This window comes from Mytilus californianus, unplaced genomic scaffold, assembly GCF_021869535.1.
Source record: "Mytilus californianus isolate M0D057914Y unplaced genomic scaffold, xbMytCali1.0.p SCAF_6, whole genome shotgun sequence".
Lineage (NCBI taxonomy): Eukaryota > Metazoa > Mollusca > Bivalvia > Mytilida > Mytilidae > Mytilus > Mytilus californianus.
Window position 1 is genome coordinate 41,213,581 of NW_026262712.1, and position 72,089 is coordinate 41,285,669.

General features: G+C 32.4%; 1 protein-coding gene across 1 annotated transcript; it reads right to left on the reverse strand.

Annotated features, from left to right (window-relative positions):
- Positions 1–16,746: 16,746 nt before the first annotated feature.
- Positions 16,747–51,234, reverse strand: LOC127705647 (uncharacterized). The gene is made up of 6 exons (XM_052209974.1): positions 51,225–51,234; positions 36,236–37,416; positions 31,149–31,275; positions 23,352–23,488; positions 20,916–21,093; positions 16,747–18,712 (listed from the first exon to the last, which is right to left on the reverse strand). The coding sequence occupies exons 1-6, from the start codon at positions 51,232–51,234 to the stop codon at positions 18,450–18,452; spliced, it is 1,896 nt and encodes a 631-aa protein (XP_052065934.1). The 3' UTR covers positions 16,747–18,449.
- Positions 51,235–72,089: the final 20,855 nt, after the last annotated feature.

Here is a 72,089-nt window from a genome sequence, read left to right on the forward strand (position 1 = left end):
ACAGACCAAAGTTATCTCTCAATGGTGTGTCTATAACTCCCGAAGGCATACACAATGACACATATTTGTATCTCAATTTTCGTGAGTTACTTGTTGGAGTCAAGAAAACGTCGCCTTTATAGGTGTGCATTCATTATATTAAGTTTTGAAGAAACAAAATCGAAGGAAGACTATTGCAGAACCTAGGGTACACACCATATTTTTCTGACAAACGGATTACATGACGAACACTAAGAAAGGAGCAATTACCTATATATGCCCTCGTATTTGGCAACTCAGTAACAATGAAACTATATCATAAAGCGTTTGCTGTCTATCAATCCGATGAACTTGAGTTTTTGTTAGATTTGTTTGGTTCGATCTTATGTTTTTTTTTGTGCTGATTACGCCACTCTGATTTTTTTATTTTGATTGCTGCTTTGTGTATTTTTGTTTTTGTTTTGTTTTTTTGTTTGTTTATACATATTTAGACCAACTAAAGAATGAAAACAGAATATTTTCAGTTGAACACATAGATTTATTTAAAAATGAATGAATAACAATTATCCTCCGTCCAACAGCATAACTATTTTCACAGTTAACAGTTAACAAACAAGTGGCTATTACCACTACGAAATGAATGTGAACTAGTTCAAATATAATCTGGACAAATACTGATCCATAAATATTCGTTTAACGTCATGTGACGGAATGTAATGAATGTTCAAGACAAAAATAACTGAACTATTAATAAGATAGGTTGGTTCTGCAAAGTAGTAAAGATCGACCCTGATACATGCAAAAAACGACACCCGCATATTTCAATAAAGTAGAATAGAAAACGAAATGAATTTTTTTTACCAAATACACAATGAATATTTTTGATAAGATGTCGTCAATCATTATGTTATCATTTGGTAAATACTTGACACTGTTATGTAAATACAATTATATCTTAAGGTTACAAAATGCAGTTACGAAAGATAAATGTTACTTAAAACAGGCAAAGTTGACCTTAGATGAATTTTGCTATTATTTTAGATATTTTTGTCATATAGCTCTTCAACTGTTTCGGTACTTATACATCCTCAAATTTCAAATGTTTGGCTTTGAGCGTTCCTGATGAAGGTAAATCCAGAAAAGCGCTTCGGACGCATGAAAATATCAAACGTGTTGTTTTCAATTTTGTAATAGAGATAATTTCAATAATTTATCATAATTGTAAAAATTATATTAATTTATCCAATTGTTCGAACTTTCAATTTCATGCATGTTAAATTGTCTATGAAACGAAGAGGCGAAATTCATAATCCCTTCAATAGTTATGTTATAAAGAGGCCAGGGCATTCCCTGTAATAAATCTGCGATAATTTAGAAAAATCGATTTCAGTGCAGATTTCAGAGATTTTCTGCCCAATTACGTTACAACTTATCTGGACACGGGGCAATACACGCCAAAAAGGTTGTCTTTGTCAATTACCAATGAGATTCTGTTATTTACTATTCTTTACACAAATTGTTTCCTATTGTTAATTAAAAACTAGTTCTTATAGTTTATGCCCGCGCAAAATATATGTTATAATGGTGGTCTTATACTTAAGACCACAATATTTTTAGGTAACACATGCTAAGTTCTGCTGTGCAAAATCCCTTTGCCAAAGGTTGTCTAGCAGAAAATAACTAACTTAATCATTATCAGGAAATACAAATTATATCATCATTTATTCAATACAATAATTAGATACACAAGAAAAATGTTTTAAAATTTTTCTGTATATGTGTTTGTATGTCAAAGCATTTACCTATATTCTCTGATGCTCAGTTCGAATTTGTTTTGACATTTCGAAATCCCCCTTGTATACGCCCAAGCACACTTATCATTGCGTGTTAGTAATATGTCACTATCGATCAAGGTTATTCATGTGTATTGCTGTCAGCGATAATTATAGGATCATATGCATTTAGAAAATAAGCACGATTTCATCCGTCTTAACAGCGATTTAGCAGCAAAAAGCAGGTAAGTTGCAGTAACTACTGAAAAGGAGGATTAAAAACAAGTATTTAAACGAAAAATGTTACGCGTATGTAACACGTTGGCGAAATTTCGTAACGCAGAATTGCCGGTAACAATATTTTCGGCTAAACAACGCTATCAAAGCATAATTAAACGTGCATAACAACATGATTAATTGAAAGTGATATATACATATATATATATATAAAGGCTTCATAACCAGTTTTTGTTGAAAAAAAAGCTACTGAAAACTAGCACAAGTTAAAATGTAATCAAAATATTTCGTATCGTAAAGGTGTCACACATTAGACACAGATACATTTGCTATTTCCGCTAACTCTTTATTGTCAATCAAAAAGTGTATGTCCTTCCTAAGGAAGACAACTAATCAATGAATCTGTAACTGCAGGGTGAATGACGGAAATTCGCAAATCGACATTTGATAGAGGGTGCGTTAATCACTTTGTTTTATGTTTGTTACTTGTTTGCTGCCTCATTGATGTATACAATTGATCTCTTTTAATTCATACAATCGTAGATGTTAGTGTTTTGACAACATGAGCGTCACATTTAAAGGGCGTATTTTCAAAAACATTCGACATTCCCATATGATAACCAAACGTTCTCCTCATGTTGACCTTGTCCTTTATACGTATGAGCCAGAGATTGGGCAATGGCTTATCCTTACGAATGCAAAGAAACTAGCATCATCCGTCTATATCACATTCCGCCATTTAGATGATAGATCTGCACTAAATATTTTAATATTTGATGACAGAGTTGAACTTATCTATTCATTCGAACTTGAAATAAAAGATACTTCAAATGCAGTTCAATCTGCCGCATATCTTAACTTATCTCTAGAAATTAACAACGAAGGTTGGTTGTTATGAAAACTTTACATCAAAAAATTCTGATTCAACTTCAGAATTTTCAATTTGTATGTAGCACCATTCAAGCAGTGCCTGCATATACGGTTTTATTCAAAGTCGATACGATATTTCTGGATTTATATATTTAGAAATTGACATATCATATATTCACCTGCCTATTAATGAAAACTGTACGTTTTCTCTAGATGTCTTATAGTTAGTGTTAATGTTTTATAGTCGATATATCATAATAAATGATACAAGTGTTGATTATTATTTCATGAACAGTCAGTTATTTTACTGTAATTTTCAGGCAAAACCAGATAACCAATCATGTATACTTTTTAATGGAATAGTTCCTTTGTCTCTGTTAATTTAGTTTGTGGTTTTATACATGTATGCTATCTATACATCTGGTATTCTAATTAATATCAAAACTATCTACCAAAATTAGTTCAACGGGATAATTTTAACTTACGAAATAAATTATCTAATGTTTGATAATATCAGCAGAGTAAAAGTCTCATTATCATCATATGACTATACATTGAAAGTCCCATTATCATCATATGACTATACATTGAAGACCCATTGGTGGCCTTCGGCTGTTGTCTGCTCTTTGGTTGGGTTGTTGTCTCTTTGACATATTCGCCATTTCCATTCTCAATTTTATGTAGCTATACGTTATTGATATTTTTAAAAATTACAAAGAATAATAAAAAAAAAAAAAACAATGCGGGGAAATTACAGCACTTAAATGTGAGTTTGAACTTTGCTCATCGAACGTAGCTATGTTATATAGCGTAAATTACACCGGTCCAGTTTTAAAATGCTGAATACAATAAAATTGGCAGGTTGATAGTAGAAATTGGATTATAATTTCACAGCGTTTAATGTAGCCTTTTCATCTAAATTTGGGTTTTTGGTGTAGAATTAGAATAACAGGTAAAAAAGCTTTTTTGAGACCTCGAAATTGAAAGTATTATCCTTTTTCTTTTATTTAACTATTGTTAATCAATAAAAAATCACAAAAAAAATAATTGTGCTTTGGTACTGGCTGTTATCAAAGAGAGACAATTAAATCTCAATATCAATGTGTTTTAATCACAGGAGAGATAAATCTTGTTACATGAGGAGTTATCTCATCAACTATAGTCTATTTTTTAAAACATCTTCTAGGTATTTAGTTTGCTTACCTATGTTTTATAATTAGTTCCTCACTTTGGAACCGCAAAGTAAACTTTAATAAAAACCCTTAATATTTATTTGCTATGTAACCTTTGTGGATTTAAAAAAAAAAAAGATTCATTATAGGGTAATAAGGGCGCCATCAAATAAATAGGTAAGAATAACAATTTAGGACATTGAAACATTCAAAATTCAATTGAGTGTATGAAAGTCTGATTCTTTTTCAATTTATTCTATAGAAAATTTTAAAAGTGACTATGAATTTATTGAAAGAATATTTATTGAAAGAGTACATTTTTATTATTTTGACAACACATTTGTGAAAAGATATTTTGTATTGTTCTTGTATGCGTTGAGGCCATTTATATAGTTGGCAGTAACAAATACGCATGGGAGTTAAAAACGAGATGTGTTAAAAAAATGGCCATTGTTAAAGCAAAAGTCCTGACTCGTAATTTTTGCATATATGAAACAAATCAGGTAGTATAATAAATTGTGTGGCCAAATGATGGGTTGTTAATGGGTGCGAGTCATTGTGACACTGATAAGGGGGTGGACAGAATTATGGGAACTAAGGAATGAGAGGGCTGGAAATGGGAATTGGATAGATGAAAGCTGGAGTCAGGGTGGTGTTAACCGTGAGGAAATGGTTGTTAAAACAGGGATAATTCATGTTGACGATAAGATAGGAGTGCAGAGGAACAGAATACGGAGTGGAGTAGGAGTTTGGGGAGAGTTTTGTCCACAGACATTTCATCGATGTTTATAGTCTTCGCCTAGTCAGCCTTGCATAGCGCCTTCTAATATATTTTTAAAGAATTTAATTCGATATTATAATTCCAAACAACTTATATAAAATGATTAAGTCTTTCAACGAAGGTTATAAATGATTAGCAAGGATGCAAATACTAAACTCTAGAACCTAGATAAATATCTTTAACAAATGAATTCAAAATAGCAATATGTATACAATTTAACAAATATGTACTGAATAAGTGTCATGTAAATCGTTAAATATAGAAACACACAATTTCTATTTCTAAACAAAGGAAATAACAATTACATGATAATCCTATCTGCCAAATGTATTTAGAAATAATTTGTTTTTATCAACAATTACTAATTAAAACAAAAACACACACACTGAAGATAACATGTGTTTTAGTAGCAACAACTTTATTGTTAATAATCAACTGCCAACCTGTACCAGAAACAAACACTGGTTTGGAACAAACTATACACTACGAACGACAACTCGACCTAGTATGTTACTCTTATTTGTTGATAATATAAACAAAAATTAATTTTAAAAAAGCGGTAATATATAGCAATTAATAAAAATCAGAATGCCGTAGTAAAAATCATCAGGAAATTGATCTGCTTTGCTGCCCGGAGATGCCGATAAGTGAACTTGTACAAAATCATGTTTTCAGGGGAAGTGATGAATTGTCCTTGCCAAAATAACAATTAATTCAGGTATCTAACATTGTTAACATATATTGATACCACGATAATACATTGATTATACTGTCTTGTTAAATATACCTTATTGTCAAAGAATGCAGTAATAGTGTCGTCATCGACGGCCAAAGAAAAAACCGATATGATAAAGCATGCAATTCCGATTATTAAATTCTAAAATTGAGTTATCGTCCTTTTCGCGCCAGACGACTATTGAAAAGGCTATTTAATGATTATTGGCGTAGTTTTTGGGAATCTTATTCATTTCATTGTATTGACCATATTAAAGTTGAATACATTTAGCATTGTAAACTACATTATGGAAATAGCAAATGCTATCACACATTAACCTTGAACAAACTTGCTATTTTTGAATATAACAGGAAGTGTTGTTTACCTCACAGCGTTGTTTAGAATAACGTTAGTTCGCATCAATCTTTATTTAATAAGAATTGCTTTCGGCATCAAGATTTGGCGATAGGTTGCAAGTATTTCAATTTTCTTTCAGTTGGCAGAAATTGCAACCTATAATGACAGACTTGTTGTTTTATTATTATGAATCAACGTTTGCTGATAAGCATAGCAAATACTATTATGAATTCCTTTACATTGATAAATTCAACAACACTTAACGTTATCTTGATGGTATGTTTTTGTTAAATAATCAAGAATTTTCCAAATGAACTGCCAACGTTACACAAAGGAACTTACTTTTAAATCAATTGAAAAAAGCAAAACACTGTTCTTTCGTCGATTTATATAATCCAGATTCACATGAGAAACGCTAAAAAGAATAATTTCAACATCAGGATGGATTTTTTATTCACTATTGTACATTGTCTGTTTTTGAAACTATAATGTTCCATTTGCCCTATTTATATATTCCAACGTGTTCGCTATTCTCGTGTCTGAAAAGAAGTTTTAGATACCAATTAATGCATTCTACAAATGTTTTATGTATCACTGGTAAATAATGAAGTCAGGAATTTCGTTACCACACATTATTTAAACCGTTACTAATGTTTTTCATAGGTACAAAACAATTGTTTTGGGAGTATGGCTTTACTTGTAGAAAATTAATTACGAAAGGGAGAGCACCTCTATTTGTTACGATGAAGTTGTTTATAGGGGTAAATTCAGTAAATAAATATACGTCATCAGGGACCGCCCATTTGGGGGAGAGCTTTCTGTATAAAACTGAAGTCATGTGCTCTTCTGATTGGTAGATAATGTTTGTAATAAATATTTTTTGATAGATGGATAAAAACTAGAGTTGAAAAAAAATAAAAAATAAATGCTGAATGTACTAAATTTTTTTACTACAGAGTTGAAAAGTAATGGGGGTCAGTGAAGGAATTAAGTGCGAATCTACAGTGTTTGTAAACAAGGCCATGTGAATGCCCAAAAATGCCGCATGACCCTATGTTTTTATTGTTGCAAATGATAGGGCTACATTTGTACTTTCATGAATGATATATGAAATTTTCTAATTTCTAAAGGTAAATCAGGTATAAATTTAATTCAAGACATAGATTAGCATTACAGTCAATGGGAGATTTTTTACTGAATTTACCCCTATAGGAAAATATGCATTCTGTCACTGTACTTGTCCAAGGCCACACAATAATCACAAAACTTATTTCCTGTGTATATTAATGTAATGGAAGCATTTTGGAACCATTTGAAGTTGTTTTTTACACAAATTTCTATGTTTAACTCGGCTATCTAAGATGTACTGAGTGTACTGTGAGAGGAAGCATGGGGTATATGGTAAAAATCAGATTTTGTGTCCAGATTGAAAGAAACAATAGAAATTATGCTTGAGAGTTATGATATCAATGAAAGGCATAAATATTCCCCCCATTTTACAACACATTTTGCACATATTTCTCCTCATTATGTGTAAAATCATATGGAAAATCAGAATTACCTCCCTTTGACAGTGTATTTTTTTTAGCTGTGTTTCACCATGTTAAGTTGTAGAACAAGTTGTAAATAAGCACTTTTCAAGTATTTTAACACTTGAATAATCTGACCGCATGAAGATATTCATTTGTTTTAACATAACGCATTGCGTTTCTTTATTTAAAAAAAATTGTAGATAACTTTTTATGTTTACATGCCCTTCATCTATGAAACTAGTGTTGAAATGTTTGTAATTGGATTACTATGTTAAATAATTGCTTTTAAATATTCTAAATTGTTACTTTAATCTTCCAAATGCAAAGTTTGGTCATACCCAGTCTTATTTTTTCATATTTGGCACTTTTTTCTACTTCAGTTTTGTCTGTCTAGTTTTGGCGAAGAAACCATCCTGATGTTGGGGTAACAGGAATTTCTGCAGAGTGATTGTTAATGACATTTTGTGAACTTTACAAGTAATTAAAACACAAATTTAGTTAAATGAAACATAATTGTTGGTTTTTTTTGTATGAAACTGCTTAAAGAAGCCTTTGAAAAGTGTTTTTGTGGTCTTTTCAGGGTATTTAATTAAAAACTTCCATATAAGGCAAAATTTAACTAAGAGTACATCAAGACTTTAGTTTCTAGATGTACTTGCAATACTGGTCAAAGCAAACACAGAAAACAATTCATATTTATTAAGCATAGTATTTTACACCATTCTTTTACAAACAGTCAATATGCAACTTTATATACCAAATATACATTGGCCGCAGTATGGGCTGTAGTATAAATTTTCCTCTATCTTTACAAGTTCAGCATTTATGAATGTTGTATTGAAACTGGAACTTGAAAATTGGATACATTACATGATTATTACAAAAAAAGAGGGAAAAGCTACTAAAAAGTCCCTTATAGGGGTAAATTCAGTAAATAAATATACGTCATCAGGGACCGCCCATTTGGGGGAGAGCTTTCTGTATAAAACTGAAGTCATGTGCTCTTCTGATTGGTAGATAATGTTTGTAATAAATATTTTTTGATAGATGGATAAAAACTAGAGTTGAAAAAAAATAAAAAATAAATGCTGAATGTACTAAATTTTTTTACTACAGAGTTGAAAAGTAATGGGGGTCAGTGAAGGAATTAAGTGCGAATCTACAGTGTTTGTAAACAAGGCCATGTGAATGCCCAAAAATGCCGCATGACCCTATGTTTTTATTGTTGCAAATGATAGGGCTACATTTGTACTTTCATGAATGATATATGAAATTTTCTAATTTCTAAAGGTAAATCAGGTATAAATTTAATTCAAGACATAGATTAGCATTACAGTCAATGGGAGATTTTTTACTGAATTTACCCCTATAGACGTGGAACAATTACAAGTAACTATGGAACGCCACAGCTGTCTTATGTGGTGCTCTGACATTACGTGAAGTGGTTTGATCATTACTTGATGATATTTTGTTATTACGTAATATGATTTTGACATAACTTGATGATGTTTTGATACTGCTCAATATGGTAACGTCATTACTTGATGATATTTTGATATTACATGATATGGTAAAGCAATAACTTGTTATGGTTTTGTCATTACTTGATATGTTTTCAACATTATTTAATGTGGTTATGTCGTTAGGCAATGTGGTTGTGTCATTAGGCAATGTGGTTTTAACATTACTTGATGTCTATATGGATTTACGTAATGCAATTGTGTCATTACATGATGTGATTCTGTTATTTCGTAATGATGTTGGTTTTATTATTTTTATAAGGCTTTTACATTACACTGCATGATATGTTTATTCCCGTTTTTGATGTGGTTTTGCCACTCTTTGATGTGGTTATGTCATTACTTGATGAGGTAAAACCGCGTGACAGAGCCGGAAATACCAGTAACCGCCATATTTTCAAAATGGAAGAAGTTTTAAGACAGTGCAGATTTGAACGCCTTATACCAGTTTTCCAAAGGGAAAACATTTCTCCTAACTTAGTTTGTAAACTGTCTTCCTTTGAATTGCAATGTTTGGGTGTGTCTAATAGCCAAGAAATGATGAAATTGAGAACATATTGTATAAAGTATAGTAATGTGCAACCAGACAGATTGCGACGTGGAGAAGCTGGGCCACCAGTTTACGAGATTCCAAAAGAAATCATTGCATCACTCATTGAAACTGGGTTTAAAATAAGTGAAATCGCTAAATTGCTGTCAGTATCGGAAAGTACCGTGTACAGGCGAATGCGAATGTATAACATCAGCAAAGTAAATTTTACTGACATAAATGACAATGAATTGCAACGTGAAATAAATGATCTACTAACTAATTTCCCAAGATGTGGTGAGAATATGTTGCAGCAAATGCTAAAACAGAAAGATATATGGGTAAGTTACGTATAGAATGCATTATGACATGTAATAAAAAAGTAGAAAAAATCAATCCGAACACAAACAAATATGATTTTTTCAATCCGGGTCCGTTCGCGCCCAATCACGTTCGCCCCCCTTTCACTTTCGCACCCTACACGTTCGCACCCTACACGTTCGCGCCCAATTTTTATTGGTTTTGTGTTTAATAATTTGTAAACGAGTTTTGGTAAGTGTATTACTATTAATATATATTTTTTCATTGTTTCTAAATAAAGTGAGATTCTGACAAGGTTTTTTTTGTGTCATGTTAAATGTATTGCTATACACATTTTGTTTTTATTGTTTTTAAATAAAGTGAGATTCTGACGACCAGTATTTTATTTTAGTGTTGAATAATTTTTAATCATGTTTTGGTTAGTGTATTGTTATAAATATTTTTCATTGTTTCTAGTAAATAAAGTGCGAATCTGACAACGTTATTTTGGTGTTGAATAAATGGTAAGCATGGTAAGTGTATTGCTATAAATATAGGGTACGAACGTGTAGGGTGCGAACGGACCTAGGGAGCGAACGTGTGGGGTGCGAACGTGTAGGGTGCGAACGTGTATTGGGCGCGAACGGACCCGATACCGGGAACGCTCAAACCCTTATTTTCACCGACTATGTATGGGATCAGCATTTAAATTGTTTCCTTGAAATTTTAATATATTTTCAAAGGGATTGTTGTATGCATTATAACTTTCATTTTCCGGGTTTTTGTCTTGCCTGCGACGAAAGTCGCGGAAGACGAGACATATAGGTGTTGCTTTTCCGGCGTTGTCGTTGGCGGCAACAATTGTTCAGTTTTCTGTTCCAGTCAGTTTGATAGGAAGTACTTGTTAAAGATCAATGATTATTTTCTCTAAAATTGTATTACTAACAGTACATGTCAGTTTGCCGACTATTTCTTAGCCCTTCAACCTAGGTCATGGTCCATTAAGCAATTGAACATTTTGCTTACGTTAGTTTGATAGGTACTGCTTGTGATATTTTCTTTAAAGTTGCATTACTATCAGTACATATCAGTTTGACAACTATTTCGAAGCCCTGTCCCCGAAGGTCATAGACTTTCAATTAATTACCAATTTTCAATGTTTAGTGTTCCGCTTAAGTTAGTTTGATATGAACTACAGATGAATGACAATGGTATTTTCTATAAAGTTGCATTACTATCAGTACATCTCAATTTATCGACTTTTTCGAGGCCCTGTCCCTAGGTCATGGTCCAGCTACTTTGAATTAATGCGCAATTTTCGTGTTAAGTTTTCTGCTAAAATCAGTTTGATAGGAACTACTTGCGATAGATCAATGATAATTATTCTCTATAAAATTGTCTTCTTCTGAATGTTCAGAGTGCAGACGAGACATATCTCTGTGTCAACAGTTTATTTTTACATATATTTTAGTTATTGTACGATGACTTCAGATCGAATATGCGTCTGGTAACTCGTGACTGTCTGGTAAAAGTACTAGTATTTCAAAACGGTTCAACGGGACGTCTGCGTCAAAATATAATAAAAACGTCGCTGGAAGTGTTGAAACACCATTACAAATAATCGCATACTTAATTTATATCTATATGAAGTTAATTTCGTTAGAAGTTATAAAATGTTATTATTCAAACTGTAGCAAGGGATTAAAAAAAAGGCAGGTGCATGTGAGCTATGTCATCATTCGGCTTTAATCGTCGTCAGTAAATAGCTTTATTTGGTCATGTTTACTCTACTTCACTGAAAACGTTTGGACAATCTTTAATGGAATGGTCCGTAGATTTACCATTTAAAAGATTTGTTCCAAAGTTCCATGCTCAAACTAACTACCGTTTTTAGGACTTTAGGTTGGCTTCACCTGTCGAAAACTTATTCCAAACGTAATAGGACACCCTAATTTTACTGTGACGTTGTAACCGAGCCCGTAAATTTATATACTTTCCGGGTAATGTTATCAATCCTTTAAATAAACTTATTCTAAAAGTTACCAATTCAACACTGTAGTTAGATCTTTATATATATAATTGTTTTAATCGGTATAAACATTGATTTTGTTATAAATAAATTCAAACCCACTTGAATACTATTGTTGTACACATATGTGTGTACACTCACGATCCTACAATCTGGCAATACCTATAATTTAGCATTACACAAGGCCATGTTTTTCTCTGAGTGTTTATGACGTTTTTAGACTAAATCCATTAGATCTGTACCGATTGATATTTTAGTCTTAGATTCATGAATTTTTTTACTAGCTTTGAACCAGCTTTCATGTTCTCTCAGATCTGTACTTTGTGTTTTGTGTACTTTTGGTATGAATTTTTTGTGTTTTGTATCGCCGGATCTGGTGAGTTAAGCCCTTCAACATATTTTTATAATTCAGGTTCTTATGTTGTGCTGTTACACCACTGTCCCATGTTAGGGGGAGGGTTTGGCGCCAGCAAACATGTTAACCCCACCACATTCTATATGCTTGTCCCAGGTCAGAAGCCTGTTATTCAGTGGTTGTCGTTTGATGCTGTATATCATACTAGTTATAAGGCCGTTAGTGTTCTCGTTTGAATTGTTTTACGTTTGTCATATGGAGCGTTTTATAGTTTACTCTGCGGTATGGGTTTTGCTCATAGTTGGAGGCCGTACGGTGACCTATAGTTGTTAATATCTCATCATTAGGTTTCTGGTAAAGAGTTGTCTCATTGGCAATCATACCACATCTTCTTTTTTTTTTATTGTGTATAGAATTCGCTGTGTTGGAACTACAATAAACTTTTGACGAATTTGAGTTCTTGGACGTGGGACATTAAAAATCTACATTAATACTTTATCTGTGATCGCGGCATCAGTGTAGTTCCAACCATTTTGTTTTCAACATTTTCACAAGCAACATATTTATATACTAGACAACAAAACTAAGGACGCAACAATTAACTTCAAAAAGGGGGGTATGTGTTTTTTTTATTGAGTCAGAATTATTTTTAGTTTCTCGACGCTATCAATCAAATCATTTTTTCAAAATATAACACTATAAGGTATTCAGAATATTTATTTTTGTCATCAGCTTGACTAGAATATTTATTTCATCAAAATGGGAATCAGAATATTTTTTTTAGATTAAAAAAAAAACATAACCCTCCCCCAAGTTAAATGGTCGTTCTCTAACGATACGAAAGTTTGATCTGAAATATTTTGAAAAAAATATAAGAAATCAATTTGAGAAGAGAGTGCACAGATGATTAAAAGAATCGAACCCTGTCGAAAAGTGAGCAAAAAAAATGTTATTGAACATGCAAAGGAGTCACATTTTTTTTGGCAGAAATTAAACTGATGACACAAATCGGAACCCAATTGCAAATGAGAATAGAGCATTCAAATGTTTGAGAAGGAATTCAAAATTATAGTGAGACCATTTTGTGTTTCAAGTTTAAGTTAAAATGTCGGATTTTGAAAATATTTTGGTAAAAGGGTGATCTCTGAAGTCTAAATTTTACAAACAAATAATTTCGCGGCTTTTGTCTTCTATCAATATTAAACGTTAGACCAACTAGACAATTTTTAAGCTTATAAGTATCGTGTATTAAATTTCATCATACATGGAAAATGCATTTCCTTGTATCGTATTTTTGACATGTATATTTCACTTATTCATCATATTTATTATATTTATATAAATATTGTAATTCGTCATATCCATGGTTGTTCATAAATATCACTTTTGTCTTTCAATTGTCATATTTTCACTCTGCAGATTCCAAGGTCTAGACTGCGAGAGAATTTATGTAAACTCGATGAAGACGGGATAGCCGAAAGAAAACGCGGTCGTCTACATCGAAGGGTCTATAACGTTCAGGCACCTAATCACCTTTGGCATGTTGACACAAACCACAAACTTATACGATGGCGCTTTATAATTATAGGCGGAGTTGATGGTTTCAGTCGGCTAGTAACATTTTTAAAGTGTGAAAATAATAACAAAGCCGAAACTGTTTACAAGTCTTTTATGGATGGTGTAAAGGCCTATGGGATGCCTTTACGTGTTCGATCTGACCAGGGAAGAGAAAATATACTTATAGCTGATTACATGCTTGCAACAAGAGGTCCTGGTAGTATGATTACTGGAAAATCGGTGCATAATCAAAGAATCGAGCGATTATGGCGCGATGTGTATGAAGGAGTATTGTCATTACATTACGATCTCTTTTATTTCATGGAAGATCAGCACCTTTTGGACATTCTTAACCCTGTACATATTTATGCACTACACTATGTATACTTACCCAAGATAAATGAAAAGTTGAATATCTGGCAAGAGGCATGGTCAAGACACAAACTAAGAACTGTTAAAACGTCTCCACTCTGTTTGTGGACCGCCGGAAATATTAATAATCTGATCACCTTTCAATTAGATGACCGAGCAAATTATGGTGTCGATGGCACTGTTGATGATAATGAAATAGAAAGCAACCACGAAAGGGCGGATTTGAACCCAAGACCAATTTTTTCGTCAGAGATTATTCCTGTTAGCGAGAGATGCCAAGAACAATTAATATTACATTGTCCTTCTGACTGGACATCTTCGAACTACGGAATTGACATATATTGTACAGCTCTTGACATTATCAAGCGATACTGAAAAGTATCGTCTCTGTTTGAAATCAGACTCACTCTCTGTACACATATGTGTTTTATCATATGCTCATTGAAAAGTATAAATACAATGGTAATTGAAATATAATAAATAGCTACATTGTATCTTATTATACAACAAATATATGCGCTTTATACCGAGGCCAAGGGTCAACTGTCAAGAAATTATTACTTATAGCATATTAGAGACAAGAATAAAAAAATCAAAAGCTTCAAAGTTTTAAAAAAACCTTGCAATTCATGACGAGAAAAATAGTTACTTAGTTTTCATCAAAAATGAGATTCAAACTTTTTTGATACAAAAAACGTTGACTTCATCGCTACCATACAAACATGTCCGCAAAGTCAACCAGAAAACATATAAATTCACTTATGTGATAATACATTTAATGATTTTTCACGTTTGCATAAGTTATGTTACAGTAAAACTATAACAGATAAAGAAAAGGCACTGGCTACCATCATCAGCAAAAAGTAACAAGAAAAAATTATTATTGCTACTTACGATACTAATAGCCGAAAAATATTTCCGGAGAGGGACCCGATTTCTAACGGAAATTTCAGTGTATTGTTGTGTCTTTTGCCAAATTGGTCTTAATTCTTTTTTGCTATAATATATGGTTTTGTCAGTTTATTTCCAACTTACGAGTGTGAATGTCCCTTTGGTACCTTTCGCCTCTCTTCAACAATATCATTTTTTTTGCTACCTGCAGTTATTGATATCCGCAAAATATATTTAGACGGACACTGATAAAAAAAAATGTTTGATTTGCGAACAATCTGTGAAACAAATTTAAACAATAACATGAAAAAATCTTCCAGATATATTGACTGATATGTTCGATTTTGCCACAGGAGGGTCAATTTAAACAACTCACTATTCCTAAGTTTAGATATGAATGAGCAATATGTCCAATTTGTATTCGGTGAAAAGTTTATTTCCTTAAAGATTTTAATGATAAAATTCAACGGTTCCAAGATGCAATTTGTGTGCTGTTGCATAGAAGTTCTTGTAAAAAACAAGATGTCGCTGAAGGATATAGCAGATTGGAACTGTTTAGTATGCTGTTTAGAAGTGCATATTTAGATCTATATTTTGTGACGGATGTCTGAAGTGTAAACTGTAAACATCATAAATGATCAGCAAGACGATCTAGAAATAATAGGCCAGCAAAGCTGAACTTGTCAGTCGACCCTTAATTTTTTGGCAATTTTGACAGAGTTAAGTAGATAAGGCAAAGGGCAAACATAAACAGTGCAGAAGTTGGAATGTCTCACCTACTTTACTTACGATTGAACACATGTTAAAAGTCTGTTAAATGAAGGTATTACTACAAGTATCACATATAATTAACATTATCAATGATCCGATCCATGTAAATAAGGTCAAGGTCAGATCCCTGACAGACAGACATGTTCACCTTACAATCATATCATACACAGCATATAAATAGCCCATTGCTTAGATAATATGAGAAACAGGCCTTCTTAATTATATCTACTTATTACGAAAACTGAACATTGACCAATGAACCATAAAATGAGGTCAAGGTCAGATGAACCCTGCCAGACAACAGGTACACCGTGCAATATAGTTTACCTATTTCTTATAGTTTCTAAGAAAGATATAACTAGGAAAGGTTAATATTGACTGGTGAACTTTGAACATGAGGTCAAGTTCAGATGAAACCTGCCAAAAAGACATATACACCTTACAATCAATCCATTCACCAAGTACAGTTAACCTATTGCTCAAAGTATCTGAGAAACTGAATAAAATGAACCATAAAATGAGGTCAAGCTCATATGAAAATTGCCAGACACGAACCCTTACAATGATTCGGTACACCTCATATGGACCTTGATCACTGATTCATTAAATGAGATAGAGTTTAGGTGACCCTGTCTGATGGACATATAAGGCCTTGCAAGAATCCAATACAAGTATGTCAAATATCATATTAGTCATATGAAGCAAGTATTTCATATGAAAAAAATTGTACAGCAGTTGCTGAACCATGGAAATGAAGTCAAGGACAATGGTCATATGACGGACAGAAACTTTGTAACTGTTTTACAACCCTAGATCAACAAACTAGTTAAGGCATTACTGGAATAATAAAAGCTATTTTTTTTTTTATATATAAGCTTGTTGGCCGAGTGGTGTTGCCCCAATGTCACAGAAGCAAGTGCTTGAATCCCACTGAGGGAAGAACAAAAATTTGCTATCACATCTAACATTCAGTGTTTTGCTAAATTTCAGACAAAAGATAATCAAAATATGTTTCATCAACATCTTTTAATGTCTGCAAATAAACAACAAATAATGAAATAACATCAACAATTTCCCACAGAATTATGTTTTGGTAAAATCAAAATAACATTTTACACCAACCCAAATATTCAATAAAGTATTCTGATGTTTGACAACCAATTCATTGCATTAAGTTTATTTTTATTTTGGTACAAACCTTATTATCTGCAAAAGTAGTTACTTTTATAAAAAGGATATTTCATATAACATTTATTCCATGTTTGGTTAAAGATGCCACAGAGCTGTTCCATTAAAACCCATGTGGTACCCATGCTGGGCAATAAAATTGAAATGGTGTCACCATCCATAGAAGCTATTTTTAAATTTCTTGAAAACCTGATAAAAACACCCACCCTTAGATGACATTATTGAAGTCCCTTCTTTATGGTTTGAGTATGTTTAATGGAACAACCCTCAGTAGCTTAAGACAAGATGTAAAATGTTAACAAAGACACCAAGTAATGGCATATGCTCACCTTGCTATTTGCATGATGAGGCAAAAACCTTAAACAAGAGGCTCTCAAGAGCCTGAATCGCTCACCTGTAATTATTGCTTAAATCTTTCATCAATGATTATTTTTGCTAATTATACAGCTTAAGTTTGGTAGGAATTGGTTCAGTAGTTTCAGAGAAGATGTTTGAAATAGTTTACACCAGACAGACGCAACAGACGCTAAGTGATGGCTAAAGCTTACAGTTCCTTCTAAACGGTGAGCTAAAAAGTGGAATAAATACATTTTTCACAGGCACTTCAACGCAAGGGGATATATATTTATATATAGAAGATACAATTTAATAGCATTTCTTAATGCTTGCCAATAAAAAACAACAAATAATGAAAAATCTTCCAACAGATTTCTGTTATAGCATTTATGCTAAATTATAGAAAAAAACAACATCACGCATCAGCATATATTCGATATAAAGTTATATGAAATCAGGTCAATGTCCAGTGAACCCTGTCTGACATGTATACCTTGCAATTATTCTATAGAACACATATAGATATATCCTATAACTGGAAAAAAACAATTGACAAACAATAACCTATAGTTATTTGTTATGTCTGAACAATGAAAATGGATATATGTTAGACAGCAAAATCAAAACATAATGCATTTATATGTAAGATATAAAGCCTATCGGTATTCTTCATTCAGAATTCATGCCATTGCTAGATTTTCATCCCTATTCCATCCCAATTCTGTGACAAATGGCAAGGAATAAAACTGTTTTTACCACAGATTGTGTTTCAATTTTCACAAAAATAATTTCTGATATTTCATGTATTTGTATTAGTTTTAAAAAATCAATGAAATTAGCATGTTATGCATACACATGTATTTACAATTTTTTGTTGAAAGCCAAGCACTAAGAAGATTAAAAATTTTTCCATCAAAATTACTCCTTAATTTGTTTAGATCAATTATGCAAAATGTTTGAGATAATCTTGACTTATGGACAAGCAGACCATACAACAGGAACAAAAGGGCATCAATAAAAAGTCATTTGTATACTTAAGTCTCCCTACAAAATCTTCCAATTAAATCACACAAGAAGCTTCCTTATATGTTTTTCTGTAATTATCACATGTTTACATCTGTTGCGAACTTGCTACCACATTAATCCTTATTACTTCAAATGCAACCAATATTCAGTAATTATTGCATTATTGCAGTCCAAAATAATTGTTAGAAAATGCATAGTCAAACAAATTAAACAAAACATCATCTGTTGGCAAACTTTCTCCATTCGTTGCTTTAACAAGAGTCAATCTGTTGATACATGTATTGGACATAGGAATGAATGATGGCACACTGTTGGTGACAAATACTAAAGATGGCTTGATTCTATATCCTAAGATTGGCTCCTCATCAGATCCAGTAGCAAACTCTAATATTTTCCTAAGTGTGACTTGTCCTCTTCTCCCACCTACAAAATGTTCAATATGATCCTTAATATTTTTAATTCAACAGCTTGTAAAATCTTACCAAAGCTTTCATTTTAATGTTTAAATATGATATCAAAACAGTCAATATCAACTAGGTAGAGCTGTTTTAGTGGACTAAATCTAATGACTCTCTTTCATCAGCTATAGTTGCTTAAATCCACATCGTCTGGACTCTGTTGGATATTTGTCTGATTGGCAATCATATCAGTCTAATCAGTGTATTAACTTGACTGGGAGCAGTTTAACCTGTTTGCTCATCAGAGACCAGTCCATCGATAGATAGGTGTTTCGGGATAGTGTCCAGTTATGGTCATTAATCCTGTTGTGATATGTAAACACTTAGTATATGTGTATTCGCAAAATAAATAATGAGACACAACTGTTTATTTTCTTGTAACAAACGTAAAATTTGTCACATTTATTAGTATGTGGATATGAAAATAAATAAATTGCTTCACTGAGCGCACCTGGATACGACCGCAAATGTCCAACCCTGAAAAATGGACACAATATTCACACTTGATACAGGTCTGAATTTGGATTGTAATTAAATTTTTGACAGATAATAGGTTTTTGACACAGAATAACTGTAGTAAAGAACTTCAAATTGGTTATATGATTTGAATTTATATTCAACTGTTTTCAACTGTTTGCTTTTGTGCAATGCACTATGCTTTCTTCTACAATTACTAACGCCCATAGACTACCGAACTCTATACACATAACACTAATAAAAACCAAACTAAAGTTCTTATTGAATACCCACACAACAGTGCCATGTGCTGATTTTAATTGCACATTATATACAATTATGATACATAATATCATGTCGACAAAATATAGTAATTTATAATTTATAATTACTACTGAAATCAAAACATTAAATATAACATCAAATAAGTTCACATAAGCAAGATACAAATTTTAACTGGGAAACACGTGTAATGGAGTTGGCCCTGTCATGCTGAATGGTTATATCCCATGAAGCGCGGGAATACAAATAACGGTCTATGGGCAGACAACTTGTTGTGTTTGTTTTTTCAACATTGGCTAGAAATATGGGGGGATGAGATCTCAAAAAACATGTTTAACCCCGCCGCATTTTTGCACCTGTCCCAAGTCAAGAGCCTCTGGCCTTTGTTATAGTCTTGTATGATTTTTAATTTTAGTTTCTTGTGTATATTTCGGAGTTTAGTATGACGTCCATTATCACTGAACTAGTATACATTTTTGTTTAGGGGCCAGCTGAAGAATGCCTCCTGGTGCGGGAGTTTCTCCCTGCATTGAAGTATGGTGGCCTTCAGCTGTTGTCTGCTTTTTGGTCGGGTTGTTGTCTCTTTGACACATTCCCCATTTCCATTCTTAATTTTATACACAATATAAATCTTAAACTAATTTTTTGGGTCCTATATCGTACACACAGTTCTTTTGTTTATCTGTTAGGTGATACTGATGGGTGATTAGAAATCAGTAATAATAATTATAACAGCAATCATCCTTATCACACACATTTCCAAATAGACAGTCCTATTATGCGAATTAAAACATAAGCTCTGCCTGATCAGTTGAAAAAACATTAGGTAATACACACAGAAAAAATATATCAAAGCTTGATCCAGTATTGGAGGAAAAAATGGAGCATATTAATCTATGCAGAATTTGATATTAGCAACATTAATTGTAGATACTTTGTTCAAGAAGCTTTTAAAATGGATGAATAAGTCGTTACTCAAGTTATTGTGTGGAAAGCTCACACAATGCAAATTTTCAGTGAGCCGAGAGCCATTATTTTGTACAAATTGAACTTCACTACCATTTTGACATAAACATAATACAAGTTTGTATATTAAGTTTTGAAATGGATCCATTAATCATTGCTCAAATTATTGCAGGGAATTGCAATTTTTCAGTCAATCGAAAGGGGATAAATCATTAATGATAAAAGACAAATGTCGTCAAAATCAAACTTGACCTACATTTTGTCGTAAAGAAAACCATATTGATCTATCCACAAAATGTTAAGTTATTGAATGGAAACTGTTGGCAGCCACCCCACACCATACACTGTTTTTATAAAGCGATTTTCCCCTAGCATAACCTGGATAAAATGATCATGGACAAGTCTTGAACTCTAAAATTATTTGATTACGTTACTCATGTACTAACACAATGCTTGATACAAACCTGCTACTTCACGAAGATACTTGATAAATCTCATAAAAACTTTGGTTTCCTGACTTCTACTGTTTGAACCATCTGGGCTGAACTCAGGAGTAAACAGATTTGTAACTGCTTTCAGTGTAACTGGTTTGGGTGTTCCCGGGTAAAATAAAAACTTCAGACAGGGAATACCAAGTACCAGCTGAAAATATTGTTATTGAACATGTTGAATTAAATTTCTGATAAACTGATACCATAAAAGTATTCAAATTAATTTAAAGACGCATATATATATTTGATATAGGGTGTCCTAAAAAGTACATGGTTAGTTACCATATGGGGTTAGTACGGAGTTACTTCCCTTTCAAAACCCAAAAGATGGTACGTGCCTTTATAAAAACAACACAGTGTTGAGGAAAAATGTAAAAGATTTCAACAGATGAAGAAATTAGAGATGAAAGATTGAAATAAATTTATATAACACATTCAAAGCTAACAATTTGTTGTTGTTGGTATTAAAGAGCTACTTCTCTTTCAAAACAAAACTAGAGGCTCCAAGGAGCTTGTGTTGCTCACCTGATATTTTTATTTACAATTGATGCATGAAATAATGCAACCGTTATACTTTTGCTTTAAATTTAGTTCCAGAGATGCAAGTCAAAAACTGCATTTCCCCCCTATGTTCCATTTTTAGCCATGTCTGCCATGTTGGTTGGCAGGCACGGTCATTGGACACATTTTATCGTAATGCTGATTGTGGCCAAGTTTGATTAAATTTGTCTCAGTTGTTTCTGGAGAAGACTTATGTAAAAGATAACAAAAATTTACGAAAAACTGTTAAATTTGACTTTAAAGGGCAATATACATGATATATAACTCCTTATGGGGTCAATTAACCATTATGGTCATATGAACTTATTTGTAGATTATACTTTGCTGTACATTATTGCTGTTTACAGCTTATCTCTATCTACAATAATATTGAAGATTGAGGTGGGGGTTTGTAAATAGGAAGGGATGGGAGGCACTCAAGTTAATTATGAGTGATTGCTTTTACCTTAGAATTTTGAAAGAATTATGTTAAACAGAAGTTTTCATAATATAGGTGGTTCACAGGGAGTCTAAAAAAAGAGCCTGTCATTCCCCATCCCCCATGCATTTAATTCTGGAACAGCCCTAAGTAAAATAAACTTATATATGCCTGTACCGCTCACCTGGTGAAAAATTACCAGTTTTCTAATTATACTATACAGTACTCTTTAAGGTGCTGATTTTAACATATCTAACCTAATCTACATTCCAGGGACAATTACTCTAAAACCGGCTGTCGATTTTTCAAGTGTTTAAAACTTGAATAGCTCTAATAAAGCAGCTACTGTCTAGGTTCCTTAAATTATGAAGGTTTGACAAAGTAAATGATGTATAAAATATTAATGTTTACTGCTAATATTCAATTGCAATCTGGATAATGTCTTTTGATGATCCTGAAGTATTTGTCCAATTTTCATAAATACTAGACAACACCGGCGATATCACGGGTCCGCCGTGAGTGAACTAAAGTATCTAATTATGTGTAAGCCTTATTTAAGCCTGGATTTTTAGTTTTGGTATTGTCATCTGATAAAGTCGTGCTGATTATAAGATGCAGTTTTCGCTGCGTTCAAAATCTTTCTGTTTGAACCCGTCAACCTGGAACTTATCAATTATTGGTAATATTAATTATTTGGAAAACAAATGGGCCTGGAATGGAGTAATTTTTAATCAACAGCATTGTCCTATATTAGTTATAAGTAAAGTTGAATTCTTCGATTCGCTGTTTTTACGTCACGTCGGCTAACAAATTGGAAACTGTACCTACGCCTTATTTTAAGTCTAGATTTTTAGTATTCGTATTGTCATTTTATAAAGTCATGCTGATTAAAATACTACAATAGGAAACAATGTGACAATGATTGAATTTAGTAGTGTCAACCCTGTGATTATGACCCGTGTATATAGCAAAATCCTAAATACACCGTTTGGTGGTGCGCCTGACAGATGCTGAACATACAGATAAGGTAATAGGTAACATGTGACATACAATGACATGACTAAAAGGAAATCGCATCAGATAGTACCGGAACTTATTATTTTGTCTAATTGCTTATTGTTTGAAACAGTAATCGATGTAAAAGGTTAAAATTTTCAGTATACCCTATCAAGTGTATATACCCTTATATAAGTTTGACTTGTAGCTTTCTTTGGTTATACGTTTATTAGGTGAACAGAAAAACGGTCTTTAGATTTAGTGGTATAGATTAATTAAGTTTACATTTGACAGTGTTAATGATATTGATTTTTAACAAAAAAAGACTGAACCAAAATGCCAGTACTGCTGAAGGATTGAGGATTGCTATGTCTCACTTCCAGGACTTGCATAGCAGGATCAACAAAAATGTATTCAGAATAAGATTTGCTTGCCTCTTGAAGACCAAGTGCATTTATCCCTTTTCTAAGGTCCTTAACAAATGAACGTGGAGAATCACCATACAGGAGCTCATCACATATCTCAGGTGTCAGAAATGAAGGCAATGGACCATTCTGCAAAATACTGAGAGCTGAAAAAAAAAGTAATTATTTTAAAAAACATTATATAACAATGAAACCATAATGTCAACTAAACAAAGGCAAAAAATAAAATTAAAATTCAGGGGTTCAAATTAGCGGTGGTCCGAGGTCTGTGACCTTCCAATATTGCAATCGGACTTTCATTTTGGTTACTAGCTGCGCCCGACGGACCTTCGATTTGAAAGAAAAAAAAAATTAACTTTGCCGACCTTTTGAACCATCAGTATCGTCATTTCAAAGCCATATTACTATTGACATGGTATACCCCTCGAGAGCGTACTTTAAACCATTTTAACTGTCAGCAAAATAAGTTTGATAACCCATTAGAAGTGATGAAAGTTGCCTTAAGTAAATTTGTAATCCATTCATTGCATTAAAAACGTTATATTCCCTTCCAAATAGCGTTTCAAACAATCTTTTATTTTTGTAAATGTTTTCGTCCGCCATTGAAATATTTGTACAAACTACTGATCGGAGTCGGGAAACGGACCAGCTATGAATGAAATCCGGATTCTAAGGATAATGACTACGGACCCATAAATGGCACATCTGACAGAAGAATATTGATCCCAAAGGGAAAAATTAAGCATTCCACACTTTCTTTTCTTTTTTGATGTAAAAAAGTTCTTTCTTTATTAGTGCTAGATATTTAGTTGGTAGTTGCTAACAAGAGAGGAACTAATATAATTGTGCAACATATGATGAACTTAAACAGCTATGAATTTGAACTGTTACAAATTTGAACAATATAAAAAAAGATACATATAGTCCTTTATATTATAGTAAACATCAAACATTGTAGCGCCTTGAGTGAGCACTTCTCTTTCAAATCTCACCACTTCTCCCTATCAGTTTAAAAAAGAGAAGTCACTTCTCCCCATGATTCTGAAGTAGTTTAAGCCCTGAGATAATGGTATAATTACCAATAATTGAGACAACACACCCATCCACAGCGACACCCTCCCCAATACCAAAAAAAAAGACTATTTGAATTCATAATATACTTGTAAAACAATTACATCATTTATTATTATACATGTTATACCACAGTGACACTGATAGTTTAGTGCTACATTTATATGGTTGCCTGGCAATATATTTGTAAACTTAACAAAATATTGCATGAAGTTCAAATATAATTAAACAAGCTAACCTAAGACCAAAAACACATTAATCTTACTGAGTTATGAAATATTTCAAATAAAGTAGGACCTGGAATTTATGTTGTGGACCTTTCAGTTTGGAGTGTCAAAGGTCCTGGACCTTCCAGTACCAAATGTTAATTTGAACCCCTGAAATTGTTTGAAGTTGCCTACCTACCCACCTTAAAAGCAGCCTACCAGAAAAAAATTTATGAAACAAATCATTTCCAATGTCTTTAAAGAATTTTTCCTGATCTAACATTGTTGTTTGACAAAAACATGTAACTAATGTTGTTGGCAAAAACTAGAGGCTCTCAAGAGCATGTGTTGCTCACCTGTATTTACTGATGCTTTGGAAATCATGTAAAACAAGAAATGATTGTAACAGGATGCTGTTACGAAGTCTCCCAAACGAAGCTCCCATAATTCGTAATTCCCAGGGTCGCCTGACATTGGGCAAAGTCTAGTGAAAATTGGTTTGGTCCAGTAAAGTTATATGCATTAGTGATGCCTGGGGACTAACCCTGTATATCATTCAAATCATATTGGCATGACAAACCAGAATATATATGGTTTAGGGGTGGGGATCTCGACCATTTACAAGATATTACAACTTTCTCAAATGGCAGGGGGTCGGGATGATCCCTGGGGACTAACCCTGTATTTCATTTGATTTGCTTTATCATGACAAACCAGAATATATATGGTTTAGGGGTGGGGATCTTGACCACTTACAAGATATTAGAACTTTCTTAAATGGCATGGGGTGGGGGTGACCCCTGGGGACTAACCCTGTATTTCATTTGATTTGCTTTATCATGACAAACAAGAATATATATGGTTTAGGGGTGGGGATCTCGACCATTTACAAGATATTACAACTTTCTCAAATGGCAGGGGGTCGGGATGACCCCTGGGGACTAACCCTGTATATCATTCAAACCATCTTAGCATGACAAACCAGAATATATATGGTTTAGGGGTGGGGATCTTGACCACTTACAAGATATTAGAACTTTCTTAAATGGCATAGGGTGGGGGTGACCCCTGGGGACTAACCCTGTATTTCATTTCATGTGCTTTATCATGACAAACCAGAATATATATGGTTTAGGGGTGGGGATCTCGACCATTTACAAGATATTACAACTTTCTCAAATGGCAGGGGGTCGGGATGACCCCTGGGGACTAACCCTGTATATCATTCAAACCATCTTAGCATGACAAACCAGAATATATATGGTTTAGGGGTGGGGATCTCGACCATTTACAAGATATTAGAACTTTCTCAAATGGCAGGGGGTGGGGGTGACCCCTGGGGACTAACCCTGTATTTCATTTAATGGGTTTTATCATTTAGAACATTTTCAATTAAAAAGATTGTGTCTATTACAAACGGTTTTCAATTTATAATCATTTGAAAATTTAAAAAAATAAAATCCCATAGGGTTCTATAGTAAAACCCTCTTTTCTTTTTGCCCCTCAAAGTACCCCTTTATAAACCCCATTGCACAAACAAAACCCTGATTGCACCACTAGACATGTTAGTCTAACATATTGTGAAACCCTAAGTTAATCTGACAAGCGGTTTTGGAGAACGGGTGCGGACAAACTTCAAATTTAAAAGCGGCGGAAGAGGAAGAAGAATAATAATAATAATAAGAACTGAGCAAAAACAATAAGTCTTCCCAAACTTCGTTTGGGAGACTTAATAAGGTTAAAATCATAATTAATAGTATTAGATATTAGATATTATAATGATATCTAAGATCATAACAAATAAAATGCTTCGCTGGGGCGCAGCTTGATACGACCGCAGAGGTCGAACCCTGAACAGTTGGGGCAAGTATGGACACAACATTCAAGCTTGATACAGCTCTGAATTTGGATTGTTATTAAATATTTGACACAGCATAGGTTTCTGACACAGAAAGAATGTGGTCTAAGAACTTGAATTTTTTTAATTTACCTATTATGGTCCAATGTCCAAAATCAAAATACATGGTTAGATTCAGCATATCAAAGAACCCCATATATTCAATTTTTGTTAAAATCAAACAAAGTTTAATTTTGGACCCCAACTTGGACAAACTTGAAAACTGGGCCCATAATCAAAAATCTAAACACATGTTTAGATTCAGCATATCAAAGAACCCCAAGAATTCAATTTTTGCTAAAATCAAACTAAGTTTAATTTTGGACCCTTTGGACCTTAATGTAGACCAATTTAAAAAACGGGACTTAAAATTAAAAATCTAAATACACGGTTAGATTTGGAATATCAAAGAACCCCAATAATTCAATTTTTGATGAGATCAAACAAAGTTTAATTTTGGACCCTTTTGACCTCAATATGAACCAATTTGATAGCGGGGCCCACAAATAAAAAATCTAAATTCATGGTTAGATTCAGCATATCAAAGAACCCCATATATTCAATTTTTGTTGAAATCAAAAAAAGTTTAATTTTGGACCCCAACTTGGACCAACTTGAAAACTGGGCCCATAATCAAAAATCTAAACACATGTTTAGATTCAGCATATCAAAGAACCCTAAGAATTCAATTTTTGTTAAAATCAAACTAAGTTTAATTTTGGACCCTTTGGACCTCAATGAAGACCTATTTAAAAAACGGGACTCAAATTAAAAATCTAAAAACACGGTTAGATTTGGCATATCAAAGAACCCCAATAATTCAATTTTCGATGAAATCAAACAAAGTTTAATTTTGGACCCTTTTGACCTCAATATGAACCAATTTGATAGCGGGGCCTACAAATAAAAAATCTAAATACATGGTTAGATTCAGCATATCAAAGAACCTCATATATTCAATTTTTGTTGAAATCAAACAAAGTTTAATTTTGGACCCCAATTTGGACCAACTTGAAAACTGGGCCCATAATCAAAAATCTAAATACATGGTTAGATTCAGCATATCAAAGAACCCCATATATTCAATTTTTGTTGAAATCAAACAAAGTTTAAATACTGGACCCTATCTTGGACCAACTTGAAAACTGGGCCCATAATCAAAAATCTAAACACATGTTTAGATTCAGCAAATCAAAGAACCCCAAGAATTCAATTTTTGTCAAAATCAAACTGAGTTTAATTTTGGACCCTTTGGACCTCAATGTAGACCAATTTAAAAAACAGGACCCAAAATTAAAAACCTAAATACACGGTTAGATTTGGAATATCAAAGAACCCCAATAATTCAATTTTAGATGAAATCAAACAAAGTTTAATTTTGGACCCTTTTGACCTCAATATGAACCAATTAGATAACGGGGTCCACAAATAAAAAATCTAAATACATGGTTAGATTCAGCATATCAAAGAACCCCATATATTCAATTTTTGTTGAAATCAAACAAAGTTTAATTTTGGACCCCAATTTGGACCAACTTGAAAACTGGGCCAAAAATCAAAAATCTAAATACATGTTTAGATTCAGCATATCAAAGAACCTCATATATTCAATTTTTGCTAAAATCAAACAAAGTTTAATTTTGGACCCTTTGGACATTAATGTAGACCAATTTGAAAACTGGACCCAAAATTAAAAATCTAAATACACTGTTAGATTCGGCATAACAAATAAATAAATGTGATCAAAGATTTTACAAATCTAATGCGCCATACTGTGCAATTAAAGATTACTTCTTGAAATTTTTCAATATTTGAAATTTGAAAAAAAAATAATATTTGAAGAATAATTCTTTTTAATTTCTGAAATCTGAAATGAGAAAAAATTGGCCCCCCACAATTTCTGTTTATCCCCCCCCCCCCCTTTTTCCCCAAAAAAAATTCTTTCCCTCAAGATATGGTCATAATCTCAATTCAAATTTCCAATGGAGTTGGCAACCATAATTACCCATTTAAATTAATCATAGTGCTAACTTAATCTATTTTATAATAGAATTAATAAAAATATAGTGTCAAATCTTTCATATGGATTTTTTTGTAAAAAAAAAAGATAAAACATTTGCAGATATTTTTACTGGTCTTCCTTTATAAATATGCATTTCTTTAAACATAATTTAAAAGCAGTGTAAGGGAAGTAACCAAAACGTTGTATTTGGATTACCTCCCTTACACTGTTTTAGATTATCTTTATTGTTCATTAACCATTACTTTATACATAATTTAAAAGCAGTGTAAGGGAGATAATTTCAATGATGTATTTGATTTATCTCCCTTACACTGCTTTAAATTATGTTTTGTACTAAAGTATTTGTCCATTAACCAGGACAACCTTGTTTTTCCCCCTTTTTTGCCCCTAATTCCTAAACGGTTTGAGCCATAACCCCCCAAAGCAAATCCTAACCATCCCTTTGTGGTATGGAAACTTGTAGTATAATTTCAGAGAGATCCATACACCGTTCCACAGTTATTGTCTGGAAACTAGAAAATGCTCATTTTTGGCCCCTAATTCCTTAACTGTTGGTACCATAACCCCCAAAATCAATCCCAACCTTCCTTTTGTGGTATTTAACCTTATGGTCAAATTTCAAAAAGATCCATTCACTTAAACTAAAGTTAGAGTGCGAAAACCAATATGTATTCGGACGACGACGACGACGACGCCAACGTCATACCAATATACGACCACAAAATTTTTTTGCGGTCGTATAAAAACTGCAGAATTTTTGTAAAATTACTAACTAAGGGGCAGCAACCCAACAACGGGTTGTCGGATTGGTCTGAAAATTTCAGGGCAGATAAATCTAAATCTGATGAACATTTTTGTCACCGGTCAAATTTGCTCTAAATGCTTTAGTTTCAGAGATATAAACCAAAAACTGCATTTTACCCCAATGTTCTATTTGTAACCAAGTTGGCCATGATGGTTGGAAGGCTGGGTCATCGGACAAATTTTTTAAACTAAATACCCTTATAATGATTATGGCCAAGTATGGTTAAATTTGTCTCAGTAGTTTCAGAGAAGAAGGTTTTTGTAAAAGATTACAAAAACTTACGAAAAATTGTTAAAAATTGACTATTAAGGGCAATAACTCCTAAAGGGGTTGACTGACAATTTTGGTCATGACAACTTATTTGTAGATCTTACTTTGCTGAACATTATTGCTGTTTACAGTTTATCTCTATCTATAATAATATTCAAGATAATAACCAAAAACTGCAAAATTTCCTTAAAATTACCAATTCAGGGGCAGCAACCCAACAACAGGTTGTCAGATTTGTCTGAAAATTTCAGGGGCAGATAGATCTTGACCTGATAATCAGTTTTACCCTATGTCAGATTTACTCTAAATGCTTTGGTTTCAGAGATATAAGCCAAAATCTACATTTTACCCCTTTGTTCTATTTTTAGCCATGGTGGCCATCTTGGTTAGTTGGCGGGGTCATCGGACACATTTTTTAAACTAGATACCCTAATGATGATTGTGGCCAAGTTTGGTTAAATTTGGCCCAGTGGTTTCAGAGGAGAAGATTTTTGTAAAAAGCTAACGATGACGACGACGGACGCCAAGTGATGAGAAAAGCTCACTTGGCCCTTCGGGCCAGGTGAGCTAAAAAAACCAACCCTGCCTACCTACCTAACCCTACCCATGCATGAGTAGGCAACATCAAACAAAGAAGTAGATGTCTATTGTGTATTATACACCAAATATATATGTAAATGCCTGTTTCAAATTATCTTAAATGTTACAATGTAAACAATGTATATATTTGTTTGATAGATAAAAAAGGTTAACTTTTTGTGTACTGCAGACAAGAATTATTTGATGCAGCTTTTACAGTTATACACATGTATACTGTACAATCAAACCTGTATTAAGAAGTCACTCCTGAGAAGTAGTAAAATTGACCGCCCAAGAGTGACGACCAGTTTCAGAAACAAATCTGATTAGGACATAGCACATGGACCGCATTGGGGCAAATTGTTTTAGTGTTTTCAACAAGTTATCGTTTGTGCAAGCAGAAAAACAAAAAATGGCGGATTCTGGCCCCTAATTTTAAAATAAATCTGTTGATATAGTTAAAGGGGCACAAGCTACGAGATACTTTGGATTCATTTATTTTCGTGGGTACCAATTTTCGTGGATAAAGGAAAACTGATATGTTATGGATATTTGATTTCGTGGTTTTAAAGAGGTCTGCATACAAGTCTATAGAAAATTTGTCATTCGTTGTGAAAAATTGGAATATGATTTCATTTGGTTCAATCAAATATAATAGTAGTGAAAAATGAAATAATAATTCCCTATAATATTAGCAGCCAATTTGGTACAATTTTGTCAAAATAAGCAAACTAATGTCGCTGATGAATATTCACTTGCAAGTGAATAAATGGACCTCATTAAATCCATATTCATGTGACCTTCAATTCAACCCATTAGCTAGAGATTGGTTACACATGCATGAATCGTGGTCAGCCATTAAAAGGAAAAGAATGTCAACATACATGTACATGACATAGAAAGTGAAACAAAGGTGAACAACTTAGTTGACTGTTTCGATCCACAAACAATATACCTATAATTTGACCAATGGTTTCATAATCATCTGACCAAGGTCTGATTGGCTCAAAGTAGTTATCTGCTATTGCTCTCAGGATTGTACCAAAGAATTCTTTTCTTGGCCCACCTAGGTCTACAGCACTCTGAAAATAACAAAATGGTGTATATCAAGGATGAACAAAAAAGCCTTTACCCAAATGATTGCATTTTTGTATAAAAAAAATTTCAGTGATGCAGTGAATGTACATGTAGGGTAAATTGGGTAATAAAAGAACACAGTTAACATGTTCCCCACATTGCACATATTTTATCTATCTAAGATTAACTAAATAAAAATTTGGTCATGACTGGACACCCCCCCCCCCCCCCCCCCCCCCGCCTTTTTAGGTCAGTAAGTGGAATTGATACTGAATTTTATAACGAAATCTACATTAAAATTAGTATTTGTTAGTTTCAATTAAACATGAAGACAGACACTGACCTATATATAGATCAAATTATGTAAGATACTAATGAGGTCAAAGTTTGTGTATTGAGTGGTCTGCCATGTTATGTATAAACTCAAGTTATGCCAATTTGTCAATTATTATGATTATAATTGGCATTTACATGTAGCATGTTTAGGAGGGGGACCTGGAGGACTATATAAAAATTCCAATAAGTGTCCCACCCTTTGTGTTTAATTGAACCTTGATCATGACATTTAATATTGTCAATCATATACAGTTAATGTACAATAAAATGCTTCGCTGAGCGCAGCCTGATACGACCGCAGTGGTCGAACCCTAAACAGTTGGTGCAAGTTTGGACACAATATTCAAGCTTGATACTGTCTGAATTTGGATTGTGATCAAATTTTTGACATAATCATGATAATATTGGTTTCTGACACAAGACAAAATGTGGTGAAAGATCTTAAAAATTTGAAATGGGTTGAAATATTTGTATTAATTTTCAATTGAAGATTTCTTGCTATTGTGCAATACTGTGCAAATTGAAGATTTCTTTCTTTGGTGCAATATTGTGTTATTGCACAATAGTGTGAAATTGAAGATTTCTTGCTATTGCGCAATACTGTGCAGTTGAAGATTTCTTTCTAATGCGCAATACTGTGCTAAAGTGCAATACTATGCAATTGAAGATTTTCTGCTATTGCACAATACTTTATATAATAATTTACACATCATATTTGGTGTGTATCTCCTGCCATATCAGTATTTTTTGCTTTAATATACAAATAAGAAATATAAATCAATGGAAAAATGGAAAATTTAAAAAAAAAAATACCCCCCCTCCCCAACCCCAATATTTTTTTTAACCCTCTTTCAGTAAATACCCACAAACTCAATCCCAGCTTTCCCTTTGTGGTATGGTACCTTGCTGTACAATTTCAGAGAGATCCATACACTTGACCTCAAGTAATTGTCTGGAAACTAGAAAAATGCTTATTTTGACCCCTTTTGGACCCATTTTTCCTAAACTCTAGGGACCATAACCCCCAAAATCAATCCCAACCTTCCTTTAGTGGTTATAAACCTTGTGTTAAAATTTTATTAATTTCTATTTACTTATACTAAAGTTATTATCTGGAAACCATCTGTCTTCGGACCATGCTGACAACCGGCGACGACGACAACGTGATACCAATATTCGACCACAAAATTTTTAATTTTTGCGGTTGTATAAAAATGTATGATCAATACAGCAAAGTCAAAAGACAAAACTTAGCCAGTAATTGAAACTAGAGGCTCTCAAGAGCCTGTGTCGCTCACCTGTATTTACTGATGCTTTGGAAATCATGTAAAATCAGGTAAAAATAAACTGCTTCGCTGAGCGCAGCTAGATACGCCCGCAGAGGTCCAACCCTGAACAGTTGGGGCAAAAATGGACACAATATTCAAGCTTGATTCAGGTCTGAATTTGGATTGTAATTAAATATTTGACATATTATAGGTTTCTGAATAAATGTAGTCAAAGAACTTGAAATTGGTTATATGAATTGAATTTATATTCAATTAAAGATTTCTTGCTGTTGTGCAATACTTAGTAAATCTGTTGTCAAGACTATAAACAAATAAAGTTCAATTAATTCTCAATGTCATATTAGAAATTTATGAAAATAAAAAGGGAGCTTACATCAATAGATATAAACAATTCACCAAAGTATCATGAGAATTGGTGATCGACAGCATTTTTGAGTTATTGTCCGAAAACTGGAAAATCACCCCTTTTTTTAATGAATAAAACCCCATAACTCAGAAATGTAAAATGTAAAATTTATAAAAATCTAAAGGGAGCTTACATCAATACATACAAACAATTCACCAAAGTTTCATAAGAATTGCTGAAAGCATTTTTGAGTTATTGTCCGAAAACTGGAAAATCACCCCTTTTTTTAATGAATAAAATCCCATAACTCAGAAATGTAAAATGTAAAATTTATAAAAATCTAAAGGGAGCTTACATCAATACATACAAACAATTCACCAAAGTTTCATAAGAATTGCTGAAAGCATTTTTGAGTAATTGTCCGAAAACTGGTAAATCCCCCCTTTTTTATGAATAAAACCCTGTAACTCGAAAACATAAAATCTTAAATTTATAAAAATCGAAAGGGAGCTCATGTCAATAGATATAAACAATTCACCACAATTTCTTGCAAGTTGGTGAAAGCATTCTTGACTTATTGTCCGAAAACTGGAAAATCCCCCTTTTGTTAATGAATAAAACCCCATAACTCAGAAACGTAAAATCTAAATTTTATAAAAAACGAAAGGGAGCTCACGTCAATAGATATAAACAATTCAACAAAGTTTTATGCAAATTGGTTAAAGCATTTTTGAGTTAATGTCCGACATGTTGACGACGGACAGACGGACGGACAGACGGACAGACGGACGGACGGACAGACGGGCAACGGTATACCATAATACGTCCCGTAAACGGGCGTATAATCATAATTAATAGTATTAGATATTAGATATTATAATGATATCTAAGATAACAAAAAACTGCAAAATTTTTGTAAAATTACTAACTCAGGGGCAGCAACCCAACAACGGGTTGTCGGATTCGTCTGAAAACTTCAGGGCAGTGCGGCAGATAAATCTAAATCTGATGAATATTTTTGCCACCTGTCAGATTTGCTCTTAATGCTTTAGTTTCAGAGATATAAACCAAAAACTGCATTTTACCCCTATGTTCTATTTTTAACCAAGTCGTCCATGATGGTTGGATGGCGGGGTCATCGGACAAATTTTTTAAATTAGATACCCTAATAATGATTATGGACAAGTATAGTTAAATTTGTCTCAGTAGTTTCAGAGAAGAAGATTTTTGTAAAAGATTACAAAAATTTACGAAAAAAATGACTATTAAGGGCAATAACTGCTAAAGGGGTCGACTTACAATTTTGGTCATGACAACTGATTTGTAGATCTTACTTTGCTGAACATTATCGCTGTTTACAGTTTATACCTATCTATAATAATATTCAAGATAATAACCAAAACAAGAGTGCACACGCTGAAATGTCTCGCCTTCTTTACTAATCATTGATATTATGTTGATAGTCCTAAATATAAAGCTTTATTACAACTGTCACATAAACTTAACATTAACCAAGTAAACTAAACATTGACCAATGAACCATGAAAATGAGGTCAAGGTCAGATGAACCATGCTAGGCAGGCATGTACAGCTAACAATTCTTCCATACAACAAATAGAGTTGACCTATTGCTTATAGTTTAAGAAAAACAGACCAAAACACAAAAACTTAACACTGAGCAATGAACCTTGAAAATGAGGTCAAGGTCAAATAAAACCTGCGTGACTGCCAAATAGATCATAAAATATTTCCATACACCAAATATAGTTGAACTATTGCATATAGTATAAGAAAAACAGACCAAAACACAAAAACTTAACTATAACCACTGAACCATGAAAATGAGGTCAAGGTCAGATGACACCTGCCAGTTGGACATGTACACCTTACAGTCCTTCCATACACCGAATATACTAGACCTATTGCTTATAGTATCTGAGATATGGACTTGACCACCAAAACTTAACCTTGTTCACTGATCCATGAAATGAGGTCGAGGTCAAGTGAAAACTGTCTGATGGGCATGAGGACCTTGCAAGGTACGCACATACCAAATATAGTTATCCTATTACTTATAATAAGAGAGAATCTAACATTACAAAAAATCTGAACTTTTTTTTCAAGTAGTCACTGAACCATGAAAATGAGGTCAAGGACATTTGACATGTGACTGACGGAAACTTCGTAACATGAGGCATCCATATACAAAGTATGAAGCATCCAGACCTTCCACCTTCTAAAATATAAAGCTTTTAAGAAGTTAGCTAATGCCGCCGCCGCCGGATCACTATCCCTATGTCGAGCTTTCTGCGACAAAAGTCGCAGGCTCGACAAAAACTGCAAAATTTCCTTAAAATTACCAATTCAGGGGCAGCAACCCAACAACAGGTTGTCAGATTTGTTTGAAAATTTCAGAGCAGATAGATCTTGACCTGATAATCAGTTTTACCCTATGTCAGATTTACTCTAAATGCTTTGGTTTCAGAGATATAAGCCAAAATCTACATTTTACCCCTATGTTCTATTTTTAGCCATGGCGGCCATCTTGGTTGGTTGGCGGGGTCATTGGACACATTTTTTAAACTAGATACCCTAATGATGATTGTGGCCAAGTTTGGTTAAATTTGGCCCAGTGGTTTCAAGACGAGAAGATTTTTGTAAAAAGCTAACGACAACGGACGACAAGTGATCAGAAAAGCTCACTTGGCCCTATGGTCCAGGTGAGCTAAAGAGGAATGACTATTATTTTTGAAAAAATACTCTAAATAAACATTGATAGAGACACAGACATGAGAACATTTTTGAACTATATATATATGTCAGTGTGCACGTGTACTTATATCTAATCTGTCCACTTTCTATTTTGACTTTAATAATTACTTGTAAATCTTAACTTGCTGAACATTTCTCTTGATCTATAATAGATAATCTGAAATATATTTTTTTTGTGTTAACAAAATGTTATATGTTTCATCATTTAACATATTTACTTACTTCTTCATAAAACTGAACCTCCAATGTAAGTCTCAGGTTTTCTAATGCCCTAATTTCTTCCAAACTACTTTCCAGTATGTTATGTCTATCAATCACCACATAGTTAGTTTCCCCCTCTATTGTCGAGTCTATTGCCTCAATATCCAATGGTCGGCCCTGTACAAGAATGCACTGTATGTATCTTAATACATCAACTGGGTTTTCCATGTTGTTCTCATTACAATACCTTATGGCATACTTAAGGATTTCTTCTAATTGCATACTGCGCAACATGTCAGTTGAAATATTGCCATTATTGGCTGATACAACAGTTTCAGATGCATGTGTTTTTTGTTCTTCGGAATCAACTACATCTTGAATAAGTATTGTGCTTCCTGTTTCGGCTGAGAGCTTAGAAAGGAAACTGAAAACTGGTAAGCTATCATCACTTAGCACAACTACATTATTCTGTGTGTTATTGGAAGTACTTATATTCTGCTCTGTATTTGGTTGAGGACCATTATTGTTTTCATGATTATTGTCAACTGTTGGTCTGTTCAACTGTAAATCTACTGCATTGTGATCTGTTGATTCGGGATCATCTTCACATTCAACATCATTTATGATTTTGTTTCCTTCACATGTTTTTAAATGTTCTCTTAGGCTACACACAGCAAAGAAATGTTCACATTGGTAACATTTTTCATGAATGTCTGTGTTATTCTCAGAAACTTCATCTAATGGTTTTGTTGATAGGTTTTTTTGAATGGGTCTAATGAACACTTTAGCCTGACCAATAATGGTTTTTAAGATTTCAACACTCCTACGGCCATTGATAGGCTGCAATTGCCTACAATTACTCTGACATCTTAGGAGCTCGAAACCACCAGCTTCACACAATTTGGGAAAAGCTGTAATTAACTTGTCTTTTACTGTCTCTTCCTCTTCGTGTACCTCAAATTGTACACGTTTTGGTCCCAAACCAGCTTTAACGAGTTCATACTTTTCTACAGCGGTTGGGACCCTTTCAGTGTCTTTATCTGACAAGCAAACAAAGGTTCCTGTCCATGTCCTCTCATTGCATTGTTTCTTTTTTTTTCCATTCACTTTTCTTGACTGTGATGTGTTGGACCCAGCTGATGATCTTGTTGGTTGAAATAAAATATTTCTATCAAAAAGATGATCTTGTCCTTTATCACTAACTGAAATTAATTAATAATACATGTAGATGTTTTATTTTAATAAAAAAACAATTCAATTCAGTTATACTGACAACAGTATACCATAATACGTCCAAAAACGAGGGTATAAAAAAAAATGTGGGACAGAAAGTCACAGGACAAAAAGTCATGGATAAAAAGTCACAATTCAGTTTTCATGGTTAGAGAATATTTTTTTTTGAACAAGAAAAAACTAATTTTCAAGATATTTTTGGTGTTTTTCTTGAACTATTATATATAAAGCAACTTTTAGTGGTGGATCCAGAAATTTTCATAAGGGGGGCCCACTGACTGCCTAAGAGGGGGCCCGCTCCAGTCATGCTTCAGTGATTCCCTATATAATCAACCAATTTTTTCCCACAAAAGGGGGGCCCAGACCCCCTGAAAAAAAAACTCTAAATCTGCCTCTGACTTTGTTATTAAAATTTATTCAATTAATATCAGTAATGATCAAATTATTGTTATGAAAACAAAATGTCAAAGTGGCTTAATTGTTACTTGAACAGCTTCATGTTGCCAAGAAATATATCCTTTGCATACGTTCGCCAGGATGTAGGTTGGATGATAAAAGCAATGTCTAAAAAGCTAGTTAAAAATTTGGTTTAAAACTAGAAATTTCACAAAAAATTATCTAGTTAGACTATTGTAGGAGAAGTAGAAGTAAACTTGTTTCCACTTGGACAGATTATCATATTGTGTACTTCCATCTTCCATGAACATATGGGGTCTCACTAAGAAGCATCAGGAATCGACAAGAAGCATCAAGAAGACTATCTTATCGACAAGAAAACTTAAAATAATTCTTATTAAACTAACTTATTCTAAATAAATATATATTAAAACAAGAATTTGTCCCTAGTACATGGATGCCCCATCAACACTATCATTTTCTATGTTCAGTGGACCGTGAAAATGGGGTAAAAACTCTAATTTGGCACTAAAATTAGAAAGATCATATCATAGGGAACATGTGTACTAAGTTTCAAGTTGATTGGACTTCAACTTCATCTAAAACTACCTCGACCAAAAACTTTCACCTGAAGCGGGACAGACGGATGAACGAACGAACAGACGGACGAACGGACGCACAGACCAGAGAACATAATGCAAATTACACACAATGTGAAACCTCAAATCACAAGATGTTACCAAATTAAAAAAAAAAGGTGTCTACTCCATTTGTCATTTTTGAAAGGAAAAATGTTTAGAAAAAAAATCAAATGAGAAAAGCAAAACACGTGTCCTTTGTTTTAATTGCTACAATAACATCAAATTACATCCCAGCTCCTTTGTTCTACCAGGGGTGATCTGAGCCGGATCATCCCTACCAGATCAACCCAGCTTGAGTTTCTTTGTTTTGGAAACATTTTGGCGGGAATGCCTAATCCACAATAAAACTTAGAATTTTCTATTGAGAAAAAACACACTTTAAAAATTTACATACATATAGAAAACAAGAGTGCACACGCTGAAATGTCTCGCCTTCTTTATTAATCATTGATATTATGTTGATAGTCCTAAATATAAAGCTTTACTACAACTATCACATAAACTTAACATGATCCAAAAAAATGAGATCAAGGTCATATAAATGAAACAAGATATACAGTACTGTATATGTACACCTTGCAATCATTCAATACACTAAATATAGTTAACCTATGGCTTATAGTTTCTAAGAAACAGACTTAACAAAGAAAACTTAACATTGAACAATGAACAACTAAATTTAGGTCAAGGTCAGATGAACCATGTCAGACAGACATGTCATTCATGTACAGCTTACAATTCTTCTATACAACAAATATAGTTGACCTATTGCTTATAGTTTAAGAAAAACAGACCAAAACACAAAAACTTAACTATAACCATTGAACCATGAAAATGAGGTCAAGGTCAAATGACACCTGCCAGTTGGACATGTACACCTTACAATCCTTCCATACACCAAATATAGTACACCTACATGTATTGCTTATAATACCTGAGATATGGACTTGACCACCAAAACTTAACCTTGTTCACTGATCCATGAAATGAGGTCGAGGTCAAGTGAAAACTGTCTGATGGGTATGAGGACCTTGCAAAGTACGCACATACCATATATAGTTATCCTATTCCTCAAGAGAGAAATTAACATCACAAAAAATCTTTATTTTTTTTCAAGTAGTCACTGAACCACGAAAATGAGGTCAAGGACAATAGACCTGTGACTCAGTGATCTGGAAGGATTTTTTTTCTATGGGCCCAGGGCCCCACAAAAATAAATTCAATGGGCCATTTTTAGAATTAATGGGCCATGTTGTCAAATGAGTGGGCCATTCGTTTACAATAAAAAAATATAAAAAAAAGTGTATATTTCACTGTACTTACAAGTATGATTCTAATTAATATCATGGATATTGTTCCTGTGATTTTGTAATTTCAATTTCAATAAATATACAATAACTTCTTCCAAACCGGGCAATATTTACGATAACCTTTATTTACAATGTTAAAACTGGTACTGTTCCCTTGTTCATGTTCATGTTCAGGTTTTTTTTTACATTAAATTTGGGTCTTCGTCGATACCATACTTATTCCAGACGTTCCGTATTAGAGGACGTTTCTGGCATTTCCTCTGCACTTGTATTATCATTACTTCATCACGATGACAAGAATAACAGTAGAGAGCAAAGTTAATTGATAAGACACAAAGAATTCGCTGAAGGCATGTTTACAAAATGTCAAAACGAGCCAAAGACCAAAAAAATTGACAAGGACAGTTAAGCCCCTTTTATGGAAACAAATACTATACTATTCATAAAAAGGCTTTTGGGTTTTTCAATCGAAATAATAGCAAGCTTACTTAAAAGATTATAATTAAAGAAGAATTCTCGCCTGTACTAGCCAATTTTCACAAATTTAAAGTTGTTTATAAAAAAATATATCTTGAATGATGGTTAATTACGTTTATTGGGTAATCAGTCATACCGCATGTTGCTATTATTACCACAGGAAAACACCCGAGACGTCCCAAAAATATATAGGTGCTCCTATCATTGGAGTAAACACTACACAGTTGTGTACTCACACATGGCGGCACGAAATACGATCAGAAATCCATTTGACGATATCTCAACGTTTCAAAACGAAGTGAAAAATATCATGCGCCACGCGGGCGCTTACATTTGTCACTTTATGCGCCATTTCTGGTCGATAAGCGCAATTGGCGCAAGGCGCACGTCCATCCCGATCACTGGTGACTGACGGAAACTTTGTAACATGGGGCATCTGTAAACAAAGTATGAAGCATTCAGGTCTTCCACCTCCTAAAATACACGTATAAAGCTTTTAAAAAGTTAGCTAACGCCGCCGCCGGATCACTATCTCTATGTCGAGTTTTCTGCAACAAAAGTTGCAGGCTCGACAAAAATCCACTGTCAATGCTTGTATTCAAACTCAAGACCTTTAGCATATCAACCCACGACACATACCCCTGAACCAGGACCACTAGATACCAACTCTCGGTAATTTAACATATTTAAAGGAAGCAAGATATTTTAATTCATAAGTGGAGCGAGTTGGCAGACCTTTATTCAGTGGGATTTTAACCTTTTTCATAAATAAGGTGAGTTGTTAGACTGATTGTTCAGTTGGATTTTATCCTTTTTCATAAGTGGGGCGAGTTGGTAAACAAGAGTGGGCCGATTTAGTGTGGGCCGATTGGCCAGTGGGGCGAGTTGACATGGTTTCATAATTAAACATCGTGTTAGAGGGTCATAAAGGGTATATGTTATATAGTAATATATAAAGTATATTATAATGGTTCTGGACGTTCTAACTAGATTTTATGAATTGTAACTGGTTTTTCGTCTAATATAAAACAGCTGGGATGTAAAATAGTTATCCCATTCGGACTTGGTGTGTCAGTGTTAGATCACCCTCTGGCCACTGGCCATCGGGGTGATCTTACACTGACACATCGCGTCCTCATGGGATAACTATTCCTTATCACCTTAAACTTTGTACACGCGTCAGACTAGCGTCAGACTAGACAATTACAGGCGCCGGAATATAGAAGCATTATAAATAGTGAACACCTGTTGAAAACTAACATTGTCTTTAATTACCTTTAATCTTCAGTCATGCATAAACTAATAAATATCGTTTAACTAAAGGCAATACACAAAATAAAATGATGTAATATATTTACGTTTTAATTACGTTTTCCTCTTGTTTGATTTCAATGATTTCAGTTCCTTCAAGGATTTGTATAGTAAAATCTACTATAGTATACAAATACTTGGTTCATTGTTTCTCACAAATTTTGTCTATTTTTTTTTTGGGACAATGATGCACAAATAATGCATTTTGCATCCAGTCAGTTTATTACATATGAGACAAAAAGAGTGTTTAAAAATTTTTAAGACAATATACTGTATACAAATGTTCTAAAACACAAGAGAAAATTAATATCATGACAGGGAAAACATAATATTTACTGTAATACATATATGCAGTGTATATGTGATGCTTTGCTACTACAAATGTACAAAAATGTATAGATATTGACTTTTTTTTTTAATTTACATTTATTGATATATTTATTTCTTGTCGCTAATTAGTGAGACCGCAAATATGCATGGTTCAGCCTTCACGATAAACTTTCGAGTCCACAAGCCCAGGGCTCAATTTTATGAAAATTTTAGTTGGTTTCTGTTGGCTTGTAGAGAAGAATTTTACAAGCCCCCGGGCAATTTTACAAGCCATGGCCATAGGAATTGTGGTTAAGCGTAAAGACTGATGGTTTACCCATTCCCAAATATTTACATTGTCTCGCATGGGTGAACAAGTCAAACATCATATGACCAAGTTTCTTCAAGTTGAAAATTAACAATTGAATACATATCATTCTGTAATTAAATACAAATGCTTGACTGTACCTTACATTGAATATCAATATAGCTATATCCAAATTAAACAAATAAAACTAAAAGCAGTAGTTCAACAAACAAATCCTGGACACATTTTGGGGGGAAAATAAGGGAAATCCCTAAGTTAATGACTACAGTACTGTACAAATGTATCTGGTTATTTATAGCCAGCAATAAATTTCAATCTGATAAACAGCTGAGCTAGAAGTGCCATTTAAATTTATTATAATAATACACACTATCTTGGGACAAAGCGAAAATGCAAATGTTTGATGATACTTAACATGCTTTAATAGTTTACAAACATTTATTTTTTTATTTATTTTCATTTTTATTTTTTTTCTGATGGAGTTTGTATATTATTGTCATTTTATAATTTTATAACAATATGAATAGTACTAGTCTGAACCTTGTTTGAAATGGCTTTGAAGTTTTACACAGATGGGGATTTAGAAAGGGTTTTTCAAGGGGCCCCGATGAGGCCCCCCTTTTGTGGAAAAAAATTGATTGATTTTATAGGGAATCACTGACGCATGACTGGAGCAGGCCCCCTCTTAGGCAGTCAGTGCCCCCCCCCCCCCCTTTTATGAAAATGTCTCGATCCCCCACTGTTACAAGTCTCACTGTGGTTTCTCAGGCAACTAAAATTAAATCTAAAGCTTGTCGTGAAAGCAGAGCTCTGTCGTGAAAGGGAGCTCCTTGAAATTATAAAATTTACAGGTGTCACATGATGAAAAACATCATATGTTGTTTCTTACTTCTCTCTGACATGTCTGAAGTCAAAATAATATTGTCTACATCAGAAACATCAGTGACGGATCCAGAACTTTTCATAAGGGTTGGGCCGCTCCAGTCATGCTTCAGTGATTCCCTATATAATCAACCAAATTTTTCCCACAAAAGGGGAGCCCAGGCCCCCTGAAAAACCAGTGAAATTACATGAAAAAAAAAATGTTCAAAACCCTTTGGCCTTAAAATGCTCCACAACACAAGATTTTGCTCATTTTCGGGGGGGGGGGGGGGGTCTACTAAAATAATAATTATATTTTTTAACTGACCCTGCAGGCTAGTACATAAATTAAGTTAGTGTCAAACCCTCAGAGGCGGATTTAGGGCCCCCCTTTTGTGGGAAAAATTTGGTTGTTTATATAAGGAATCACTGAAGCATGACTGGAGCGGGTCCCCTCTTAGGCAGTCAGTGGGCCCCCACTTATGAAAATTTCTGGATCCGCCACTGACCCTGAAAAGTAGAATCTGGGATACCCTGTCCACTACTTCATGCATAATAAACTCATCATGGCGCTCGAATAAAAAATGTTGAAAAGGCCAAATAAAGTACGAAGTCATTAAGGACCCATGTGGGACATACCTGATCTGACTTTCTCCCTAAATTTCACCCTGTCTCCAATGGTTTGAAGCCCTAAGTTTTTTAACTCGGCTTCTGTTAAGCTTTTCAATATTTCTAGACTGTCTATCTTGTTCCTCTTAAAATTTTCTATTAAGGTTGCGAGATCAGACTCCTGCAATATTTTCGTGACAATATCCGCCATGTTCGTGTTTTGGCGCCAACTTCTGTATCACGATCGGTCACGTGGTTTTACCTCATCAAGTAATGACATAACCACATCAAAGAGTGGCAAAACCACATCAAAAACGGGAATAAACATATCATGCAGTGTAATGTCAAAGCCTTATAAAAAAAATAAAACCACCATCATTACGAAATAACAGAATCACATCATGTAATGAAACAATTGCATTACGTAAATCCATATAGACATCAAGTAATGTTAAAACCACATTGCCTAATGACACAACCACATTGCCTAATGACACAACCACATTGCCTAACGACATAACCACATTAAATAATGTTGAAAACATATCAAGTAATGACAAAACCATAACAAGTTATTGCTTTACCATATCATGTAATATCAAAATATCATCAAGTAATGACGTTACCATATTGAGCAGTATCAAAACATCACCAAGTTATGTCAAAATCATAATACGTAATAACAAAATATCATCAAGTAATGATCAAACCACATCACGTAATGTCAGAGCACCACATAAGACAGCTGTGGCGTTCCATAAGTAACCCCTTTCTTTTTGAATTGTGTTGCCATTTAGCTCGTTTCTCAACGTTAGTCCTAAGCCTTGTTTCACAATCGTTAGCTCTTGTGTTGAGTAATATAGTTCTTTTTATACGCAAACAATGTTTTCCCTATTTATCTAAAAAAAAATAAAAAAAAAAAAAAAAAAAAAAAAAATAAATAAATAGTGACAAACTTTAGATTTTTTCCATTTAGGAATGACTGTAATGTTTTTGTCTGTCTACGAAGAAATAATATCACAAATGTAATGCACACTGAAAAACCCGAGTTGCGTGTTATTTAAAAGTATGCACCACATGTTTAAGTTATTTCGAAGAGACAGAAGAAATATTACAGTCATTCCTTATAATTTAATTCTAAATTCCATTTTGAAGAAGCAAACCATGAAAAAAAAACGTTGATGACGTCGCGGTCACATGACAAAATTATGTCTCTGAGCTGATAGACAGAACACTTTCAGCCAATTAGAAGACGTGTTACATCCAAAATTAAATTATTCTCAATTCTATCTAAAACGTTCGTTCAGTACTAAATTGTACTTCGCTAAAACATTCCAACTCCTTATCATACAAATCACAAACAGTCCTTTGTTAATTAGAAATTCAAATTAAATTGTCATACAATATTCGAAAACCAGGATTCATCCATTACATATTAATATTGTTGCTATCAAACTTTATCTCTAAAATGTTTAAAATATTTCTTAAGCGATCGTGTAAATACTTTTAACTGATATCTGAATCAAACTTTATGATTTGATAACACACTGAAATTGTAAAAGTAAATGATCGCTTTCTGAAAATCAAAAAATAGTAAAGAAGCACTAGCCTGTCACTGACCTATTAAAACGGAAAATAACACAGGATGAAATCATGACAAGAAATATCATAAAATATGCACATGTTTAACTTAAGGTACTTCTTTTAACAGCACACATTTATTGAGTCTACAAAAAAACAATGAAAAAGGGTTAATGATTCTAAACTCTTATAAAAACATTTGTTTTTGTTGAAAATGCAGCGTTAATGATTCATCTTGATACGATTATCAAACACTTTATTTATATCAACAACATTTGTAATTGAATACATTTGAAAAACAGCATAATCACAAATATGTAAACTTTTAGCACCTTATTTTCCTAATACATAGTGAAACATCTCACTTCCTTAACATCAAAACCAAGTCATTTAATTAAAAATTATGAAAATAAATTGTCATACAATATTCGATAACAAGGATTCATTGTTTAAATGTTAATATTTTGCCTATCATACTTTAGAAAATCAAAAGTATAACTTAACTGCACCTGTTTGAAATGCGTATTATTAAAATATCGACACGAAAGAAAAAAAAAAGAAACGGTAATGTGATGTACTCAAGACAAAATACTCATAAAATATGCACAACTTGTAGGTGCATACATCTTGGTTGTGTACTACTTTTTACAACCGACAGATTTTATTGAACATAATGTGTCCTTATAAATGTTGATGTTTCTATAGCCTTAGTTGTATCTTTTTTATAAAACGATGTCATCTTCATAATATCATAAAACACTTATAGTTCCACAGTATTTATAAATTGCAAAAATCGTTTATTTATATCAAATATAAAAAAAAACAAATACGACTACATTTATTATTGTTTACATTAAAATGGCGCCTTTAACAGTTTTCTGATTAAAGAGAGGCGAAAGATACCAGAGGGACATTCTAACTTATAAGTCGAAAATAAATTGACAATCCATGGCAAAAAAGAAAAAGACAAACACAAGGAAAAAGACAAACAAAACTACACAAAACACGACATAGAAAACTAAAGACTGAACAACACGAACCCCATCAAAAAAATGAGTTAATCTGATAATCGATATATGTTTATTTTTGTTCTTTTCTTTGAGGATGGATACAAATAGTTTCCTAAAGGGGTTGGATTACATTTAAGAAAGAAAAGTAAATACTTCTGTCATAGACTTCTACCAATAAAATGAATTATCTGACGTATGACAGTGACAACATAACTATTTTTTTTATCAAACTAAATTATATGATTAGAAGATAGGTTTTCCTTGAGTTCCTACAATGAAACTAAATAAGTACAAAGCTTATTTCAAATTTTACAATGAACTTGAACTTTCATCAGAGAGGATATCAATGGTGGAATTTTATAACTTACAGTGATACATCATATGACTATACATTGAAGACCCATTGGTGGCCTTCGGCTGTTGTCTGCTCTTTGGTTGGGTTGTTGTCTCTTTGACATATTCACCATTTCCATTCTCAATTTTATGTAGCTATACGTTATTGATATTTTCAAAAATTACAAAGAATAATAAAAAAAAACAATGCGGGGAAATTACAGCACTTAAATGTGAGTTTGAACTTTGCTCATCGAACGTAGCTATGTTATATAGCGTAAATTACACCGGTCCAGTTTTAAAATGCTGAATATAATAAAATTTGGCAGGTTGATAGTAAAAATTGGATTATAATTTCACAGCGTTTAATGATTATTGGCGTAGTTTTTGGGAATTTTATTCATGCATTGTATTGACCATGTTAAAGTTGAATACATTTAGCATTGTAAACTACATTATTGAAATAGCAAATGCTATCACACATTAACCTTGAACAAACTTGCTATTTTTTAATATAACAGGAAGTGTTGTTTACCTCACAGCGTCGTTAAGAAGAACTTTAGTTCGCATTAATCTTTATTTAATAAGAATTGCTTTCGGCATCAAGATTATGCGATAGATGCAAGTATTTCAATTGTCTTTCGGTTGGCAGAAATTGCAACCCATAATGACAGACTTGTTGATTTATTGTTATGAATCAACGTTTGTTGCTAAGCTTAGCAAAGACTATTATAAATTCCTTTACATTGATAAATTCAACAACACTTACCGTTATATGTATGGTATGTGTTTGTTGAATTATCAAGAATTTTTCAAATGAACTGCCAAAAGTTACACAAAAGAACTAACTTTTCAATCATCAACTGCAAAAAGCAAAACGCTGTTCTTTCGTCGATTTATATATTTTAGTTTCTCATGAGAAACGCAAAAAAAAATATTTCAACATAAGGACGGATTTTTTTTGATTCACTGTTGTACATCGTCTCTTTTTGGAACTATAATGTTCCATTAACCCCATCTTATGCTATTTATATATTCCAACGTGTTCGCTATTCTCGTGTCTGAAAAGATGTTTTATGCATTCTATGTATCACTGGTAAATAATTAGGTCAAGAATTTCGTTACCACACATTACTTAAAACCTTTACTAATGTTTTTCATTGATAAAACAAATTGTTTTGGGAGTATGGTTTTTCTTGTAGAAAACTAATTACGAACAGGATACCACCTCTATTTGTTACGATGATGTTGTTTATAAACCGTTGAAACATTACAAGCAACCTCTTTCTTTTTGAATTGTGTTGCCATTTTGCTCAATTCGCAACGTTAGTCTTTAGCCTTTTTTGCAATAGTTGTCTCTTGTGTTGAGTGATATAGTTCTTTTTATACTCAAACATTGTTTTTCCCTTTTTATCTAAAAAAAAACCGGATAGTGACAAACTTAAGACTTTTCCATTTAGGAATGACTGAAATATTCTAGGAAGAAATAACATAACAAAATGTGGTGCACACTGAATAACCCGCGATGCGTGTTATTTAAAAGTGTGCACCACATGTTTAGGTTATTTCGAAGAGACAGAAAATTGTTTACAGTCGTTCCTTATAATTTGATTCTAAATTCTATTTGTAAGGAGTAAATCATGGAAAAAAAAAACCACGTTGATGACGTCACGGTCACATGACAAAATTATGTCTCTGAGCTGATAGACAAAAAATTTCAGCCAACCGGAAGACGTGTTACATCCAAAATTAAATTATTCTGAATTCTATTTAAAATGTTTGTTCATTACTACATCTCACTTCACTAAAACGTCCCACCTCCATATTACAAAAATCATAACCAGCACTTTGTTATTTAAAAATATATTGTCATACAATATTTGAAAACCAGGATTCATCCCTTACATATTTATATGTTTACTATCAAACTTTATCTCTAAAATTTTAGAATATTTCTTAAGCGATCGTGTAAATAATTTTAACTGATATCTCAATCAAACTTTACGATGTGATAATACACTGAAATTGTGAAAGTAAATTGTCGCTTTCTGAAAATCTAAAAATAGTGAAGACGCACTTAGATGTCATTGACCAATTTACACGGAAAATAATACAGGATGAACTCAAGACAAAAATCTCATAAAATATGCACATTTTTAAAGTGCTTCTTTTTACAGCATACATACATTGAGTGTACAGAAACAATGAGAAAGTGTTGATGATTCTATAGTCTTATTCACACTTTTTTTTTCGAAATGCAGCTTCAATGATTCATCTTTATACGATTATCAAACACTTTAGTTTATAATCATTCTAATATTTCAAAGATCATTTATTTACACCAACAACACTTATAATTGAATAAATTTGTAAAAACAACATAATGACAAAGTTTAAAAACTTTTGTTCAGTATTAATTTATTTTCCTAAAACATCCCACCTCCTTTAAAACAAAATCAAAAACTAAACATTTAATTAAAAAATAAGAAAATATATTGTCATACAATATTCGATAACAAGGATGTATCTGTTACATTTTAATACAGATAATGGACCATCATTCTTTATCTCTAAAATATTTGAAATATATTTTAATCGATTGTGTAAATACTGTAAGCTGATATCCTAACCAGACTTTACGATATGATAATAAACTGCACTTGTGAAAGTTAATTGTCAATTTCCGAAAATCCATGTATAGGTTAACAGCACTAGTTTTCAATACTTATCATTAAATAATCGACACGAAAAAAAAAGTGATGTACTCAAGACAAAATACTTATAAAGTATGCACCATTTTGAGGTGCATACTTCATGTGTACTTCTTTTTACAACTAAAATATTTTGTGTGCACAGACGGTGTCCTTCTAAATGTTGATGTTTTTATAGCCTTATTTATGTCTTTTATTTTAACGAAGCGTAAATGATGACATACTCATAATATAAGAAAACACTTCTAGTTTATAATAATTTATATACATGTATTGCAAAGATCGTTTATTTACACCAACATTAAATAACAGACTACGACTACATCTGTTTTTTTTTTTTTTCAAATGACGCCTAAAACAGTTTTCTGATAATCAATATGTGTTTTTTTTTTTCGTTTTTTTTTTAGGATGAATACTTATAGTTTCGCAAATGGGTTCGCAATACATCGAAGAATGAATAGTAAATCTTTCTTTCATAAACTCCTACAAATAAAATGAAATATCTGACGTATGACAGTGACAACAGAACTATTTTGTTATCAGACGACATCATATGATTAGAAGATAGGTTTTGCGTATTTTACGAAAATGAAACTAAATAGATACAGGGGTTTACATTTTGAATTTTACAGTAAACTTGAACTTTCATCAGCGAATATATCAATGGTGGAATTTCATAAATTACAGGGATAAGTTCCCAAGTGGTTATGATTCACATAAATAATTGGTTATGAACTTAGAGTTAGTTTTTCAATAATATGTAAACGATTGTAATTTTAACGCTTGTGATTATCGAAACGTTAAAACACTGTTTTTATTGGTTTACTTAACTTAAGACTTTGATATTCAAATTGCAACTGTAATCTTCATTACACTGCGATCAGTCGCATTGGATTTAATATCAGCAAAACGACATTTTGTAAAGAAGGAAGCTACTCAAAATAATTTTATGTTTGCAATAAATTTGATAACTATAGTACTGTATGTGCTCTGTAGGATTATGTTTTACATAATTGCAATATACTTAAACTATACAATATTTTGGAAGAACAATTTCAGGAAAACTAAAAAAAAAAATTTACCGGGATAAAAATGTGATTAGGATGGACAAGGATGAATTATTTCCCTCTGATGTAATTTGATGGAAGATATTTGGCTAAACATTGCTTTAATTTGATGGAAGATGTTTGGCGCTAAACATTGCTTTTTCGACTTGTTTGTTTAAAAGCATTAAACGAATCTATGAGTGGAATTGAGTACTCATATTATTTTAACTGTTCAATACAAAACTACGTTATGTCTATCTTACGTGTAATCTCCCATTTGTATATCATCAGCCACAAAAATACAAGACTTGTGATATATATCTGAATGTGATTAACTTGGTATCGGTTTTTTTTTTTAAGTAGGTTATTTTTTTTTTTTTTATCAAAGATAGCATGCAAAGCAGTATTCACGTTTTAAACAGCCATATAAAGAAATGAAGCATATATATAGTTTGGCAATTTTAATGAGACTTGACTATTTCTTGTAAACTACTCGTTTCATATTAATTAACTACTCCTAGACTTTTTATTTGCATTTTGACTAATTGAAAATAAAATGTTCAAATCCTTTTGCAAGATAATCCTTTAACGATGGAATTTAAAACTTCATAATCAATCACTGATTTTATCTTCGAGCTATAGTTTCCATTTTACACAAAATAACTGTATGTTGTTTTTCCTTATTAAACATTTCAAACCGCTGAAACTTTGCTAAATGGTATACTAATGCAAATAAGATAGCAGAATTTTGTTACACTTGGTAATTTCATAACGTCTTTTCTTGACCAATTTGTTTTACATTGAACAAGCTTTTGTTGAACAATGTCAGTCCAAAATTAGATATATATACTTACCACTGGCCATTATTCAACTTGCAAGTAAATTAATCAATAATGTAGTAACATTTTGAACAGCATGTCATTCAGGAGGACCGAAGAACAAATGCTGACTTTTCATGCTTTTATAAAGAATATGATTAATGATGGTATAAAGAAGGTCTAAGAAATCCCTACAGATATTCCTCACTTTTCAATGTCTTATGCTATCTATACTTTTAATGTATTAGCCCAGAAATGATAGCACCACAAAAGACATAAATTCTGCTGATTTTGCAATCAAATCACTGTTTTGTAATCCGTTCATTGATCTGTATGACGTCATCAAAGGTACTTCTATGAGGATGTTTTCTTAAATAAAAACTGTGAAAGTGTTTTATTTATGCCTTAATATTTTTATATGAATAAAAGGAGAATAGGGTATGCGTTAATAAGACATCAACCCGACGACACGAAAGAAATTTAGAGTTCGTCAAAAGGTGTTTAACAGTGGACAGTCGCCTTTCCAAGATGTCAAAATCTAAATTGACCCGATTCTAAAAAAGTGGTTATTATCTGTCAACTACATGGAATATTCAAAATGTAAAAATGAAAATGAAAATAGATCATTTTAATGTTAGTTTATTTTGTATAAAGAAAGGACATATTTTTTATGAGTTAAGGAACATCTTTCTTTTTGTACATTTCTCTAATTGTTTACAATTGCCGTTTACAATTATCATCGTGTTATTTACCTCAAGAAGTCTACCAAACAAAACGTGGACCTTATATATTAATATGAATTTTCTTTATTGAAACCCCAACTCCATGTATAGGAACAATAAATATATCTGTTATTTCTTTCATTTGCTTACAACCCATTTGGGTTTAAATATTGTTATATTCCGCGAGTAAGGGGATGAAGTAATGAGTTCGAACCCAGCCCGATGAAAGCTAAAACACTTTTAAATTAGGCGGATGTTGATATTTCATTCGGAACCGTTTCATTTAGTGTTTTTGTATTTGTAGTCTTTTGTATTGTATTGTATTGTATTATTCAAATATTTTTATGTGTATTTTATCATTATTCTTATGTATGAATGCATGAATGTTAACTCAAGCTGCCAAAACTAAATGATTACTGGTTTACATTTACTTTATTTGAAAGCCCCGCAATTTGTAAACTGTAATCGTGGTCAAAACCGTAATCTGTAATATAAAATGAAAATTTCACATTAAAATAAACAATTGTCATTAATTTCAAGTTGATGAGACCGCACATTCATAATAAATTACCTTAACCAAATACGGGACGGAATAACAGACGGCGGGACACAACAGAAAACATAAAACCCCTTCTATTGTAGACGGGCTTAAAGCCTCTTCCGAACATTTGAAAGTCCCTACCATGTACTGGTTATCGAAATTACACAAAAAATCATTTAAATTCCGCTTCATCTCCGCATCTAGTTAGTGTTCTACTACTAATATATCAGTGCTTCTTACAACCTCCCTTACTACTATCAAAGAACTGGTTATTAACTTTTGTAATACAGCTTATGAAAATAATGGTATTAATTATTTTTGGGGTGTTAAAAATTCTTTAGAGGTTTTAGATAAAATACATGCTTTCGATGGTCCTTTTGGTTCTGTTCACAGTTATGATTTTTCTACTCTCTACACTACACTTCCACACAATCAAGTAAAGAAAAAAAATTCATATTTAATAAAATGGTCTTTCGAAAAATCTCATTGTAAATTTATTTGCTGTAACTCGTTTAAAGCCTTTTTCTGTGACGAAAAAGGAAAGTATGCTAGATACACTTACTGGAAATGTGAGGATATGATTGAAGCTTTAAATTTTCTCCTAGATAACATATATGTACGTGTCGGCGATAAAGTGTATCGTCAGGTAGTGGGTATTCCTATGGGCACTAACTGCGCCCCTTTAATAGCAGATTTATTCCTGTATTGCTATGAATCTCAGTTTATGACCAAACTCAGTAGAGACGCATCATTGTTACATTTGGTTGATACATACAACAATACCTACCGTTATCTGGATGATATTTTTTCGTTAAATAATCCTGAGTTCTCTAAATATACTACCGAAATTTACCCAAAATAACTTACTTTAACTAAATCTAACATAAACAGCAGCAGTTGTCCTTTTCTAGATTTAGACATTTCAATTTCTAAAGGGAAACTCCATACTAACACTTACGACAAAAGAGACGATTTTTCATTCCCTATTGTTAATTTTCCTTTTTTAGACGGCAATGTGCCTTTGGCTCCATAATACGGTGTTTATATATCCCAACTCGTTCGGTATGTCCGTGTGTGTAGTGATGTCATAGATTTTAACGAACGTAATCAATGCATCACTGGTAAATTATTAAGTCAGGGATTTCGTTACCATAAATTACTTAAAACTTTTACTAAATTCTTTCATAGATACAAAAATTTGATTAGTAAATTTGGCTGTACCTGTAGAAAACTTATTAAAAATGGTATTTCACATCTTAAATTTTATGGTAATATTGTACTTAAAGCGCGGAAATCATTATGTGATCCGTGTAAACTCATCGAACCTTTAAACAAACTTATTAGTAAGGGTTATCGTACCAATGTTGTAATTAGATCTCTGAATATAGTTTACATTGGCACTAATATCGATTTTGTCATTAGCAAATTAAAACATAACTGAATTTGTATTTTCTTTTCAAACGGGATGTATAGAGATACACACACGTTCATTTTTATCTATAAAGAAGTCACTCCTAACTATCCTACTACCTGTCGATACATTTATTTTTGGCATTGCACAAGTCATGTCTTCTTTGACTGTTCATGACGTTAAAATACTAAATCCCTAGGATGTATTTCAGTTGATTTTAGTCTCTGATGCATGATTTTTTATTATGAATTGTTTTGGCTTTTAACTAGCTGTCAGTAACTGCGAGTACTCTCAAATCGTACTTTCTTTTTAATTTGACCTGTTGATACTATTTGTAATGCTTTTTTGTTATTTAATGTTAACATGGATCTTGTCTATATACCAGCTTTGATTATTAGGTATTCAATTACTACAAATTTTCACTTCTTCGTACTATGAACATCAAAATTATTTCATTTTTCCTTGGATGCAGTTCTTGGACCTGTACAGGAAGTTTTATCTAGGACTTATTGTATATTTTTATTGTTGATATTCACCCCATATGTACCAAGTGTTAGATTAGTTTTATTGATATTAAAGAAATTTCTTGGTATTCCTAAACGGAAGATTTTATACACACAGAAGAAGATGTATACTTAACAACAAAATTATGTTCATTTACCTGTGTATAATATGACGCAGGTTTCTTCAAAAGTGATGATTTTCTATAAATTGTTTGAAATTTCACAGTGATATCATACTTTAACTTTGTTTAAACCTGTTTATTTACTTTTGACTTTAATTATTTATTCCTTGTAATTTTTTATTAACTGTGTATTTGCATTCAGGTGTCACAGGTCAAATTTATCCGTTCAATGTGTGTTAATTTACGTTTTTTGATTGAGTTCCAATTGATATTTTATAGTGTTTTTTTTCTATGTTGTGATATTATACTATTGTTTCAGAAAAGGGAGAAGGTTTGGTACCATTAAAACGTTTAATCCCGCTGCAAATGTTTGCACCTGTCGTAAGTCAGGAATCTGATTACAGTAGTTGTCGTCTGTTTATGTAGTTCATACGTGTTTCTCGTTTCTCGTTTTTATATAGAATAGACCGTTGGTTTTTTCCGTTTGAATGGTTTTACACTAGTAATTTTTTGGAGCCCTTTATAGCTTGCTGTTCGGTGTGAGCCAATGCTCCGTGTTGAAGGCCGTACCTTGACCTATACTGGTTTACTTTTATACATTTTAACTTGGATGGAGAGTTGTCTCATTGGCACTCATACCACATCTTCCTATATCATATCTTATAAAAAAGAATGTTACAACCATACTAAGCATTACTCTTTCAGATAACACATATACGCTTAGGTTACTGCTTTGTTAAAAGTTTAAGTTAATACATATAAGCTCAGTACTTTACTTTTATATATCATGATTTAATTCGCTTTTTTTGTCTTTCATTTAATATTTCCGTGTATCGGTACTATCTCGTGATTTCAATTGATTTTCTATCATGTGGTTTTTGTTTTCGTTTGAATTAAACATCTGTTAAAGTTTAAGTATTTCCCACAATTGTTGTGAAATTGTGAAAGTACAAAGTAAGAAAAAAAAATCTAAAGAATTATTTCCGCACCAGTTGAAATTTCCTGTTATTAGTTTCGCATGGTTTGATTTGGTGCAATTTAGAGCTTCACACATTGCAATGATGCACTCTAGATGTCTTCTACTTATTTGTGTCGTTTAGTTTCTGTCTCGTTATATACCCCACATCTTTTAAAGTAATCATTTAATAGGTTATCATTCAAGTAATCAGTCTCAGACTAACAAGTCTGGTATATTGTATTATACTATGGAGTTCCCTTGTGAATATCGTTTGTCGTTCGATACATTAAATGCAATTTTAAGAAAGATGAGCTAGTAAAAAAATAAACATTCTTCAAAATAAAGAAATATACTTTGAAAATTTGTACAGGAGAATGCCCAACATTAAACAGCAGTTGCATAAAGAATCTTTGTCTTTTTTTTTATATCTTATATAACAAATGAGGTTAAATCATGCATCTTTATATACTAATTCTCTGATCTTTCAAACCAAATAGTGATAAAGTGTTTATTATACCGAAAAACAGAATTGCAAATATCCCATCTCGCCTCGAGCAATAGTTGGCATCTCAGGGATAACACACTTGCTATTACATGTATCATCATAACCAATCAATACGTGTATAATATTACACCGTTTTTTTTATGTCTCATAGTTTTTTAAGTTTCTTGCTTTTAAATCAAAGTTGAGGAAAAGTATAAAAACAATATCTTATCATATAGACTTTGTTGTTCATATGAAAAAAAGACAGTTACGATGCCAATATTACTATTTCTCAAACAATTTCTCTTCACTTCGTAGTGGGTTGATCACAAACGTATGTATATATTTGGTAAAAAAACCTTAATACAAATGCATTCAAAACATGTTATATTAAGCCAGGGCTGGTAATTTCAAATGAAGTAATATTTATTATCCATGATAGCATCATGATTTCCAGTAATGCTCGAAATTGATATGACCAATACTAATTTCTTTTGTTTTTAGAATAGACGAAGCAATCTTGTAAAAAAGATGACATAATACTTTTGTTTAAGTGATATACCAATCGTAAACTAGAAGCGCGTTTTGTATAAGAATAATCTCTATAAACGACAGTCCTAACTTAAATTATTTTTATCTGTAGAATTGAATGGGACTAATATAAACAGCGAAATTTTAAACAAAAGCCTGCATTTGTAATTGCATACCCATCTTAAAGGAATAAGGGTGTACAATGCTTTATATCTTATGTTTTCTCATATTTAAATTTATACATAGAAAATAGCGAAAAAAGTTTTAAGTACGATGTGTTTGTAAGACTACGACTGCAAATTCAGAACGTTAACTATACAAACGTTACAATGGATCATCAAAATCGGACTTTGTATGCTGTTTTGCCGAAAAATATAGTCGACAATCACTCTGTAGAATATTGGTTTTCGCTATTTATAGTTTTAAATGGGTTGGTTTGGAGAAAAAGCCATTTTGTTTTAAGTATCAGGAAGAAAGGGTTTGCCAAAATTGCACTGTGGCAGAAATAACGTCGGTTACGTCAGATTCCAAAAGGATCTCTATCAATAGGCGCAGGAAGATGGTAATTAAATTCTTAAATGTGCTCATACAGTTTTTAACGTATTATAAAACAAGTTAAGAAACTATCAATGTTAACACCTTTAAGCTGTAATTTAAGCGTTGCTAAGTCTGGTCCTGTTGTTGATGCCTGCAGTAACACAAATATTGAATATAAAGAGCACTATTGTTAGATCAAACCTAAAAGCAATTATTTAAGGGATGTTTTTGTTTTTCATACATTTCGAGAGTTCATATTGAATTGATTCTTGAGCTTATTAATAACTAGCTTTACAAATGCTTTCTTATGTTGTGCTGATATCTTATTGTACCAGTTTTTAAGTGTTGAAATTTCAACCATTTCTAGCCTATATACATGTGCTATGTCCTATCATAAAACATCATCAACTATAGTAGGCAGCAGTTTGTAATTCTCTGATTGCCTTTTGTTGCTGTCTGCCATATTTGTTTTCTTTTGCATGGTTTGATGTAATCACCTCATTTGTTTTCTATTTTTAGTTGATACGGGACCTTGTATAATTTACTATATGCCGTTATGATAATTGTTTTGAATCTAGTGTCACTGCTGAGATCTAGTGTTTTAATTTTAAGAATGAAATCTCTGATGATTTTCATTTATAAATCTGATGAAGAATTTGTTGTTTGTTGAAGTTGTGAAAACATTGTCCTTTGGATCACTAGCTTTGATACTGCATTTACTTCTTTTGCTTTGCATTTAACACCGACCCGTTTGCAAGATGAGCTTTAATATAAATTTACATGTATAAGAACCCCGTTTGTATTTGTTTGTAAACATCATCAGTGGAATTTGGTTTTCTCAATCACAGTTGGACTCTTTAATATGAATATTTTTGTAACAATTAATTTGCATTTATTATTCTCTGTTTGCTATCTAGAGTTACATACGTACTTTCATTTTACAGAATACGTGATTGGAAAAGACTGAGCGCTATTACAAGAAGAAAAAGGAAAGAAAAAATGGAGAGGGTGACACCAGTATTAAATAACATATGTCCCAGCCTTTTCAGAATGAAATTGAACTTAATGCATACATCAGGCCAGGCTCAAGTCGAAAACCGAAAAATAGCTTTAGATACTGCATCAGAACGGGAGCATGAGATAGTTAGTGGAGTTGTTGATTTAATGCGAACTTTACTCGATAATCCATTACAAAAACATAGATACATAGCTCAAAATATTAAAAAACTCGAAGGCAATATAAAAAAGAACCCAAAACACTTAAACACATTAGCTGACCTTGCAGAATTGTATAGAAACAGCAATTTGAAAGAAAAGGCTAAACTTATAGACGATAAAATCGTGAAAATGTTGGAAAGCAGTGATCCAGATGACATCAAAGCAAAAGCAATTTGTACCGTCGAAAAAGGTTATGCTGTTCTATTTGAAGAATTCACCGAAAACGAAATGGAAGCACAACAAAAGCTGGTTGATTCATTCGAACTTATAAAAGCCGAACAAAACAGTTCTTTGGGTGAAAGAAAAAATGTGCTTACCCGTGCCTCAAAACATACGGTGAATGCACGACGGCTTTTGTGTCTTGCAATCAACTGTAAACGTGACGATTCAGTCGCCGACGAAAAGAAACCAAGCATGGAAATGTTTCAACAAGGGATACAATGTCTTAGAGATACTTCGTATTCTATGGAAAACATTTACATTTGGACATACTATTATGCAATGGCTTGCAATAGAATGCCTGACATTACAAATGTAATCGGTGTTCAAGCGGTTGTTTTGTTCTGGTCAGTAATTGTTAATTTACCGAAAGATAACACAAGCTATTCCATTTATAGAGCTCGTGCATATGCCTACATTGGTCATAAAATTGTTTCATGGAAAGAAGCCTTCAGTGATGACTTGAAAAAAAGTTCATTAACCAGTGATGCAAAATTTCAAGCTCTTTTAAAGGCCCTTCTGTCCGCCTTTGAATTAGCAATTGCTGAACATCCAGACGATGAGGTTATTCTTAATCGTAAAGGCACCAGTTTGTGGTCAATGTTTAAGTATGGATCTTCTGGAACAGAAAATACAAAATATGAACATTTGGAAGCAGCTGAGAAATTATTATCATACTCCATAGCACAGAACCCACGTATGCACCTTCTTGCTTTTTCAGCAAGAATGAAAGTCTGCATGGAATTATCCTCTCTAAAAAAATGTACTGCAGAAAGAAGGAAAGAATTTTTACACTCGGCCTTGAATGACGGAAAGATTTCAATAAAGTCTAACTTGAGCGCCCGTGATGCCTGTACAGTAGCTGAAGTTTGTCAGAGACTTGCTAAATTTCCGAACTTTTACAAGTATGGACCAGAAGCCGTTTCAAAGAGCGAATACTTAAATGAAGCACTTGATTTCCTTAATCAATGCATAAGCGTGAAAGGACAAACGTATTTCACAGCGTTCAGAATTGGAACAATTTATTTCGATATGGGAGAATATCGTATAGCTACAGAATGGCTTAAAAGAGCGTTCATGTTCTCGGATTACACGCTTGCATTTGAACATATCAAAAAGTTATGCATGTCAGTTTTGAAACTTGGAGCGGAACCACATGTTAATGTTGAGTTCATCCATGTCTTAACTTACATAGCCAGCAAAATGAATAATTTAAAATTCATTCGTGATTTAGTACAAACAGGACTTTGGAAGGACTATTTCGGAAGGCTTTGGGAATTTATGAAGTTTTTAGAAACATTTGATCTAACAGCACAGCAGGTCGAAATAGCAGAGTATCTGAGAACCATTTTAACTGAAAAAGATTTCTTCACAGCACGACGGTTAAGAATAGGCCAGTACAAACAATCAACCAGATATGACTTAGAATATGACTTGAATGCAGCAAGCCTGCTTCGTGTAGATATTGGATCAGCGGGTGTTCCACACAATTGTAGATATGATTATTTTATCATAATGAGTGGAGTAAATTCTGGTTGGATTCAATGCTTTTTACAGCATCAGCTAGACATACAAATGATCGATCATGACACATGCTTTACAGGTAGTGATAATATATCAGCTAGCGTATATTTCAATCTTAGAAGAATATTTTATGGATTAAAACTATGTCATTTAAAAAAAAGCAGTACATCAACTTCCCGATCTTGAATTTCGTCAAATGTTTAAATGGTCTATACAGACATGATCTTTTTCTTGGTGGTAATTTAAAACAAGGCCGGCATTTGAAGGATCACTATCCTAAATCTATAGATATCCAGTTGCGTGAAATCGATCTTAATAAAATAATTTTCAAATCAGCAAAGGATGAAGCAGACCTTTGTGTTTTTACTCAATTCATGAAAATATAAAGTTTCCAAATATATGAATGTCCATAAATCATTTGACGATAGCGAGCAGAAGGCGATCAATTGGCAAATGTCATTAGGTCAATGGAATTAAAAATGATGTAAGACGTGATAAAGTTCCGATACTAAATATCGGTGAAGCTAATTAAATACATATAACTCGCGGAATGAATTGTCTTACAGAGCAACAGATGATTGTCTTGCAAAGGTATTTAGATCAACGGATGAAAAAAAATGAAGAGGTGGTAAAGTTTCGATAAAAAATATTTGTGAAGCCAATTAATAAATACCTTAAACACAATGACTGCACCGTTCAACCGTGCGTCATTGTGGACTGTCAATGCTTTTTGTAAATTTTTGGTAAACTCTTTGTAACTCTTTTCAGGTTGGCCTGGTGCAATTGATTATGACTCATGTTCATCGTTATTAGAGACAACCTTTGAGGGTATCAACGAATGTAGGAAGAGCATACTGGTTTTATCCGAAGACTTCCTGAAGAGAGAATGGTGCGTCTTAAAGACACTAATTACAGAAACATTGAAGAGAAGATCGGACTTTCAACGGATTATTCTGCTGGAAAACTGTGATATCCCTCCGGAAATAGATTCCGAACAGTTATCGTTCTTTGATTTCACAGATGACAAGAAAATTCCTATCGAAATTCAACATTTGAAGTTGGCTTTACTTGAAAATTGAACAAATTCTAAATTAAACAAAGAAAACATGCATGTCATGTTTATTTCTTTTTACAAAATCTGACAATTTTGCACAACCCGTAGCGCCTGTGCATGTGTTAACCTTTATATTCATATAATAATTTGAAATAATTTAAATTCGTGATTTCGCTTGGGAAAGATTTCAAAAGTTTTTGTTTGAAATATTCATAATTGTGTCTTAGTATTTTTGTATTAACTTTCTCGGTTGATTAAACTGATTGTATTTAATGAAATATAACTAAATTATGATATTTAAATTTGCTCCGTGTATATAGGGAAACACCTCCATTACATATATGCATGACAGTAGTAACAAATGTACGTCGCGTCATTAGATACAAAAGTATCTAATCAGTGCTCTAAAGTAAAAATGATTCTTGTACCTGTGTATTATCAAAAATGAAATAGAAATAATCTGTTATCTATTTATCTATATCGTCTAAACCTATCTGTTTTATTTGCACGTGATTATCTGCATTAAAACTGTGGCAAGTACATTGATCAGACTGCTTGCCTCAAGGTCAAAGTGCTTAAAGATACTATTGGGGCCATAAAAAAAGGTTGAATAACATGATAAAATCAGACCACACCAGGACAAAAAAAAGAGACAATTGACAGAAAATAATAGCAAAACATTACAAAAAAAACCCTACAAATTAAGCAAAACTAACTCGTACAACAAGTTTTAAAACCACTGGCTCATCATTTATGGATGTTCAATTATTCTGAACACTCAGTTTTGTCTATCCTCAGGCATAAATAGCTTAAATGTATTTGACAAAACTTTTCAGATTTGTGTGGTGTGTATTTCTCTTCAACTTCGTATTTGATTCGTTTGATATCTTTGGTGAGTTTAATAGCCACAGTGTAATTGCCAATGCTAATGGACGTGTCGTTCATGTGAATATCACCATTCTAGTACAATGTAGTAGTCAACACTTGTTTGTTGACATGAATAAAGTCATTATGTGAATAATCGAATAGGGGTTTTCACACCACTTTTTTTCGTTATCGGAGGCTCTTTACGGTCACATTTGATTTACACTTCCAACTGTTATGATTCGATCACTTCTAATTATTCTTATTTAGACATCAGTCGAGTCTGGCGTAGCAAAATATTACTGCTGAGGGATGTTTGGTTCCAAATGATATCAACAGATCCGTAGACAGCACTTTTGTGTTGACATTGAATATAATTGAAACATTATTTTTTTGTAAATTTACTGTGTATGAAATCTTCAATAATGTGGGTTTGTTCTACTTCCCGTATAGACTGCTTCCATAGTTTTTGACAAACATTTCAAAATTTACGTTGTCCAATGCTCTTTGATTTCGTATTGAACTTGGCCTTTTGATTGTTCAACTGATAGGAGTACCACTTAATTTCTTTATGTAGACAAAACGCGCGTCTGGCGTAGCAAACTTTAATCATTGCATATTTGACTTGATGTTTTTGATAAGTTTTATATCCTGTGGTTCGATGTCGCTGCTGGTCGACGTTTGCCAATGAGAGGATCACCAGATTAATAGTCAACACTTTTGTATCGACATGAAATGTTTCATATTTCTGTTTAGAAAATTGAAATATTTCAGACACTAAGATTTTCCTAACATGAGGCTCTCACCAGCCCAGGAGCCAGTATTTTTTGTGCAGACATCAAGTTGCATTGATATTATATTTTTTTTTGTAAATTTACTGTGTACGGAATGTTTATATATAAAGTTTTTCTACCCCAAGACATTTCTGCAATCGTGTTGTCACAACTATCGAAAGTTTTGGTTTTCGATTTTCTTTCAATTCACTTTGCTTAGCCTTCCAAAAGTTTCAAAACGATTGCAAATGATAAGTTGTATGCAGACTAAACGATAGAATGACATTTGAATTTACTTTTATTAAATGTCCCACTTGACTGGATTTGGATGGTGTCTTTCAAATACAAATGTCTAAAAATTCTTGAACGGGTAAGGGTTAATTGGGTTTAGGAGTAAAACACATAATGTACATAGCTGGTGTAAGTTTATAAATATGAAAGTATGAACTAAATGAGCGGTAAACGGATCGATGTTGGTTTACGTGTTCAACTCTAATATGCATATACAGTACCCTCCTGTTTAAAACTAAATTAATTACTATGTTATATGTATTAAAATGACACAAAAATTATTCATAGTGGAAATTCAATCAATGTTCTGTTCCCAACTGTCCGGAAGAAGGAGTCTAAATCAGACATGCATTTTGTTAAATATAAGATATCGTTATATCACGTGAAAACTTGAATTTATCAATCGTTTTAAGATGTGATTTAACAACCTACCACGTATTGAAAACAATAGAACGCTCGTCTGTTTGATATTTGTAACTAATTGTAATAGTATTTCCAAGATAGGCCATATAAAGTTCATCGGAAGATACCAAGACCTTGTTGATAACTATTCCGTATCAACTTTACAAATAATACATGATGGTCTTGAAGTATAAATTCTAGGTACTGACGTTGTTTTTCATCTTAATTACGTGATGAAGTTCCATTTTTTTTGTTCTTGTATATATTTAAACCTTTTACTGTTAAGTCCATTTCTGATTATATACTTATGACGTGGCTCGGTTATTATGCATCCCGCCATTGTGTTATTGTGCTATGGTCAATTTAGAATTCTTGTCTTTCATTTTTGCTTAATATGTACTTTGTCTTTATGCCATTTTATGTTTCTTTGTTGAAACAGTTATTTCTGAATATTTCTTTCAGCGTCATTTTTCTTGTAAGGTCTTGTCTGTTGTTTCAAATCTTCCTTGAATTCTCTGTAGGGTGTGGAACCATTTAAAACAAACTTCGCCAATTTAAATTTGAATTATACCCAATTGTCTTTGAAACACCCAAAACAAATTGTGATTTGAAAACATAGCGTTAAGGTAATTAAGAAAAAAAAAACAGATTATATTTATGTCACTTGATTCAGTTTCACATAACCAAAACATGAAATATTTAATTCATTTTCTAAGAACAAAAATAGACTCACAAAAATAACTGTGATGTCCCATATTGCTAACCTACACTATGTTAGTATGTAGTATATAAAAAATTATCATCCTGAAAATATCATTGGTTAAACCTAGGAAACATATTAAGAACAAATATTTCAGAGAGCGTTTTTTTTTCTTTGAATGTTGTTGAACTTTTACACGTTAGACCTATATTTACAAGCAGGTTTATTTTGATTCATTGTTGTTCTTGGTGGCAAATTTTTATTGTATTTCGTTATAGATTAGACATCAATGGAATGTATAAGAACCTTTTATGAAAACCTGGATTTTTGGTTATATGTAGTCACAAAATATATCTAAACTGTATTAATATGTCAGCAATCATTGTGTCAATACTTGTAACTGGTATTTAAATCACAAGATACTTTCATTATACCATCCTTGCAATTTTGAAAGTTAATTGTTGATTTTCTGAAAATCCGAGTATAACTTTACAGAAAAAGTTTAAGAAAACGACAGTTAATTATCAACACAGAAAAAGCAAAGAATATCTAATGGATGTACAGCAGACAAACAAAATCTAATTAGATTAAAAAGAAAACGTCAATAAAAAGACTGCCGTTAATGACTTTTACGGTTTGTTTTACTTGCATAAAAGTCCTGTTTAGGAGCGTCTTCCTGAGAGAATCAAAAAGAGTTAAATGGAACCTTTAGAACACTAGAGCAGTTATATAAAATTTCGACCATCAACAAATTCAGAATGTACTACCCTAGAACTGTATTGACAGGTCAATCCTAGAACTGTTACTGACATCTCAAACTAGAAACACATCCTGACAATTTTGTTCTTACATGAGCAACACGACGGATCCCACATGAGGATCAGGATATGCTAATCTTTCAGGAGCACTTGGGATCTTCCCTGGTTTTATGGTGGGATTCGTGTTGCTGAGTCTTTAGTTTTTTCTGTCTATCGATCGTTTATAATTTTTGCCATGGCGTTGTAAGTTTATTTTCTACAAATGAGTTTGATTGTCCTTTTAATATCTGTCGCCTCTCTCTTGTGAAGCTTTTTGTTGTTATACCTATATTGATGCAAACATATATAATTTAAAAATAGCATATATCAAACAAACTTGATAATTTCTTATCAGAAGGAATCTATCTCTTTATAAACAATTATAGATTATGTTAGAAAATAATTGCAGGACATTAGCTAAACCAATATATTTCAATATGGTTCCGAACATGAACCTTGCATTGTTCTCTGAAAACAATGATAGTAATTGAGTGAAGATGAAAAGGGAAGCCGTGGACGTAGGGTTCCGCTTTATTTTTAATTGTTATACCTATATTTACAAGTACATTTATTTTAATTTATTGTTGTACTTGATGGCAATTTTTTTTTTGTATTTCGATATAGATTACACACAAATGAAATGTATTGAGAACACTTTATGAAAAACCAGATTAATCGGTTACATGTACATGTAGTCACATTGTATCTCTTAACGGTATGTCCGCAATCATTGTGTCAATACTTGTAACTGATTTTAAAACAAAATGTACTTTTAATATATAAAAAACTTCAATTGTGAAAGTAGATTGTTGATTTCGGAAAATCCAAGTATTATTTGCCGAAACTTGTTTCCAAAATCGCCAGTTATTTATCATAATAGAAAAACGCAGAATATCTAATGAATCTACAGAAGAGAACAAAATCGATTAGATAATAAAGATAAAACGTCAATTAAAAGACTTCGCCTTTGATGATTACTACGTTTTGTTATAATAGCGAAAGCGTCCACCTTAGAAGCCTTTACCTAAGAGAATAAAAAACAGTTGAATGAAACCTTAAAAAACAGTGTCTGACAGAAACTATTCCACCCTAGAACAGTTATATTAAGTTTTGACTGTCAAAAAAAATCGGAATGTTTTACCCTCGAACTGTCTCTGACAATTCTATCCTAGAACTGATACTGACATCTCAAACTTAAAACAGACCTTGACAATATATTCTGAGATCAGCCTATCTAATATGTTTTATAATGCATTCGTTTTATTCTTATGTGTTAATTTTTCTATCTTCCTTTTTTCGATTTAATGTTATTTTATCTTTCTTTTTCAAATTTTTCAGTTGAATCTTATTTTCAATAAAATAATCTATGATATAATTATTACTTTCATGAACGTTTAGCATTATTCTTTTGTTTTTTTTAATTACTTAGCATAACTTGTTGTTTTCATTTACCTGTGTTTAAAGTTATTGCAAATGGATGGTATTTTTGTTCGAGCATATTGTTTTTCTTTAATTGTTTAACATTTCTTACCGATATAACATGTTACTTTTATTATTCTTCCCTTAGTTTATTTATTTTGTATTCAAAATAATTTATTTTGTAATAATATTTCCTTTCTCTATTGGTACTGTACACGTATACCTAACAACAAAATTATTTTCATTTACCTGTGTTTAAAGTTATTGCAAATGGATTGTATTTTTGTTCGAGCATATTGTTTTTCTTTTATTGTTTAACATTTCTTACCGATATAACATGTTACTTTTATTATTCTTCTCTTAGTTTTTTTATATTGTATTTACATTGTGTCATAGGTCAAATTTATTTGTTCAGTGTATGTTCAATGGTGTTAATATGTCCTTTGATTGAGTTAAGCTATTTCAGTTGATATTTTTTAGTATGTATTTCTATGTTGTGATGTTACACTATTGTTTCAGAAAAAGGGTGAAGGTTTGGTACCATTAAAACGTTTAAACCCGCTGCATTTGTTTGCACCTGTCCTAAGTCAGGAATCTGATGTTCAGTAGTTGTCGTTTGTTGATGTGGTTCATAAGTGTTTCTCGTTTCTCGTTTTTTATATAGATTAGACCGTTGGTTTTCCCGTTTGAATGGTTTTACACTAGTTATTTTTTTAGGCCCTTTATAGCTTACTGTTCGGTGTGAGCCAAGGCTCAGTGTTGAAGACCGTACTGTGACCTATAATGGTTTACTTTTATAAATTTTGACTTGGATGGAGAGTTGTCTCATTGGCACTCATACCACATCTTCTTATATCTATATATTCAAAAATATGCATACATGGTTTTGTAATGATAACCAAATTTGTAATCATAACAGAAGAGTGTCAAATATCAAAACGTTTCAAACAGATAATAACAATAATAGCTTCACAACCTGAAATAAGGATGTGGTTACATCACACTATGGGATATAATACTTTACTTGTAATACACTCCTAAAAGGTCTTCCTCAGACAGTGTTTCCTGATCATTTTACTTCAGAAAAATTTCGATAGATTTTACCTAGAGCATTTTTATATAAGTGTCTGGTAGTTCAGAAGGAGGTTAGAAATGATTCTGGTATTTGTAAGAACTTAATTGTATTATACAACTGTTTTATCCCTTATCAATATGGTTTTGTCCTCTGAGACGAAGCCCCTTAATCCTTGGTAAAGTTGTAAATCACATTTACAAAATATGCTTGATAAAAATTATTCATTAACAATTCACCAGGAAACAAAATATAAATAAGAATTATATGTGATGTCTTTCTATATTGAATACAATAATTGTGTACGTGTCCTAGCTCACAGAAGTATATTGCTGTGTCGAGTCAACTCTCCACAGAACCAATTTCACATCATTACCATCAAAACCGGGCTTCATTGTATGTGTAAAATATATGGTCTAATGGTGATGTCAGAATCAGAAGTGGATACAACATGTACATGTACAAACCAAATTCAAATATCTGATTCAATCTAAGATATATTATATATGATTTTCTACCCTTTACAATAATTGTTTTCCGTATTATAATCTTTCATACAAATTGAAAGCGTCGATCGAACTGGTTTTCATAAATATAATAATAGGTGCATGTATAAAGTAGATACAAATATCTTGTTTTGTGACGGGATGAAGCATTATTCGTTCAAAACGAATCTGTTTGATTGATTACCTACATGTTTTTGTTATGTTTTGAAGGGCGTTTTCTTGCAACACATCGGCATTCTTACGGCAACACACTGTGTTTCTGTTCTTTTATCCGAATCGCTACTTTATTCATTTTATGCAGAATTTATATGTGAGCTACTAGTGAATATGCTAATTATTTGTTAACTTCACGTCCTCTCAGTAAAGGATTCGAAGTTTGTTGACTATTACTATGTTGAACGTTCATGTATCTTTTCCATCAAACTTGAAAATCGACAACAGAGGTTTTTTTGTATAACCAGGATTCACAAATGTTATTTTGATATGTATTTTTCATGACAAATATCTTAATGGTTATGTATGAGTGCTATTGTTGTGTCAATATTTAATTTGAGGCGGATATGAAAGAGAATATGAAATTATGATGTATGATAAAACACTGAAAATAAATTGCAAAATAAATATCCAACTATTACCTTGCACTTGTAATGTAATTCAATATGTCATTTGTTATTATTTAATGATCTGTAATACTTCCTAGTTTTCCAAGTAAAATGTACATTAAATTGCCTCTTGAATTATAGTTTCGCGATGACTATATTTTTTGTTATACTAATTAATATATATCGACGACGGGTACAATTCGTTTTGCAAGTTTTATCTGTGTACGTTTTAGGCTGTAAATCTGAACACTAACAGATTACTTTGCCAGTAAAAATGGTAACACCATTTAGTTTTTATATATGTATATGTACATACGATTTTTAAACATCCCAGTCTTATGATTTAGTACGCACGACGCACGTTTTGTCTTGAAAAGACTCATCAGTGACGCTCGAAAAAAAAAAAAGTCGATCCTAAATATCGAAAGGTTTTGTCAGATACAAGAAAGGTTATCTATCTTTTTAGGTAAACAATTCTTAGTATTTTGAACATTTCAATCTATGTTATACGCCGTAAATGAACAATCATTACACAGTTTAGAGCTCCTTAAAAAAAACTCTTTTGAAACAGATAGCAAAATGTAAGTTAGGTACCTCCAGTGCTTTTAATTTGAGTTGAGAAATTTTTGGCGTTATCACTATTCTTTTTAAATTCACTTACTAATACATGATCTGCATGTGCTTTATTTAAAGTCAAATTCGAACAAACAAGCTTTTAATCTCCTTTATGTATGCCGGTTATCCGGACTAATATAATGTATAATCTCAGGTTATTCATCATGTTCATGTTAAGATATACCAAACACAATAAACAACTGATTAGTATATTTGCTGTACCACAAAAACGACGGATCACATAACCTTCATCTTTAAGTAAGGCATGTTTACTTCAAATCACTATCCTGATAGAGGCTTATGTCAGTATATTATTCAAAAACCAAACATGTATTTTCAAAAATGTATGTAATCAATGTGTGCATATCATGCATATGTTACAGTTTCAGAAACACTTTATCTCCCAAGATTTAAAATAAAATCTATAGTAATTGTGTAAGTAACCATAAATCAAATTCAGTTTTATGATATGAAATTCCATTTGTGAAAGTCAATTGACGCTTTCAAGATATCATACTCTAGCAATACACTAAGAGTTAGCACAAAATGTAACTTGTCAACTATAGAATTAAAGGTTGAATGTACTTACCACACTTACTTATACACCTGTATAAATCATTGGTAAGACCTGTACTACTGTATGGATGTGAAACATGGAAACTCACAAACATTGAAACTTAATACTGTACAACACCAATTCCCAAGAAAGATCATAAAAATAAGATGGCAAAGTAAAACATAAAAAAAAAACAGTAAAGGAATTTGCTAACACCAAACGTCAGTTTTGAAATCAGAAGGAGACGTTGGACATGGATAGGACACATATTTAGGCGTGATATAGACAACACCGGTAATGTAGCACTATAATGGGCCCTGGAAGGGAAGAGAACTAGAGGAAGGCCAAAAAAACTACACGGAGAAGAACAATAGAAAGAGAAAAGAACCAACAAGGATAGACAAGTTGGAACGTTGCCTGAACAGCGGCAAAAGATAGAAAAGGGTGGAATATCAGCGTGGAGGCCTTTGCGACTTCTGGCTTCATCGTTTGTTTGGAGCCAAATGTGTTAATAATTTCCTTTTAATGCATTCGATTTTGGTGGAATTTTTGCAGTTGTTGTTTTAGTAAATAAAACATATCCGCAGTATCCGTTGATACGATATCAAAAACAAAAATATGAACAAATAGGTATATTGTAACAGGAAAAAAAGTGGCCTTAAAACAACACCCAAATCTGTATAAGGTTAACCTAACCTAAAACAGTTGGAATATTTTTAACTTCTGTGAGAAAAATATACATTTTACTGTTGTTTTTTTTTTTTTTTTTTAATCTGTATGTAATTCCTTTTACAAACAGACTTGTTGTATTTGAAACAAACGTAAAACTAAGCCAGAATTAGTAAACATATAATTACGCTAGTCCAAAGTATTTTCCTTATTTTACTTCTGTCCCTAAACGTTTAGTTCGCATTTGATTAATAACAATTGTGTTATTCAAGTAAAATCGCAATATCAGTAGATTACGATTTGTTATTTTATTAACAACCTGTTATTTAAAAACAAGATTTCATAAGTTTCCTTTCCTTATGTAACTTCAATAACACACATCTTAAATATAACACACGAGTGTTTTGTCGTTAGGTAAATATTTGAAACTGATATGAATATTAAATGATATTGAATGACAACGTACTACAAGTAAATTCACTGTTGGTACATAAGCTTCATTAAAATAAGACTATTCTATTTTAATCACCATCCAGATAGAGGTTTACGCCAGTATATGAGTAGCGTCAGATAAAAATGAATATCAATACACCTGTTAATTTATATCGGGTAGAAAAAAATCGATGCAACGTATGTAAGTGTTTGAAAATTCCATTGATATAAGAACCTACAAAACGTACCAATTATTATTCTAATAAATAGAAAAAAAAAATCAATGTTCATATATCTGACAGTTCGTGAAACAAAATATAAAAAAGGTATAAAAAACAATCTATAACAGTTGTGTAAATACCACAATCTGATAATTGATGTAAATCGAACTCTGGTCTTTCACATTAAACTGCATTTTTGAATGTCAATCTTTACTTTCATAAAATCCTAAAATAACTTTACATTACAAGTTTGTACTAACTATAGCTTGTCGGCCAAATATTTAAAGCATACATAAATTCAATACAGATCTTATAAGTATCAAGTAATTGCCAATAAATCAAAGGAATAAGGCTTTATATTTCCTTAACTGTTTTAGGGTACTGAAAGATAAGTGTAAAAGCTAATATTTTTCAGAAATATCTAGACAGTTACCTTACTTATATTCACAAACACGAATACTTATTCATATAAATAATGTATTGGTATCTTTGATACGTTAGGTGCGTGGATGTTTGCACAATTTAAGATAGAAAATATAAGAGTCAAAAAGGCAAAATCATCGCTGAAATAAGAATTCTACTATCATTTACTTAAAAAGTTTTTCCTAAACAGATTGGTAAACTTTTGTTCCATAGAATTTTTTAAAACCGCAAAATCACTTTACGATCTGCAGATTCATTTTTGTTCTTTTATTATCAATCTGTTTTGGTTTTTTTGTTAAACGCAAATCCACAAGTTTCAATTTCGTATGTATCTTCATGAAGTACATTTTAGAGATTATAAATGGGTGTTATTCGATAGGTAAATATTTGAAACTGATATGAATTTAAATGATAATTTATAAAAACAAACTACAAATACATTGCTTGTTGGTATCAAACATTTTAACCACATTGATATAATATGTCATTCATCAACATTTAATAATATATTTGTTTGTCAAATTATTTAATATCTCAACGACAGGCAAATAAGTTTTACCGTTTAATGTTACATCTGTATATGTTAGTGCTTATGTGTAAACCAATTCCAAAACGCAAAATAACAAAAGTACTGATTTCCGAGGAAAATTCAAAACGGAAAGTCCTTAATCAAACGATAAAATCAAAATCTAAAACACATCAAACGAACTATCATATTCCTGACTTGGTACATGC

What these genes read in the sequence shown, in the direction of transcription:
- LOC127705647 (XM_052209974.1), bottom strand. An exon ending in AGGTTCAGTTTTATGAAGAA is followed by an intron (nt 31,276 to 36,235) that starts GTAAGTAAATAT and finishes TGTTATTTTCAG; the next exon opens with AGTGCTGTAGACCTAGGTGG. An exon ending in ATGCACTTGGTCTTCAAGAG is followed by an intron (nt 21,094 to 23,351) that starts GCAAGCAAATCT and finishes CAATATTTTCAG; the next exon opens with CTGGTACTTGGTATTCCCTG.